We start from the raw sequence: 72,089 nt of genomic DNA, 5'->3' as shown, positions 1-72,089 counted from the left end.
CCATTGTGACTTCCATGGTATTTACTCTTATGTGTCTGCTATGTTTCTACTAGAAAGTTATTTTAGATGGAACCAAATTAGTAGATTGGTTGCCACACATGAGGATATCAATTCAAAAATCTTCTAATCAACTATGCCTTGAATCAAAATATAGGACATTTAAAAGCTCTCAAAATAGTATTGTAGCTTTCAGAAATTTATAATTGCATGAAGGCATTACAATAAATATTGTTTAAAACCATTTCCTTTTCATAAGAGTGGAATCATTAACCCATTTGGTGGGCCTAAGAAGGCTCCTGTACCAGAGATAACAAACAATTAATAGAATCATAGAATATCAGGGTTGGAAGGGACCTCAGGAGGTCATCTAGTCCAACCCCCTGCTCAGAAGCAGGACCCATCCCCAATTAAATCATCCCAGCCAGGGCTTTGTCAAGCCTGACCTTAAAAACTTCTAAGGAAGGAGATTTCACCACCTCCCTAGGCAACGCATTCCAGTGTTTCACCACCCTCCTAGTGAAAAAGTTTTTCCTAATATCCAACCTAAACCTCCCCCACTGCAAATTGAGACCATTACTCCTTGTCCTGTCCTCTTCCACCACCAATGTCGAATAGAGGGGAACGATCACGTCCCTCGATCTGCTGGCTATGCTCCTACTTATACAGCCCAAAATGCCATTGGCCTTCTTGGCAACAAGGGCACACTGCTGACTCATATCCAGCTTCTCGTCCACTGTCACCCCTAGGTCCTTTTCCGCAGAACTGCTGCCTAGCCATTCGGTCCCTAGTCTGTAGCTGTGCATTGGGTTCTTCCATCCTAAGTGCAGGACCCTGCACTTATCCTTATTGAACCTCATCAGATTTCTTTTGGCCCAATCCTCCAATTTGTCTAGGTCCCTAGAATGTCTAGGTAATAGAATGTAACAGTCACAAAATATACCTCCAGACTTCCATTTATGCTAGCATTACAGAAATAAAATGGTTTCCTATCATCATTTAGGCAAAGCTACATTCAAAATACATTATATATTTCTTTAATGTTAGAGGATGATTTGCTTGTTCTATAGCTTTAAGCTTTATGACATGAACTTATTTAATTTACCTCACAGCTGCAGGCTCATAGAGTATGTTATGCTCACACAGAGTATGGCAGAGGCCAGAACACAGACATATAGCCATTATTTACCCTTGTTAAGGATTTTTTCCCACTTTGAATTTTAGGGTAGAGATGTGGGGACCTGCATGAAAGACTCCCTAAGCATATTTTTACTAGCTTAGGTTAAAACTTTTTTAAGGCACAAAGTTTTTGCCCTTGGTTTAGATAAAACGCTGCCACCACCAAGTGTTTAGACAAAGAACAGGGAAAGGACCACTTGAAGTTTCTATTTTTTTTTAATTTAAGCTTTTATATTCCCTTTCCTGGGGAGACTTGAGAATAAACCAGATGAGCACAAACCCCTTGGATTTTTAAGATCTAAAAAACCCAGTCAGATTCTTAAAAATCAGAACTTTATTAGAACAACAACAACCACAAAAAGATAAGAGAACAACTCTGTAAGATCAGAATGGAAGATAATCTTACAGGCAGTCAGATTCAAAATATAGAGAATCCCTCTAGGCAAAACCTTAAGTTACAAAAAGACACAAAAACAGGAATACACATTTCCTCCAGCACAGTGAATTTACAAGCCAAAAAACAAAGAAAACCTAACCCATTTTCTAGCTAGATTACTTACTAACTTTACAGGAGTTGGAGAGCTTGCATTCTTGATCTGTTCCAGGCAAAGGTATCACACAGACAGACAAAAACCTTCCCCCACCCCCAGATTTGAAAGTATCTTGTCCCCTCACTGGTCATTTTGGGTCAGGTGCCAGAGAGGTTACCTTAGCTTCTTAACCCTTCACAGGTTAAAGGATTTTGCCTCTGGACAGGAGGGATTTTATAGCACTGTATACAAAAAGGTGGTTACCCTTCCCTTTATATTTATGACATGCTCCCCAAATTACAGATAGGGTGAAACACTGGCTGTGATTTTTTTCCTGGAGCTCTAGGAGAAAACAGAGTTAATAAGACACATGCATCTTTAAATATATTATTAACTGTATAAAGACTAACAATATTTTTTATATTTTAAGGACAATTTTAACCAGTTGATTTTGGGAAACTTTTACAGGAGAGTGCATTAGCCACTTTGTTAGAAGCTCCTGAAATGCGTTGTATGTTGAAATTAAAATTTTGGAGAGCTAAACTCCACTGAAGAAGTTTTTTGTTATTTTTTTTTGGCAGTGTGAAGCCACTGTAGCACAGCATGCTCAGTTTGCAGGTGGAAATGCTGTCCCCAAACATATGGGCATAGCTTTTTTAGAGCATAGACAATGGTGTAACATTTCTTTTTACTGATTGACTAGTGGCTTTTTTTTAGACAGCTTTTTGCTGAGAAACACGACAGGATGGAATTTTTTATTTGGTCCTTCCTGCATTAAGACTGCTCCCACACCACGTTCGGATGCATCTGTGGTTACTAGGAATGGTTTGTTGAAGTCTGGGGCCCTTAGCACAGGGTCAGATATGAGTGTCACTTTAAGCTGGTTAAAGGCCTTCTAAGACTTTTCAGTCCACTGAACTGCATTTGGCTGGTTTTTTTTTGTTTGTTTGTTTTTGTTTTGTTTTGTTTTTTTGGTTAGGTTTGTCAGTGGGGCGGTGATTTGGCTGTATTGTGGTACAAATTGCCTGTAATAGGATTTTGCCTCTGGCCAGGAGAAATTTTATAGCACTGTATACAGAAAGGTGGTTACCCTTCCCTTTATATTTATAACAACCCTTTTTATTTAAAGTGCAGAAAATGAGCAATGCCAGCATCATGAAAACACCTGAAAAGTTTAAATAAAATCCCTTGAAGTGAGATAAATAATCATTTGCTTCTTCATCCCTTTCTTTACAGAAATTCAACAGCCATTTTTGTTGTCATATAACTCAAAATTGTGACTATCATCAATATTTAGCATTAACTTTTCCACAACTTTTACATACACCCTTATTATACATACACGACATAATCACATAGGGTATGCAGTATAGTTGTAGCTGTATGAGTCCCAGGATATTAGAGAGACAAGGTGGGTGAGGTAATATCTTTTATTGGACTGGTGAGAGAGACAAGCTTTTGAGTCACACAGAGCTCTTCTTCAGGTCTGGGACAATCTGTTCCACCTTGCATTGTCCTATGATGCTGGGAGTTCCTTTCCCAGACCTGAAGAAAAGCTCTGTGCAGATTGAAAACTTGTCTCTCTCACCAACAGAAGTTGGTCCAATAAAATATATTACCCACCCACCTTGTTGCTCTAATAATTACATAGTGCCTTTTTTTACATCAAAATTCTTTATACACATATCCAATTAATACTATCTTGTAAAGCCCAAACCAATTTTTCATTTAGCTATTCCATCTCGTTCATCAGCCAATCAAACAGCCACTGTTCCTTAACAGCATATGAAGGTCTTTTCATGTGGGAGACTAAACAATTGTTGAATAATCACAAAATATGGTTTTTATTTGAGCAGTTCAGCAGAAAAGTGTGTAAGATTTCAGTTTTGCAGCAATAATTTATTTTTATAGCATGCAGAAATGTCCTGTATTTGCAAAGCGGAATATATAGGGATGTAGTCGGGTGGTCACCCCGCTCCGGCCCTGAAGAGGTTAAAACAGCCCTTGGAGAAGGCTTCCCTGGGGAGCCAATAGTAAAAGCAGCCCTGGAGAGGGCAGAGGGGAAAAGAGTGAAAGCAGCAAACTTAGGCTGATTTGGGGAAGTGGCCACAGCTGGCCCTATCAGGCCACAGCTGGCCCTATAAGAGGGCTGTGGGCCAGAAGCAGGAAAGTCTCACTCTAGCCCTGGAGTGGGAAGGGCTAGCTGCCTGAGAAGAAGGTACGTGAACTGGAGCAGCGCTGGGGAATAGGGCAAGGGAGCTGGGGAGCTCTAGCCTGGTAAAACCCCCAGGCTGCAGGCCTTGGTAAAGGCCCAGAAAGGTACTGGGGCTGCAGAGGGGCAGCCTGGGAATAGGCAGAGGCAGCTCCTCCTAACCCCTTGCCAATGATGAGCGGCCATTACACTGCAGTCTTCCCCAGTGAATGGGGATTAGATGATGACTGTCAGTCGCCACTGAGGCAAGGTGGGTTTGGAGGGTTGGGAGTTCCCTAGGGAGGGAAGACCCAGTGTGTAAAGGGAACTGGGGTCTGGGAGGGACATGGATGCCAGCTGCAGGCGAGACACTGGCCTGCAGAGGGTGCTCTGAAGGCTGGAAAGAGCTAATTCCCAAGACCAGAAGGAGATGCTGTGGCAGTGAGTCTCGATCTTGCTAAAAGGAACAAATCTGGTGAAAACTAAAGTCCAAATTATGGTTGCCTCAGCCTCAATGGACTGTGGGGAGAGGCAGTACAGGGGACTCTTCCCCCTAATGCTGCAATGAAGAGGACAGCTGTAAGGGGGGCTGCCTGTTCTCTCTGAAAACCAGTGTCATTACTGGGACAGAGATGGGCCTACTATCTCTGGCAATGTTCTCAGCACCTCACTCATTGTGCACTGGGAACTGGTAACAGCTGCTGGTGAGAATGATCCTCACCGCATCTTCTCTCCAGAGATTATGCCTGCTTGTAGTCTCCACAGGAATAATGCCTCCAGCCACTGCTGTTTAGACCATTCACTTCCTCTTTCCCATATAAACAGCACATAACTGAGCCTTAAATTTTTTACCTATGCTTCTCTTGTTGGTCATTTATACTGTTCTAATGGTATCTGCAGTGGGGATTATACCATCACAACAATAGAGAAAATATTTTAATTCCAGTGCATAGTTAACAAAATTGCTAAAATGTAACATGTTTTTCCTTATGTTACTAATTTCTAAACTTCAGGGTTAAGCATTTGTTGCTAATTTACTAGAACTCTGAAAATGGCTTGTGTTGCAACCAAAGTTGTGCACAGAATGAACTCACAGTGAAGCTATTCTCTTGATCTTAATAACATGAAATATGTTTCTAGGGAAATTCATGGACCATGAAAACAATAATCATTCAATTACCTCTCCCTCTTTCTCCATTCTGTGTCAGAAACTTTAGAGAAATAGATGCTTGATGCATTTCATAATGCTCATCATAAACACACAGTATATCCATTAAAATAAATCTGAACCTAAGCCACAAAATTTGGATCAACTTCCCAGAAGGATAGAGGTGACCTGAGGTGTTCAGATTAGGAAATTGAATCAATTCTTCATGGTTCGGTGAGGTTCAGCTGAAGTGTTTTGTTCTGGGCCCATTTCTAATTAAAGTAAAACTGTTTTAAATTTTAAAAAGTGGGACAATCATGCACTTAAAGCCAGGCCAAACATCCATTTAAATTCTGTGTTATGATCTATTTTAAATCCATGCATAAGAATCTGAGAAGCATGAAAAGAGAGGCCAACAGCACATTATTATTATTAGATTTTACAGTGGCCCAAATGTGCTAGATGCCTCATGGAAACACATACAATATGATCTTTGCTCAAAAAGCATAAATCACGTTTCTGATATGATGCAAGGAGAGGGTGGCAAATAATATGAGAAATATTAGCAATGAGGTCTCTTTAGTCCTCATATGAACATCAAGTTTTATTTATTTCTACAGAGGCTGGAAGGATACTGGACTTTCATGGAGGATTTCTGTTCTCAGCCTCTGCATCCCTGGGTCACGAGCCATTCTGTCCTGTCTCCCCGTCACAAGCCTTACCAAAACCGCACGAATACTGCTGCTATCATTCCCCCACACACACAAAAGATCACACTCTTCCTATGCCCTCAGAAGTGTTAATCATTTGCAATAGGAGTCCAAGCCTAAGGGACCTACTGAGACCCATTGGATTTGGCTTCTGCTCTGGCAAACAACAGAAGGTTCACCAGACAGAGCAACTGCTTAAATATAAGATCTACAAAGTCCACTTCTTAGGCAACTCCCTAACTTCCTGCCCTCCTATATACTTATCCTATTACCAGTAGTGGGCATGAGGGGGAGAATTGCATTTATGAATTAGAAATTGACTTTCTGTGAATATTCCATAATATTATTGTTTTGGCAAATAGTCCTTCCAATAAGCTTCTTTGCTAGAATATTAACAAAAAGGAAACATAAAATGGCTATGGTTATATTTCCCTATATATTCCCTACAGCTATATATTTCAGTTGTTTCTTTTTTCTTTTTGTTTCTGTTTTTTGTCTTTCATTTTCAGTTCTGTGTCATTTCTTCTGGACATTTTGATTCTTTGAATCCTTTTCATTTTAATTTTCTGAATTTAATTTTCAGTCTAAAATACAGATTTGTAGATCCTTTCTTAGGGCTCTGAAACTGCAATTTCTGATTTCAGAGCATGTGAATATGTCATTGTGGTTTCGTTTCACTGAAGCGTGGATTATTATGATTAAGTGATACTTATGATTTTGATCTCATAATAAGGGCAAAATCTTTTCACAGAGATCCACAAAGGTAAACCTCCCTTGATGCCTTAGGATTTCTTCACTTAAGTACTATAGCAAATAAGTTCAAATCCTGGGATTTGAGTGTTTTTGCTCTGGTTTCTGGAACTAAATATTTCCTTGATTCAAAGTCCCTTGCTTCAGATGTCAGATCCTTGCTCCTTAATCTCTCTTTACCAGAAATGATGTAGTATATCCCCCTAACTGGGACTGAAATTTTCTAAAGTACATTACATTTGTGCTAAAAGATCAGGGTCTCTTTGTTATTATTTCAATAAATATTGTTAAATGCTGGATTTTTTCAAGCAAAGTTTTTCAAAAATGTTATAGCACAAATCATAACATTCCTGTAATTCTTCTGCTGAATCTTCCATATTTATTCTCACTAAGTGGCTAGGGTGCAACAGAGAATTTAAAGGGTTATTTTGTGGCATATTATTTGACACCTCGCATGCATGTCAGTAAAGTGAAATAACCGCCAGTATCATGTCAAAAGTGCTGGCCCAAGCCCCATTTCTGGCAAGCCCCCTGTGGCAGGAGAGGTCTTGACAGTAGCATATAAGGGCCATAGCTGAGTCCCAAATCAGTACTCTAGATTAATTTAGCCTCCAGTTAGTTGTGTGAAAATGCATGATGTTTGATTGCTTTGGTTTATTAAATGATCCAGATTGCTCTGCATGGGTACATCTATACTGCACACTTTTTTTCACTAGTGTGTAGAGCTGTGGTTCTCAAAGCCGGTCTGCCTCTTGTTCAGGGAAAGCCCCTGACAGGCCGGACCAGTTTGTTTACCTACCGCATCTGCAGGTTCTGCCGATCACAGCTCCCACTGGCCCTGGTTTGCTGCTCCAGGCCAATGGGGGCTGTGGGAAAGGCAGCCAGCAAGTCCCTTGGCCCACACCGCTTCCCGCAGCTCTCATTGGGCTAAAGCGGGGAACCGTGCCCAGTGGGAGCCGCGATCGGCCGAACCTGCGGATGCAGCAGGTAAAGAAACCGGCCCGGCCTGCCAGGGGCTTTCCCTGAACAAGCGGCGGACCGGCTTTGAGAACCACTGGTGTAGAGTACCTATTTTGATAGTCCTCATAGTTAGGGCCCTACCAAATTCACGGCCATGAAAAATGCATCATGGACTGTGCAATCTGGTCTCCTGTCTGCTTTTACCATCTACTATTCAGATTTCACGGGGGGAGACAAGCGTTTCTCAAATTGGGGGTCCTGACCCAAAAGGGAGTTGCAGGGGGGTCATAAGGTTATTTTAGGTGGGGTTGCAGTATTGCTACCCTTTCTTCTGTGCTGCCTTCAGAGCTGGGTGGCCAGAGAGTGGCAGCTATTGGCCGGGCACCCAGCTCTGAAGGCAGCACCTGGCAACAGCAGCACAGAAGTAAGGGTGGCAATATTCTACCATACCAGCTCTGAAGGCAGAGCCACCTCCAGCACCAGGTCAGAAGTAAGGATGGCATGGTATGGTATTGCTGCTGCCTTCTGAGCTGGGCAGCTGGAGAGTGGTGGCTGCTGACCGAGGACCCAGGTCTGCATACAGCAGCCTAGAAGTAAGGGTGGCAATATTATACCATGCCATCCTTCTTTCTGCACTGCTGCAGGCAGCGGCTCTGCATTCAGAGCTGGGCTCGCAACCAGCAGCCCCCACTCTTCAGCTGCCCAGCTCTAAAGGCAGCACCGCCGCCAGCAGCAGCACAGAAGTAAGGGTAGCAGTACCACAACCAGAGTTTCCCCTTGGGTACGGCAAATTGGGATGACCACTCCTGGCCCTGTGCTTTGGGGGGTGCGATTGGCCAGCGCAGTTGGTCCCGGAAGTGATGGGATGGTCCCAGAAGTGATGGATTCATCACTTCCACCCAGGGCCCTGCACCCCCCCTAGGTATGGCCCTGACTGCAACCCACACCTACAATAACCCTTGTGACCCCCACAACTCCTTTTTGGATCAGGAACCCTACAATTATGACACTTTGAAATTTCAGATTTAAATAGCTGAAATCATGTGATTTACGATTTTAAAAATCGTATCACCATGAAATTGGTAGGGCCCTACCCATAGTATGGGTACAAATAGCAGCACAGATAGTGGGGCACAGCTTTGGTGTTTAAAGACACACCTGAAGGGTGTTGGAATGTACCTGATTACATACCCTACAAGACTCTCTACTCAGCGCACCCAGGCCTCCCCAGTGCTGGAGCCTTTGCCCATCACAGAAAAAGCTCTGGAAGCAGGGAAAGGTTATGGAAGAAGGTAGGCAGTAGGGAAAAGCTCCACCAGCTCCTCACTGCTGGAGCCTTCCCCCACCATGGGGAAAGATTCCAGCAGCAGGGAAAGGTTCCTTCAGTTCTCTGCAGCTGGAGCCCTTCCCCCACCACTGGAAAAGACTCCAGCAGTGGGGAAAGGCTCAGTTAGCCATCTTTTAATCTATTGAATATGTGTCATATTGTTGTTTTGTATAGTACTTGGTTTTTAATCAGAATGTTGTGTGGTTTTAAGGCAAATACCTTACAGAAGTCCAAGTATATTAAATCAGCAGTTACCTTTATCAGCTTGATTTGTAATCTTATCAAAGAATGAAATCAAGTTTGATTGACAAAACCTATATTTCATGAAACCATGTTGATTGATATTTAATATTTCCTTCCTTTAACTTTTTATTGCTAGAGTGTGGTGCTGTATGACACAGTCTCCCACAGTATTCTTGGCAGCAAGTTAAAGAAGTATGGGCTGTATGAATGGACTATAAGGTGGATAGAAAGCTGGCTAGATTGTCAGGCTCAACGCATAGTGATCAATGGCTCCATGTCTAGTTGGCAGCCAGTATCAAGTGGAGTGCCCCAAGGGTCGGTCCTGGGGCCAGTTTTGTTCAATATCTTCATAAATGATCTGGAGGATGGTGTGCATTGCACCCTCAGCAAGTTTGCAGATGACACTAAACTGGGAGGAGAGGTAGATATGCTGGAGGGAAGGGATAGGATACAGAGGGACCTAGACAAATTGGAGGATTGGGCCAAAAGAAATCTGATGAAGTTCAACAAGGACTGTGCAGAGTCCTGCACTTAGGACGGAAGAATCCAATGCACCGCTACAGACTAGGGACCAAATGGCTAGGCAGCAGTTCTGCAGAAAAGGACCTAGGGGTTACAGTGGATGAGAAGCTTGATATGAATCAACAGTGTGCCCTTGTTGCCAAGAAGGCCAGTGGCATTTTGGGCTGTATAAGTAGGGGCATTGCCAGCAGATCAAGGGACGTGATCGTTCCCCTCTATTCAACACTGGTGAGGCCTCACCTGGAGTACTGTGTCCAGTTTTGGGCCCCACACTACAAGAAGGATGTGGAAAAATTGGAAAGAGTCCAACGGAGGGCAACAAAAATGATTAGGGGACTGGAACACATGAGTTATGAGGAGAGGCTGAGGGAGCTGGGGATGTTTAGTCTACGGAAGATTAGAATGAGGGGGGATTTGATAGCTGCTTTCAAGTACCTGAAAGGGTGTTCCAAGGAGGATGGCTCTAGACTGTTCTCAGTGGTTGCAGATGACTGAACAAGGAGTAATGGTCTCAGGTTGCAGTGGGGGAGATTTAGGTTGGATATTAGGAAAAACTTTTTCACTAGGAGGGTGGTGAAACACTGGAATGCGTTACCTAGGGAGGTGGTAGAATCTCCTTCCTTAGAAGTTTTTAAGGTCAGGCTTGATAAAGCCCTGGCTGGGCTGATTTAATTGGGGATCGGTCCTGCTTTGAGCAGGGGGTTGGACTAGATGACCTCTTGAGGTCCCTTCCAACCCTGATATTCTATGATTCTATGAAATATGACCATGTATATCACTGATGCCACAGTTAGATAATTGCAACAAATCTTGTACAAAGAATGTCATGTAAGGTATCAATGGAAGAGTTATAATTTGCTAAATAAAATTATTCTGTTTTTATGCATGTATCATCTTTGTATCTAAGGTTATAAAAATTGACTACGTACTAATATTTCAAATATGCCTGTCCTCTGGTAACACCCACCAGGAAACTTACATCCAGTCTGGCCAGTACACTGTGAATAAACTATTCAAGTAGATGGCCCATCAAAGAATACTTAGCTTTCACAATGGCCATAGAAGAAGCTTGTCCCCACCTGGTGAGCCTTCCTGTGGATGCTTTAGCAAAAATATGGGTCATGGCTGTTCCTATGAGTCATCAAATGGTGCAAGGGCATGTGACTTGCTCATATGACCCAGGACTCCAACTTGTGCCTGTAATTTTCCACAAACTAAGACTGAGAGTGTTCCCTCCACATGGGAAAAGGAATAAAAGATCCTGGAAGCACCTCCATTTTGCCTCTTTCCTGCTCTGATTTCTGGACTTACACTAAAAGGAGCATTCCAAACCTTCCAATCTTTTGGAAGTTACCAGATACTTTACAAGCCAGCAATTTATTCCATCACTGCTTCAAACCTGATACAAGAACTGTGCAATAGTTATATGTATTTGATTTCCTTAGCCATTTTAACTCACTCCTCTTCCTTTTCTCTTATAAATAAACTTTTTAGATATTAGATACTAAAGGACTGGCAATGGTGTTATTGGGTAAGAGGTGAGTTATATATTGACCCGGCTATGTGGCTGATCTCTTGGGATTAGAAGGACCCTTTGTTTGAAGAAATTGGTTTTAAATAACCAGTCATCACAAAGTCTAGTGCCTGGGGTGGGAGTGGGGGTGTGAAACAAGTGCTGGCATGCCTAAGGAGACTACATTTTTGACTTCTTGTTAACCTGTGTGGTGAGACAAAAGTCTACTGTTGTTACTTGCTTGGTATATCTGATGATGGAATAACCACCAATCTGGGGTGTGTCTGCCCTGTTTCTCAGCAGTTCATCCTGAATCTGATATTCTCAGCTGTGACCCACTGAGACACGGTGACAGAGTCCTGTATTAGCCATTCCAATATTTTGTCCAGGATCAATGACAAGCTAATTGGCATATAGGTAGCTGGCTCGCCCCATTTACCCATTTTAAATACTGGCATAACACTGGGTTGCTTCCAGCCCTCTGTAATTCCCCAGTATTCCAAGGCTTATTAAAAATGTGCATCAACAGTCCAGGGAGATCCTCAGCCAACACTTTTAAAATGCTTGGGAGCAAATTATCCATGATGACTTTGAAATATTTAATTTGAGCTGTTGCCTTTTAGCATTATACTTAGTTACCATTGGAAAACAAAATATTTCATCATCTTTATGCAATATTGATATTGTCCCGCTTGTTTCCAGCTACAGAATATAAATATTTATTGAACACTTCTGCCTTTTCAGCATCAATAATCACAATAATGATAATAACAACTGACCTAGATCATTGTTAGGATGCCTTTTGATCCTTATGTTTTTACAATGTCTTCTTATTGTCCTTAACCGTATTGGCCAAAGATATTTCTATGAATGTGATCCAAGAACCTGTTGATGCCAACTGGCAGAGGACACAGGGCATATAAAGGTTACAGAGATCTCCTGGGCCTCGCATTTACTATTAGTCCACCAATGAATGTCATGTGAGTTCTCCAATGAGGGCTTGTGTCACAGTGGTCGTCAGAATCATTGTGAGGTGTATGTACAGGTAATATGTGAAGAGTGATAATACATACTAAAATTATGCTGTCTGTGAGATCTGTGAGTTAATGCAGGTCATAGAAAGGTGATCCATATACCCATAGGAAATAATGGGGGGAGAGATGCTTATCTCACTCAGGCTGGTCATATGCAATTTGATTATTATATGGTTCACAGTGGATGCCCACTTACAGTCTGAGCAAAATGCTAATCAATAGATTTTTGGGGCTGGAGAAAAAAACAAACAGCATGAGTTATCCTGTTTAGGAGTCAGACAATGAACTTTTGAAACTATATCCAGGATGCAGATGAACCCCTACTATTCCTTGAATCTGTGAGCACAAGCTGCCAGTGGGCTTGATCTTATGGAGGGATCTTACCCAAACTGGTTGAAAACACTGGCAAAAGGACTTGGGGTAAGCTATTTTGTAGGAGATAGGGGAATGCCTTAGAATCATAGAATATCAGGGTTGGAAGGGACCCCTGAAGGTCATCTAGTCCAACCCCCTGCTCGAAGCAGGACCAATTCCCAGTTAAATCATCCCAGCCAGGGCTTTGTCAAGCCTGACCTTTAGCCTGACCTTTAGCCTGACCTTTGTCAAGCCTGACCTGGCCTTGTTAGGTAAGTTTAGGCTCTAGAAAGCATGTTATGATTTTGTTTTATACGTAACCATTTGTTTCCAATATTCTCACTACCGTTTGAATTTCTGTTCTTTGATAATCAACTCATGCTTGTTTTCACTAAGTGCTGTGAGTTACAAAGAGTGGTATTTCTGAGTTGAATCTTTCAAGTTACTGTGTGCTATTCCTTTGGGAACAGTGAATCTGAAGGTCTTGTGAGCGTTCAGTGGAACAAGCTCTGAGGACTTCAGAATGATGCTCAGAAGATTTAATTTGTACCTATTGCTAACCTGTACAGAGAGCACAAAGCCTGCAGAGGCTTGGAAGACCATGCTTATGTTGCCAGAGACTGGTGAATTCAAGGAGCCTATCCATATCCTAAGGGCAGGTGGTGATGAGGGGACTATGGCCCTGGGTGCCCCTGGAAAGCATCACAGATTCCTTTTATTATAAGTTACTTGCATTTCTTAATTTCTGATATATATTCAGTGTCATCACTTCCTTTTTTCCCCATGTGTTATATGATTTTTTTTTCAAAAAATTGCCTTTTTCATGTCCTCTCTGAACCAATATGGGGTTTTTTAAACTGAAAAACTCCTTTTCATTAACAAGCAATTACAATCATTTAAGCATCCTTATTTTCACTAACCTTTTGCTGCTAAAATTTTTCACCCTGATCAATTTTGTTCATAATTATTTTAGTTTTGAGAAATATGCCCCTTTAAAGCACCAACTTAAATGCAACCAGGTCCTAAACACTTATACGTAGGCAGCCACTACTCTTTAGCGAAGTGATCAGTTCATCTTTATCCATCATATAATATCTGTGTCACATTTAACAAATCTTTTCTAAGAAAGATTCAAGTTGCAAACATTTGAATATATGTTGTGTTTCCTCAGAGGATGCTCAACAAAGTCTTCACAGGTAAGTGGTGATGGCATGTCAATTGATTCTGCATTGCTGCTGAGTTTATTGAAGCTACAAGTTGAGTCCTTGGACCTTATGAATACTGGCATGAGGAACATGGATACAATTTCCTGTGTTTTTGCATGAAATGTGCCAGTAGAACATATCTTTGGCCTGATCTACACTAAAAAGTTAGGTAGAAAGAAGACACCTTAAGTCAACCTGTTAATGTATGTGTCTACACTACCGGGTCCTTTACGTCAGCCTAAATCACCTCTGATGTCAACTTCTGTAATCCACCTGTGTGAGGGGAGTAGCTCGTGATTTGATTTTCATGGGCCAACTGAGAGGTAGTGCAGATGCAGTATGGTGTAATTTGGCTTATTTGGCCTCCAGGTGGTGTCCCCCAATGCTCATCTGTGACCGCTCTGGAGTTCCGCAACTCTTCCGCATTGCAGCCAGGTACACAGAAAACAGCTGCTCCTCTGCTAAAGCTCTGGGAACTTTTGATTTCCCATTTTCTGTTTGATCAGCACTGGGAGTGTGCCAGCTTGAGCATGGCTGATCATGCAGACTACACACCCCAAATACGCTCCAGCCTGGTCTGCAGAGGAGGTGGTAGATCTCATAGCTGTGTGGGGAGAAGAGTCTGTGAAGGCAGAGCTCCGATCCAGCAGAAGAAACATTGACATCTATGCAAAGATCACTCGTGGAATGGGGGAGAAGGGCTACACAAGGAACACACAACAATGTCATGTGAAAAGAAAAGAACTTCGCCAAGTATACCAGAAGGCAAGGGAGGCGAACAGTTGTTCTGGTGCTGAATCCTACCCATGCCGGTTCTACAGTTGTTCTGCTGCCTGCAATTCTCAGGGATGACCCTACCAGCACCCCCACAAGCAACATGGACATCTCACAAGTGTGCGAGTCTAGGGAAAACAAGGAGGATGACATAGTGGATGAGAGGGAGGAGGAAGAGAATAGGAGACAGGCGAGTGGTGGATCCATCTCCCTGAAAGCCAGGAAATATTTTAACCTTGGAGCCCTGTGGGTTGCAGGACATCACGGTGGCCAACCATGATGCTGGGGAAGGCACCTCAAATGAGTAAACAGTTACAATGAAAATCCAGTTAAACTTTAGCGGGCACACACACTTGGTGGTATTTCATCTTCACTATGAAGAAAAAGCAAGGTGCTGTGGTTCTCTGCTTACAAAAGACTGTTCCAGCTAAGCAGGGGTGGCCCCCGGCAAAGACTGTTTATGTGGACTGGGATAGCCCGGGAATCCTCCATGGATATCTCTATGAAATTTTCATGGAGGGACTCTGCAATCCTTTGCAGAACGTTTCTGGGCAGGGCAGTCTTATTTCTTCCACCATGGTAGGAAACTTTCGCACACAACTCCTGAATTAATTCTGCTGGCATCATTGCGGTATGCAGCATAAGGACCAGGTCTGTACCCAGATTCTTGCAGCATCTCCTTCCTTTCTGCCTCTGTTATCCTCAGGAGACTGATATCACATAGGGTCACCTATGGGAAATGAGGGAAGTTCTCATTAAAAGAGCTCTTACATGGGGGGGAAAAAAGGGCATGTAGACACCCCCCCCCCCCCCAACACACACACACTTCGGATTGCCAGACCACGGGCCACTAATGTGCCTTTACTGTGCTTGGCATGGGTCAGCAAGTAGTTTAAAGTGGCTGATAGGACTGGGGCCCCACATGAGGGATTCCACAATTTGGGAGTGAAAACTTCCTCCCCCACCCCTCAGCTCTGTTTGTAAACATCTTCCCATGGTGCTATAGGGAAGGACCATTGTTCAACTAGCTACCTGTGCTCCTGACATAAGTCTGCCATAAACTTGATTAAAAGTGACCCGGGGGGCACACTCACCATGGTTGGAGCAGCAAAAAGGCACAGTGAAAGGTTACAGATTCTGATTACGTTATGGCTTGCACCTAGTGTACTAAGGTTTTTTTCTTTATGAAAATGGCCTTGCAATGGAAACATTTTATTCATATCCAATGGCTCCTTTATTTTTACCCTGACTGACAGCTGGAAATGTGTCCTTTGGCATGTCATTAACACCTGAAAGCAGACTTTCGCTGATTTGAAGGACGAGAAAGAGAACGCAGACATGTTCACCGAGGTAATGAATGCCTCCAGGACAGCTAACACAGAGCTGAGAGTGTGGAGGATTTCACTGTCCGAGAAGTTAGACATGGAGAGCAGGAAAGCTTCCAATGAGCGAGAGTGTGCAGCACAGGATGAGATGCTTCAGATTATGAGAGATCAAGCAGACACGTTGAGGCGTCTGGTTGAACTGCAGGAACAGAAGCAGAAGGGTAGAATCCCTCTGCAGACCCTGGTGGACAGCCAACCAGCATCGCCTGGCCCAGAATCACCCTCCCCCAACCATTCCATGAGGCATGGGTGAAAAGTCCAATATTCTTTTCACTTAACTTGGGGGCAGAGGGGAGGATACAAGGAACAGAAGGAGCCCATTCACAGACATTTGATGGTCTGGAATACAGTGTTATGTTACACAGCTGAAAATGTTTCTCCCTTTCTAAATTTACAACCCCTTTCCCCCAAGGTTACCTTTTTTTCTGTTCTCCCTCTTTACTTTGTTAAAAAAAAAGTAAATGGATTCAAGAAAAAAAATGTTCTTTGAGTAGATGCAGTGGGCTTGGGCATAGGATGGCTTTACAGGGGCAGTGATACAAACTAGGTGAAGGTTTAGAAAAGCACAATGCAGACAAGCAGCTCAAATTACTGTGACTCATTATTGAAACAGCTTTTCAAAGCCTCACAGATACACAGCTCCCCTTGCTGAGCTCTTCTTATTGCCCTGGTGTCTGCCTGCTCAAAAATGGCTGCCACGTGATCTGTTTCAACTGCCCACCCCTGTGGAAAATTTCCCCCCTTTTTATCACAGATATTATGGAGCACACAGCAGGCAGCTATAATCATGGGGATGTTCTCTTCACTAAGGTCTAACCTTGCTAGTAGACTTCTCCAGTGCCCTTTCAAATGAGCAGAGGCACATTCAACCACCATTCTGCACTTGCTGATCCTATAGTTGAAATGTTCCTTACTGCTGTCCAGATGGCTGGTATACGGCTTCATGAGCCATGGGAGCGAGGGGTAGGCTGGGACCCCCAGGATAACTATAGGCATCTCAACATCATCAATGTTAATTTTGTGATCTGGAAAGAAAGTCCCGGATTGCAGCTTTTTGGACAGACCTGAGTTCCTAAAGATGCACGCGTCCTAAACCTTTCCCAACCATCCTACACTGATGTCAGTGAAATGTCCCCTGTGGTCCACCAGCACTTGCAACGCCATTGAAGAGTATTCCTTTCAGTTTATGTACTCTTTGGCAAGGTAGGCTGGTACCAAGATGGAAATATATGTGCCATCTATCACCCCACAGCAATTAGGGAGCCCCATCACAGCAAAACCATCCACTATGTCCCACACATGTCCCAGACTGACTATCCTTCGTAGCAGAAGTTGATTAATGGCCTTGCACACTTGGAGCACAGAAGCTCCCATGGTTGATTTACCTACTCCAAATTGATTCCCCACTGACTGTCTGGCACTGCAAGACAGTCTGGCATTGCAAGCTTCCAAATCGCGATCACCACTCGCTTCTCCACTGTCAGAGCAGCTCTCATTTTTGTGTTGCCGAACCACAGGGCAGGGAAAAGCTCTGTTCCTGGAAGGTGGCCTTCTGCATTCGAAAGTTCTGCAGCCACTGCTCATCCTCCCATACCTGCAAAACGATGTGGTCCCACCAGTCAGTGCTTGTTTCACGGGACCAGAAATTGCTCTCCACAGAGCGTAGCTGCTCTGTGACTGCCAGCAGCAACTGTAAATTTTTTGTTTTTTTTTCAGTGGTTGCAGCAGGGCTGCTTGCAGGAAATGGGTGTGTTCTGTGCGGCAAGCCCTACTTCAGCTCTGGAAATACTTCAGGAGATGGTGCGAGGTGTTTGAGATGCTCACAGCAAGAGTGCACAGCTGAGCAGGCTCCATGCTTCTGGGGTTATGATGTACCCGTGGTGGTTTTAAGGCGTGAAAACCCCTGGGTTGTTTGCCATTGATATGAGAGAGGGAGCACAGTGCATCATGGGATGCTGAAGCAAAGTTCCCATTCTCCCCTGTGACAATGTTTTGGTCCCATGAGGCATTGCACAAACTCCCCAAAGCACACTGCAGCAAGTTGCACTTTGGGATAGCTACCCACGATGCACTGCTTTGTGCATCGATGCAGGCACTGCTATTGAGGACACACTCCATCGAGACATGCACAATCAACTTCATTAATTCAGAGTCTCGAGGTCGAATTAGATAAAGTCAACTTAATTTTGTAGTCGAGACAAGCCCTTTATAAAGTTGACAAACCAGTTTCATAGCAACTTAGATAAGAGTGTCCAAGATAACAGAGCTCAGCAGTGCTATTGTTTCTTCATTTATATGTTGGGATATACATATAACCCTTCATTTAGGTAGTGTGCACATTTGTTACTGCTATGTTTTAGTTACTTCAAAGAAACAGAGTATGTTTGCTGCCTGACATGGCTTTCTTTTCAACAGAACACAAGAATCTAATCTGTTTGGGGCAAGGAAGTTAGTTAGTGAAGAAGTGCAGTTTCCATGTTGTGAAAGAAGAATACTTTTACTTCTGCAACATCTCTCTTCATGGATCTGATAGGAGGATTTTGTCTCTATAAAGTTGTCCATCATATTCAGGCTGTGTACTGGAGTTCATCTCAGGAAGAAAAGAGAATGTGCTTTGACTGTATTTTCCTTCCTATTATATTTGATAGTAATCATAATATATGAAAAGGAGTACTTGTGGCACCTTAGAGACTAACAAATGTATTTGAGCATAAGCTTTCATGAGCTACAGCTCACTTCATCGGATGTATTCAGTGGAAAATACAGTGGAGAGATTTATATACATAGAGAACATGAAACAATGGGTGTTACCATATACACTGTAACCAGAGTGATCACTTGAGGTGAGCTATTACCAGCAGGAGAGTGGGGAGGGGGGCGGGAACCTTTTGTAGTGATAATCAAGGTGGGCCATTTCCAGCCGTTGACAAGAACGTCTGAGGAACAGTGCGGGATGGGGATAAACATGGGGAAATAGTTTTACTTTGTATAATGACCCATCCACTCCCAGTCTCTATTCAAGCCTAAGTTAACTGTATCCAGATTGCAAATTAATTCCAATTCAGCAGTCTCTCATTGGAGTCTGTTTTTGAAGTTTTTTTGTTGAAGTATTGCCACTTTTAGGTCTGTAATCAAGTGACCAGAGAGATTGATTTCAACAATTTCCATCCCACCATCAACATTAGCATGGACCAGTCCATACAAGAGATCCACTTCCTGGAAACTACGGTGCTAATAAGCGATAGTCACAAACACCATCCTATACCGGAAACCTACTGACCGCTATGCCTACCTACATACCTCCAGCTTTCATCCAGACCACACCACACGATCCATTCTCTACAGCCAAGCTCTACGATACAACTGCATTTGCTCCAACCCCTCAGACAGAGACAAACACCTACAAGATCCCTATCAAGCATTCTTACAACTACAATACCCACCTGCTGAAGTGAAGAAACAGATTGACAGAGCCAGAAAAGTACCCAGAAGTCACCTACTACAGGACTGGCCCAACAAAGATAATAACAGAACGCCACTAGCCATCACCTTCAGCCCCCAACTAAAACCTTTCCAACGCAACATCAAGAATCTACAACCTACCCTGAAGGATGACCCATCACTCTCACAGATCTTGGGAGACAGGCCAATCCTTGCTTGCCCCCCAACCTGAAACAAATACTCACCAGCAACCACACTCCACACAACAGAACCACTAACCCAGGAACCTACCCTTGCAACAAAGCCCGTTGCCAACTGTGTCCACATATCTATTCAGGGGACACCATCATAGGGCCTAATCACATCAGCCACACCATCAGAGGCTCATTCACCTGCACATCTACCAATGTGATATATCCCATCATGTGCCAGCAATGCCCCTCTGCCATGTACATTGGTCAAACTGGACAGTCTCTACGTAAAAGAATACATGGACACAAATCAGACGTCAAGAATTATAACATTCAAAAACCAGTTGGAGAACACTTCAATCTCTCTGAATAGGCTTGAATAGAGACTGGGAGTGGATGGGTCATTACACAAAGTAAAAATATTTCCCCATGTTTATTCCCTCCCCCACCATTCCTCAGGTGTTCTTGTCAACTGCTGGAAATGGCCCACCTTGATTATCACTACAAAAGGCTCTGCCCCCGCCCCACTCTCCTGCTTGTAATAGCTCACCTTAAGTGATCACTCTCCTTACTGTGTGTATGGTAACACCCATTGTTTCATGTTCTCTATGTATATAAATCTCCTCACTGTATTTTCCACTGAATGCATCCAATGAAGTGAGCTGTAGCTCGCGAAAGTTTATGCTCAAATAAATTTGTTAATCTCTAAGGTGCCACAAGTACTCCTTTTCTTTTTTGCGAATACAGACTAACACGGTTGCTACTCTGAAACCTGTCTTAATATATGAGAGACACTGATCTCTTCTTTAGACCATGCCTGTATCTATATTCTGAACTTCTGTTCTTTATCAAGCATATTAAAATTTCCATGGAGGTTTTTTTGGTGGGGGGAGAAAGGGGATTTAGAATAATAAAATAGCCTAATAGTGGAATTGTCCCCTTGATTTATATAATATTTTATAGTAATAAAAGAATACTTAATATTCAAACATTACTTTACATGGATCATGGTCAAATTTTTCAAAAGCATCTAATGATATAAGACCCTAAGTCCCATTTTCAAAAATGACTTAGGGCTTGTCTACATGGCACATCAAAGCATGCCAGAGCTGTGTGATTTGTAAAATGCTCTAACATGCCCCTGTACTCTAAAAGTTATTCCTAGCTTGCATTAACATAGTACTGTTTCAAACAGGATTATGTCAATGAGAACTAGATACCTTTTACAGCACACCAGCAAGGTCTACATCGGGCAGTGAGAGTGCAGAACGATAGAGTGCTTTACAAATCACAACATTCTTGTTCACTTTGCCAGAGCCTTATAGACAAACTCTTAGGCACTTACACCCAGATCCTCAACAGTATTTAGACACCTAACTCCCATTGAAATCAGTGGGAGATTTAGAGAACTAAGTCCAGGTTGACTTCAGACCAAATTTTTAAAGGTAGTTAAGTGCCTAACTCCCATTCAAATGTTCTTAAATCATTTAGGAACTGAAGACTCATTTTTTAAAAAAATTGGCTTTTAGATTTCTAAGTACCTGTGTCATTTCTGAAAATGAGACTGTAGCTCCCAAGTTATTCAAGCACTTTTGCAAATGTTAACCCATGTCACATAATTCTGGCCATTGTTCAATATTTAGCAGTGTACACCCTGGTTATGCAAAGAAAGTGCTTGGAGTTAAAAACCCTTTTAGCAAAATAGCACATGGCCTGTTTCAAACTCTGTGCTAAAACTCTCTCCCTCTTACTGCAGGGGTTTTAGTTACAGCTTCAGTAGTGTCAGTCTTTTAGAAGCTGTGTGAGTTCCTTGGACAGGGAGTTAGATTTTTCCTACTGGGAAATATTACATAAATATAAATGCGTGAGAGTCTGATGTGAGTGCACATATTTAGTCAGTCATGAGAAACAGGGTGCTATTTTCCAGTATGTTAGTACAGTTTTACAATGGTGTAACTATTGTAGATTGCCACCAGGCTCACTGGGTCTTGTATGAGCCATCATGAGATTTGGACAGTCAGAAGAGAGAGCAGCTCTTCTTTTTCTCTCATCTCACTTATCCTGACTCAATCTTCTATTATTAGATCTGGTCACTCATCCTCTTCTCTATGAAGGATTTATTAGTTTCAGTATCCAGGCTGGATACTCCAGAAATTAACAGCTCCTTATAGTGCTTTGTTTCAGAGATAACTTCCTCTGCTACTGTAAGATGCTTACTCACTAACAGACTGAGTCAAAAGTCCTTATATTTACTGTAGCTGGCTGATTCTAACAGGAAAGTTTGAAGCTTCCTCACTTTAGTGTCACACAGGAATAGTACTACACACTCAGACCCTTAAATAGGCATATACTGTCTCGCTGGTAATTTGCTCCTTTCTCCTGAGAGGTTGAGTGGCTGATGTTTCTGATGAAATTCCAAGTCTGTTGTCTTACAGTTTCCAAATGTCTTTGACTGTAGTTAATTCACTCCTTATCTTTCCTGCTTCTGACTGTCTTTTGAAGTTAAATATAGTTCCTCAGTACTTAGTTTATTGTTTAGGGCTTATTTATCAGGATTGCTCATTTCATTGAGAGAAAAGGGCCACATATTTTTCCCCTGAAATCCACATTGTCCCTTTAAAGAGCATTAATGGAATGATTCCTCTGAGGTGTTTTTTTACCCTGTGTCTACAATTTGATTCCAAGTGATCCACTCTGATCTTTTCCCATTCTTGTGAGCAGTACCTTTTTACATGAAAAATATTCACTTCTAACTCCTAGGCCTGTAACTGCTTGAGCATTACAAATATTAACTGAAATCATTAACTGCTATCACTCTGTTTCTGATCACTTGTTCCTCAACTGACAGTTTAACCCTTCCTTTCAAATATTTCATGATACAATTATGATAAACAGTAATTGTTTCAAAATATACTGAACATTTAAAAATGTGTGTGCTTCTTGAGCGACAAAGAAATTACAAGATTACAAATATTATTAGAAAATATCCTTCCATAGACTCATGCCACTTGATAGGCTCTGGAAATTGCTGCAGTAGCATTGGACTATTTTCTGTAATAACGACTAACAGCATCATGCTACCATCAGTTCTGTTTTACTTTAACTCATTTGTGGTTCCAAAGCTAAGAAATGTGTTTAATTACATTCGATTAAAGTATAAAACAAATAGGTTGATATTCTGACTCTTATTACAATTGTTCAAATATAATATACATACAGCCATACACAGATTTCATAACTTCTAAAACTACTCCAGCACTTGGAATATACATGCAACTTCCATTAAAGTCCCTGGGAGTTAATGTGTTTGAGAATGGAATATGCCCACGGTATTTAGGATAAGATTGGGAAAAAGATGTTTACTAAAGATTGACAGATCTGGTCCCTGGCAGACCACAATAGAGGACACCTCACTGTAGAACTTTCTCGATCAGCCCCCTTCCATTTAAACTGAGTGAGCGCTAGCTTCAGAGCTATCAATTCTGAAACACTCCATGCAGTTCTGGTGTCTACATTTTTAAAAAGATGTTGAAACATTGGAAACAGAGCCACAAAAATGAACAGTGGCCAGAGAAAATGCCTTACATTAAGAGACTTAAGATTTGTCTGTTCAGTTTATCAAAAAGACTACAGTACAGTGTCTAAGTATCACTGCGGGGAGAAAATACCAGATACTAAAGGATTCTTTAATCTAATGGAAAAAAGCATAACAAGAATCAATGACTGGATGATTAATTCAGACAAATTCAAATTGGAAATAAGGCACGAATTTTTAAGAGTGAGGATGATTAACCAAAGGAACAAACTACCAAGGGGAATGATAGATTCAAAACAAGACTGGATGCCCTGGAAGATATGCTTAGCTAAACACAGGTTATGCTGTAGTCAATTACAAGTTATTGGGATCAGTACTGGTGTAACTCGGTGAAATTAAATGGCTTGCAATATATGAGAGATCAGACTAGATTAGATCAATGGTCCCTTCTGGCCTTAAATGCTAAGAATCTATGTGATATGCTAAAATCCCAGTCTTACTGAACCTTCATGCATCACTAACACATGGGTGTTACATGACGCATTGCTTCATAGAAAAGTTAAAGAAGTACAGGCTGGATGAATAAGATGGATAGAAAGCTGGCTAGATCATCAGGCTCAACGGACAGTGATCAATGGCTCCATGTCTAGTAGGTAGCTGGTATCAAGCGGAGTGCCCCAAGGGTCAGTCCTGGGGCTGGTTTTGTTCAATATCTTCATTAATGATCTGGAGGATGGCGTGGATTGCACCCTCAGCAAGTTTTCAGGTGACACTAAACTGGGAGGAGTGGCAGATATGCTGGAGGGTAGGGATGGGATACAGAGGGCCCTAGACAAATTAGAGGATTGGGCCAAAAGAAATCTGATGAGGTTCAACAAGGACAAGTGCAGAGCCCTGCACTTAGGATGGAAGAATCCCATGCACTGCTACAGACTAGCGACCGAATGGCTAGGCAGCAGTCCTGCAGAAAAGGACCTAGGGGTTACAGTGGATGAGAAGCTGGATATGAGTCAACAGTGTGCCCTTGTTGCCAAGAAGCCTAATGACATTTTGGGCTGTATAAGTAGGGGCATTGCCAGCAGATCGAGGGACGTGATCATTCCCCTCTCTTCAGCATTGGCGAGGCCTCATCTGGAGTACTGTGTCCAGTTTTGGGCCCCACACTACAAGAAGGATGTGGAAAAATTGGAAAGAGTTGTGTAGAGGGCAACAAAAATGATTAGGGGGCTGGAACACATGATTTATGAGGAGAGGCTGAGGGAACTGGAATTATTTAGGCTGTAGAAGAGAAGAATGAGGGGAGATTTGATAGCAGTTTTGCAAAATCAAGGGTTTAGCCTTTTATTTTTATCAATTTAAATTTTAACAGTTGAGGGAAATTATAGGTGGGGGTCAGACAATTTCATGACATGTTGAGTTTCAAAAAATTAAAGTTTTATAACCATTAACACACAAATTAACATCATGTATCAAAATATACAAAGTAAATATCCTTAAATTCAATTCTAATAATTTATCAAGCAGCATTTTTCTTACTTTGTCTAGCTGTAAAATTTGATTATTGATGGAAATATTTTTCCATAGGTGTATGTGTATAGTGAAATTGACACTTACTGACATTTACGGATAAAAATGTGATCCTTCTGAGCCTAAAAATACAACTCTCAGTGACTTTCTGCTATATGCCTGCTTGGATAGGCTATTCTGCAACAGTTATATGTAAAAATGTAAGGAATTCAGATATTATTCCTTTAAATTCTTTTTAAATTATAATAATCCCATGGTGTAACCCGCTGCTGAAATGTATGGTATGAAGGGTTGGGGGGGGGGGGAAGAGAGAAAAGGAGGTGCGAGATGAAGAAGCTCTCTGAAGTGAGAAGGTGGTGTGGGTGTTACTTAGTAATGGGAAATCATAGGTGGTGAAACTAATGAAGATAAATTGTCAGGAAAGGAGTTTAAAGGCCTGTAATTATTGGCTGGCATGCCTGAGGCAGCACCCAGGTGTTAGCAATGCATGAAGGTTGGGCAAGAGAAGATAACATTTTACATAGGTCCTATGGTAAATACCCCCAAAATAGTTCTTTTGGTACTGTTTGTTTTACTGTACTCAATGGGCTAGTGATTGTAAACTATTGTACTCCAAGATACTAAAAACAAACACTCCTCTATATATTCTTTTTCTTCTTGGATTGTGGTTCCAGATGAAGACAAATAAATAACCAGAAACAAAAACAGTGCTTGTGAACATTTGTGCAAATTTTGAGTGGCTTTTTGGTTTGTGTCCCTTTCATTTGCTATTCACAAACATTCATATGTGAGTAAGGTTTTGTTTGTATTAATATTTGAGGAATAGGTATTCATCTGTTCTTTTGTGAATACAAGAATTCAAAGGTAATTTAATATTTGACATTCTCCATTTGTTATTCCTTATTCACTCTTTAGAAAATTTTAATTATCCAAAGAGTAGTTGAAACATTACCATGTGAAAACAATGAGGCATCCTTGTAGCACCTTAGAGACTAATACATTTATTTGGACATACACTTTCATGGGCTAAAACCCACTTCATCAGATGCATGGAATGAAAAATACAGTAAGCAGAATATATATTACAGCACATGAAAAGATGTGAGTTGCCTTACCAAGTGATGGGTCAGTGCTAACGAGGCCAATTCAATTAAGGTGGAAGTGGCGTATTCTCAATAGTTGAGAAGGGGTGAATATCAGAGGGAAAGTTACTTTTGTAGTGCTAAAGAGGGCAATGTTGCCCATTCCCAACAGTTGACAAGAAGGTATGAGTATCAGAAGGAAAAAGAACAGGAGTACCTATGGCACCTTAAAGACTAACAAATTTATTAGACCATAAGCTTTCATGGGCTACAGCCTACTTCATCGAATGCATAGAATGGAACATATAGTAAGTTGGTGTGTATGTATATGTGTGTGTGTGTATATATATATATATATATACACACACATATATACATACACACAGAAAAAGGTGGAAGTTGCCATACAACCTGTAAGAAGCTAATTAATTAAGATGAGCTATTATCAGGAGAAAAAAACTTTTGTAGTGATAATCAAGATGGCCCATTTAGACAGCTGACAAGAACGTGTGAGGATAATTTAACATAGGGAAATAGATTCAATATGTGTAATGACCCAGCCACTCCCAGTCTGTATTCAAACCCAAGTTAATGGTATCTAGTTTGCATATAAATTCAAGCTCAGCAGTTTCTCATTGAAGTCTCTTTTTGAAGGTTTTCTGTTGCAAAATTTCCACCCTTAAATCTTTTACTGAGTGTCCAGACAGGTTGAAGTGTTCTCCTACCGGTTTTTGAATGTTATGATTCCTGATGTCAGATGTGTCCACACAAATCTGTGGAGCTAAATTGATCTCTCATCCAGCAGAGCATCTTTAAACAAACATCTTATCACTGAGCAAGCACTTCAGCTGGCTAGATCTCAATGGAACCACACAGACAGCTGAGGATCTTACCCTCTGTGTTTTACTTACACCATTTATAAATGGGGTTGAATCAATAATGTTTACCTAACTTTGTAAAGATTTGAGATTTACAGATGAAAATATGTTACGTTTGTGAAAGTACAACTATTATTCACATCTTTTTTTTTGATCACTTCAAATTTAAAATATTCCCTAACATAGGAATCTCAGATTTGGTTGTTTGTTTTGTTAAGAATCTTTGCTGAGTTTTAGTGCATAAAAGCACTATGGAAATGGTTAGCTTGATTCAATATACTGACTTGCTAATTATTGGGATCTGCTTAAGGATCAGAAGCTATTTCCCCCCTGCACTGTATGGCTCCCTTCTCAGTCAGGTTCCCCACAATCCTCAATATCCCCATGTCCCTACACATGGCCCAATGACAACCCCTCCTAACTCTGCTCTCTTTTCTTCACAGAATTCTCAATATCCCCCATGTCCACAAAGGCACATATAAAGCCCCTATGAGTCCCTATCTACTGTCCCCTTCCACATCCACTATGACAGCCATGGTCTTTTGCCATGGTGAATGTCTTCTGAAGTTGTGGACCTTAAAATGTCAAAGTAGATCAAAAATAAGCCTGGCACTACATACTTCAGCCCCCACATAGCTCATGATAACTGTTTCCATAGCACTCCAGCCTTTTGGCTCTACATCCAACTTACCTCATCTTTATGGCATGTATGGAGAGCCATGAATGTGCCCAGCATGCACTATTGGGAGATAAAGGAATATACTGGGAGCCAGAAGGTGGGCATGGGGGAAATTTAGATGAAGTGATCCTAGTACTACAGACTCTAGAAGGTTGCAGTTCAGGTAGATGCCAACTCTGCTGACATATTAAGTTTCACATATCCTCTGGCTTCCATTATGCCCTTTACACAATACACACCCTGTAATCCACACATGGCACACTCATGGTCCCCATGGTCATCCAAGGAGCTCTTCGGGTGGTTCAAGTCATTTTGGACCTCCAAAACTGCATAAAAAATTTCAGGAGATGCAAAAATCACACAAAATTAATTAAAATATTTCACATGAATTTTCACTCACAAAAAATCATTAGTTTTGCCCAACTCTGCTAAGCAGTTAGTCCAGAATAAATGAATAATTGAAATGCTTCATGGAAGTATATTTTCCCAAGAGTAATTAATCCTGCCCATTCAAAAAGGTTAAACCCACTGTTTGGCACACTATATAATATCTATATGTAATGTATCTGGTATGGAGAAAAATACCATTTTAATATATGAGGTTTACAGATTGTTGTGGTGTTGGAATGGGATCCATGTAGGGACTTAAAGCATTGCAAAGCTAACCGTCATGCAACAGCTAACTTTTAGGTTTTTAGAAAACCACAGGAACAACACTATGATGCACAAAGCCAAGTTAGGCATTTAGGTTCTTATTCAATTAATAGGAATAGATAGGTGCCTTAGAATGCCTTTCACAAAACCAGCACACTAGGTGAGGAGCCATCTAAACTAGCCAATTGGAAGTGCCGACCAGAGGGGAGTGTGCTGTGTCCCGCCCCTCTCTCAGAGATAGGTGCCTAAGTCTAGGCTGCAGGGGGGGTGCCTGTCTCCGCTTGCTATCCATCAATGGGAACCCCTCTCCTGGAGTCAGGCAGCGTAGGCATTTCTTGTGACAATCAGTTTGGCAGCTGCCTTGCTTCAGACAAAATGCCTTGAAGAGGAGCCCACCTTATAACTTTTAGCTCCGTGGCTAGAGAACTTAGCTGGGATGTGGGAGACAGAGGTTCAACTCCTTCTCTGTGTCAGAGGCTGGGAAAGGATGTGAATAGAGGTCTCCTACTTCTCCAGAGGATAGTGTAATCACTGAACTATGGGATATTCTAATGCGAGAGCTGCCTCAGTCTCTCCTGTTAAGTCACAGTGGAACATCTTTAATAATGAAAGAGTGATTGAAGCAGGGGGACTGGACCCTGAATCTCTCTCAGTGGTACCCTAACCACCGAACTAGAGTCATTTTCCCTCTACCCCAATGACTATTTAAGTATTTACCTGCAATGGACAGTCACTGGATCAGAAAGAAAGAGACAGCAAGAATGACTCTGTAGTCCAGTGGTTAGAGTGCCCACCTGGAAATGGAGAAACCCAGAGTCCAGTCCCTCTGCTCCAATCATTCCTTCATTATTTATCCACAATACAACAGCTTCAAAAGGAGAGGCCGAGAAAGCCTCACATCAGAATATCCTATAGCTCAATGGTTAGAGCACTCTTCTGCAGTGGAGGCAGCCCCTCTTCAAAATCCTTTCTTCCCTCTCAGGGAGAGAAGGGGAATTGAAGTTGTGTCTCTCACATCCCAGGGCTCTAACCACTGGGCTAAAAATTGTAAGGTGGACATCTCCTCCTCCAGCCAGACTTTGAAAGGGGCCTGATGCAGTAGGTACAAAATTTAGGTGGATGAACATCTGTCTTCCACATTTTGTGATTAGCTCTGGGACTTAGGCAGGGGATAGGTGGTTGGCTACGTAGAGGGAGAGACAAGGGCCTGAGGAATTTTTACCCTGAAAACTTAGGTGATAAGTGAACTTAGGCACTTACAGGGTTTGCTGGGAATTTTGTAGATTACAGTGGAACCAAAACTGTAATTTAGGCACTGTGACAAGATGGCCAATGTTAGTCTGGGGGTCCTATGCTTTTCTTTGGTGGGGAGCTAAGATGCCACTCCTTACTCCTGCTCTTGGGTGCCAAGGGCTCCACTGCTAGCCCAGGAAGGTGGTAGATGAGGGAAGCAGGGAAGGGGTCTGAGTTTGCTCCTTGATCTGAGTCCTGGCCCCTCTCAACCCCTGTGCATTTCTTACACTCAGTCCTTAGATGCTGGGGGACAGGGTCTCCCTTACTTCAGTACTCAGGTCTTCCAAATCACATGCCACACCACACCCTCTGTCTGCCTGAAGCAGGGGGTTTTATTAGGTTCCTAACAGGGCCTTGATTGACTGCAGGTGCTCCAATTAACCTGCAACCACCTTCCCTAGTCTACAGGGAACCACACCTTAATTAGCCTTGAGCTTATATATTTCCCCTCTAGCACTCTCCTACTGTTCCCTGGCCCTCCTGCATCACAGCACATAAACCCAAGATTTTGGTGCCTAAAATGATTATCTGATTTCTAAACATAAATGCTTACCTTGATCTTTTCTAATACAAATTTCACCTTGTAATGTTAGGTGAGAAACATTTAGCAGACTTGAGGATATAGGAGAATAGGTTACATTACAACATTGTTCACAAATCTTAGTCCTTTATAAGAGGGAAAAATAAATTTCTGGATGAGTGGTAGCCAAAGCCATCCTTATCCCTCCTTAATGAATTGTTACCCAAATTAGGTTTCTGAAGCTATCGGACATTTAATTGCCATGAAATGCACTATTCCTACTCTTACTTCCTTCTGAAGAAGAAGGATTCAAATTAGTCATGCTATGGATTCTTTGATGGGTTTAATACATATTCTTTTATATGCCAGCTTCTGAGAATGGATGTGGCAATCAAGAAAAATGCATATTCAGATCTTGAATCACACATTTGAATATGAGAAATGATCAGCTGAACCTCAGAGTGCAAACATTTTTTACAAAAGAGCAAGATCAGCTGCAAGACTAAAGGAATTTACTTTAACACACAGTTATGGAAATAATTACCATATACCTCAGTTTTACAATGTATAGTTGACTGGGATGATGTATTTTTGAATAGTGCAATATGAAAGCCAAAAGTGCTGAGACTTCACAGCTTCTGTTTGAAATATAAAATATAATATAGCCAAACCATGCTCCAAAATGATGTACAATATGAGCCCAATTTTCAACCTAGCCTTAACTCCACCTCCATTTTTGCACCCACAATTATTTGTTGTTATTAATTTTGTATTAATTTTCACAAAGAAACAAACAAAAATACAAAAAGGTAAATGATTTACAGCTTATATATATTACCAAATACTGCATATTTCATAGGATATCCATCAAATTATGTTATCATGCAACTTTATAACTTCTCAAAGTTGCAAGACAAGACCACACAAAATCAGGCATATTAAACAGAACAGCTTATAGTGGGGGTAACAAGAAGGAAGGAAGGAAGGAAGGAAGGGGCATTATTTGAGCTATCTCAGCATTCTTTATCCAATATATCAAGAAATGGGGTCCAAATTTCTTGGATGTTTTCTATATTTTCAAGTATATTGATTTCAATTACAACACAGAATAAACAGTCTACAGTGCTCACTTTATATTTCTGTTCAATTACAAATATTAAAAAAAAGAAATAGTATTTTTCAATTCACCTAATACAAGTACTGTAGTGCAATCTCTTTATCATGACAAGCTGAACTTACAAATGTAGAATTATGTACAAAAAATAACTGCATTCAAAAACAAAACAAAGTAAAACTTTAGAGTCTCCAAGTCCACTCAGTCCTACTATTTGTTTAGCCAATCACTAAGACAAACAAGTTCGTTTACATTTGCAGGAGATAATGCTGCACACTTTTTGTTTACAAAGTCATCTGAGAGTGAGAACAGGTGTTTGCATGGAACTGTTGTAGCCAGCATTGCAAGGTATTTTCATGCTAGATGCGCTAAAGATTCATATGTCCCTTCCTGCTTAAACCACCGTTCCAGAGGACATGCATCCATGCTGATCTCAAGTTCTGCTCAATAACGATGCAACTCAGTGCGGACCGATGCATGTTTATTTTTATCATCTGAGTCAGATGCCACCAGCAGAAGGTTGATTTTCTTTTTTGGTTGTTTGGGTTCTGTAGTTTCCACATCACTCTTTTAAGACTTCTGAAAGCATGTTCCACACCTTGTCCCTCTCAGATTTTGAAAGGCACTTCCGATTCTTAAACCTTGGGTCGAGTACTGTAGCTATCTTTAGAAATCTCACATTGGTACCTTCTTTGCGTTTTGTCAAATCTGCAGTGAAAATGTTCTTAAAATGAACATGTGCTGGGTCATCATCCAAGACCGCTATAACATGAAATATATGGCAGAATGAGGGTAAACAGAACAGGAGACATACAATTCTCCCCCAAGGAGTTCAATCACAAATTTAATTAACACATTTTTTTTTATGAGCATCATCAGCATGGAAGCATGTCCTCTGGAATGGTGGCCAAAGCATGAAGCCTACGAATGTTTAGCATATCTGGCACATAAATACCTTGCAACACTGGCTACAAAAGTCCCATGCAAACTCCTGTTCTCACTTTCAGGTGACATTGTACATAAGAATCGGGCAGCATATCTCTCGTAAAAGGAAACAAACTTGTTTTTCTTAGCAATTGGCTGAACAAGAAGTAGCACTGAGTGGACTTGTCGGCTCTAAAGTTTTACATTGCTTTGTTTTTGAGTGCAGTCGTGTAACAAAAAAAAAATCTATATTTGTACTTGCACTTATACAAGAAAGAAATTGCACTCCAGTACTTGTAGGAGGTGAACTGAAAGATACTATTTATTTTGTTTATCATTTTTACACTGCAAATATTTGTAATAAAAATAATATAAAGTGAGCACGATACACTTTGTATTCTGTGTTGTAATTGAAATCAATATATTTGAAAATGTATAATACATCCAAAATATTTAACAAATTTAAATTCGTATTCTCTTGTTTAACAATCCGATTAAAACTGCAATTAATCATGATTAATTTTTATAGTTGTGATTAATTTTTTTGACTTAATCATGTGAGTTAACTGTAATTAATTGACAGCCCTAAAAGGCACATTCAACAGTCATTCTGCACCTACTGAGCCTGTTGTGAAGTGCTCCCTGCTGCTGTCAAGGTGGCCAGTGTACGGCTTCATGAGCCAAGGCTGGGTCTTCCAGAATCACTGTTGGCATTTCAACATTCCCAATATTAATCCTCTGGTCTAGAAAGTCCCTGCTTGCAGTTTTCTATATAGGCCTATGTTCTTAAAGATGTGTGTGTCATGCCCCTTCTCTGACCAGCCCGCGCTGATGTCAGTGAAACAACCCCAGTGATCCAGCAGCGCTTGCAATACCATAGAAAAGTAGCCCTTTCTGTTGCTGTACTCCATGGTAAGGTGGTCTGGTGCCAAAATAGGGATATGCGAGCCATATATCACCCCAACACAGTTCAGGAACCCTATTGCTACAAAACCATCCACTATTTCCCACACATTTCCCAGAGTCATATCCTTCATAGCAGGATGCAATTAATTGCCCTGCACACTCGTATCACAGCAACCCCCATAGTGAATTTCCAAACTCCAAATTGATTCCCAACTGATCAGTAGCAATGTGGGATTGCAAGCTTCCACATAGCAATCGCCGCTCGCTTTTCCACCGTGAGTGAAGCTCTCATATTGGTGTCGCTGAGCTGGAGGACTGGGACAAGCTCCACACACAATTCCATTAATCTGGCTTTGTGCATCCAAAAGTCCTGCAGTCACTGCCCATCATCCCATACCTGCATAACAATACGATCCCACCACTCAGTGCTTGTTTCTCGGGCCCAGAAATGGTGGTCCACCATATGCAGCTGCTCCGTGAATGCCAACAACCTTGAATTGTTTCTTTCCATGGTACACAGCAAGATAGCCTGCAGGGCACTGTCATATTCCATCTCGCGGCTCTGGAAATACTGAAGAATCAAGTCCATTGGGTTCATAATGCTCATCACAATACTGCAGAGCAGTGCGGGATCCATGCTTCCTGCAGAGATGGTGCAGGACTTTTGTAAAGAGGAGCAAAACATAATAGGATGCCCATGGAATTATGGGATGGAGAAAACTGCTTCATGGCTTGCTGAAGCCCTGTTCCAGATCACCTCTACAGGACTCATTTGTCCCCATGAGACATTGCAAACCCGTCCCAAAACACCCGGCACTAGAAGGTGGCAAGCTGCACAATGGGATAGCTACCCCAGATGCCCTGTTCTCTGCATCAGTGGAAGCTCTGCTAGTGAGGACATGCACTGCCAACACAAGGAGTGTAATACAGATGTGCAAAAGCAATTTAATTACTGCAGCATCTGTACGTTGACGTAACTTAGGTTGACTTAATTTTGTAGTGTAGACATGGTCTCAGTCAATATCATTTCTTTCACTGCTAACTCAAATAGGTCTGAATACCACTACTCTATTCTGGGTATAAACCTACTCCTCATGTTTTGTAAAATCATGCTCTTGGTTATCATCGCGGCCCACAGGACCAGTCTTTGTGATGGAGGTAAACCCAGCATGGTAGGTACATAACCTAGAATATAATTTTAAACTGAGATTTGGTTGCTGAAACCAACCACTATTTTCACTTTTCTGCCCACTTCTTTCCACAGTTGCCTGGCTGTTGGACAGTTCCATAGCATATGCTTCAGGGTTCCTTTTTCTTTATTACAGCACCAACAAACATCAGAGGACAAGGCTCCCATTTTGCACAATCCCTGTGGTATCCAATACATTTTGAATAGAATCTTTTGCTCTATCAGGCATAACCTGAGATCCACAGAAAGACTTTTAACATTCCATTGGGGTTCTTGTATGGGTTGTGATAACTCCCATTCCCATGCTGTCACAGAGAACTCTAGATCAATGGAGTTCCTTGTCATTAGTAAAGCAGACATAGTGGACACAGGCCTCGGGCTCTGGGGCCTCTGACAGTCCTAGGGCATCCAGACCAAACTATTATGTAAGCGAGTGTTTTAGTTGCAAGTACTGCCACTCTGCTAAGGGTGGCAGGTCATATTATTGCTTTAGTGTTAGAAAATAGACAAAGCCCTCATCCTTGGTTAATTGGGAAATCTATATGATGCCCTTGCTCAGCCAATTCTTCCATATTATAGGTTTTTTCACAGTTTGCAAGTCTGGGTTATCCCAGATAGATGCTATGCATAACAGTGAGGAATAAAGTACTACTTCTGAGCTAGGACAGTCCAGTCCCTTTGCACAGCCACCACTGTAGGGAACCTTATTTTCCTCCATCAAACTAAAAGAGAAACTTTACAGATCTGCAGGGTGAACTGGATGCACGGATACCTGAATCAGGGTGTATAAGGGTGTTAGTATGCTGGAACCAATTTGACATGGGTGGTATAAAGAAAGCATACTAATAATTTTGTAGGTCTAGAAGGCCAACCCCCTATCCTCTCCACCCCCCCACCCCCTGCCCAACCTTTTGGCTACAGTGAGCTGGAGTTTTTTCAGTGATAGTCATGGGCATTGACCAGGGCCCCACAGAAAGTCTCTAATAATGTTATTAAATTTTCGAAAATAAGGCAGAAGGATATACACAGATAGACTGCTTATAATATAGAGGAGCCTAAGCAGAATATTCATTTTTAGGGTATTAACCTTTCCCCACAGGCTCAGGGAGAGAAGATGCCACCTATGGTAATTCCATTGAGAAAGAGTCCCACTCCATGACAACAGGGAGATTCCAATTTTTCCCAATTTATTTTGTAACCACTATTGGTACAAATTTTTGAATTAGTGATAGGAAGGCTAGAATAGTGGTTTCTGCTTTATACAAAAGGACATTATCTTAATATAACATTAACTTATATATCATGAAACCAAGTTGTATGCCTCAGACATCTGGATGAGCCTGTATCGCTATTGCCTGGGGCTCACGCATCAAATCAAAAAGCAATAGAGACAGCAGGCATCCTTTCTAATAGCCCAGAAGAGGTTGACAGTATCCAAGATCCCATTGTTGGCTCTCATGCAAGAGGTTGGGAGAGAATATAATAGTTGCATTCAGGAACTAAATGGGTCCAAATCCAAATTTTTATAAGGTATAAAACATATACCTCCAACTCACTCTATCAAAAGAGTTTTTTTGCATCAAAGGCTAATATGGCTTGCATTTGGGGATCATCATATTTCATTGCTATAATATCAATAAGTTGTCAAAGGTTATCAGAGCCATGATGGCCTCTGACAAACCTAACTTGATCTGGATCTATGAAAGAGCTCAGAACTTTCTCCAATCTCATTGCCAGAATTTTTGCCAGTGGTTGGTCATCACTATTAATAAGTGGAATTGACCTATGGTTGAAACATAGTGTGGCATTTTGTCCTGGTTTATGAATAACTGATATTAGGGCTTTCCTCAGCATAGGGGGAAGTATGCCCTCTAGGAGTGACTCATTAAATATGTTAATCATCTTGTCAGACAGGAGGGTAAGGAAGTGTCTACAGAATTCAGCAGGGAAGCCATTTGGCCCAAGGGATTTCCCCACTTTCATATTCTCAATTGCCTCAATTAACTCATCCTCCGTTTGGGTCACGTCAAGGCTTCTACACTGGGCTACAGTAATTTGGGGTAATGTAATATTTTTGAAAACTTGATCCAAAGCATCTGTGGAGGGGTTTGTGTCCAGTTACTACATCTCTTTATAGAAATTAAAGAACTCTTTATTAATATCTTTAGGTGATATACATACTTTACCATGTTTATCATTGATGGCCATGATTCTACATTCAGAGATCTTTTGCCTTATGCTAGAAACTTGTCAGGTAATTCACCTGATTATCGGAAGTCCTGCCTGAGTTGAAATATAGCAAACTCAGCCTGCACCAAGTGCAGTTTATTGAGTTTATAGCTAGAATTAATCAAGGATCACAGCATATCAAGCAAATCAAACACCCACAATTATATAAAAAGAAAACTTGAACTGTCTGCTGAAATTTACAAAAATTGATCTAGTCCAAGCAGTTCACCAAGTAACTCCTCCCCATGAATATATAAAACGTGTTGTACAGGTGTCAAAACACTGTATTTAGTGCACCTGCAATATTAAAAAGGAATAGTGCACAAGGTACTCTAGGAGTGTCAGCTGGTGTTTAGATGCCGTATTGATAACAGGGAGAGATACAGAGGGATATATAAACAACTTCTGATAGGTTAGACAAATATGGTTCTCGAGTTCAAAAAAAGAAATGTGTGCTCTCTTCCAAAATTTAGTTGCTTAAATGGGACATGTTATAGATATACAAGGGATACATCAACTAAAAGAGAAGACAGATACTATTCAGAAGTATTTGGTGTCTAAAATATTTAAGCAATGAAATGTTTTTTTCAACAACGTTAAATTGTGATGTAAGATTCATTCCAAATTCCAAGTCTGACAAGCACACTACTCGCCAACAGGCTCTTACTAGGCTGCCTGCTGCATAGCCCAGCAGCTGGCTGAGTAAAAGGGCAGAGTGGCCAAAATAAAATAGCTTTTCCAAAATCAGATATGCAGTTGCCTTTTGAGCACAGATCAGTGCAGGTCCACTCTCAACATACTTTTTTATATTATGCAAATAATTCATTGCCAGGGGTCAATAGGGTCTTGTACATGCAAAGATACTCAGCATGAAGAGGAAGGTGCCACACAAGCAGCTTCTAGGATAGAGTCAGGAGACAGAGAAGCACCAGGAAAATGTCCAGGACATGAGGTAAGTCCAGTGATGATAATGGTGATGATAGGCAAACATGTGAGGAAGAGATATCAGCATCAGTGCCATTCCCCACATGATGATGTGCTGCTAGGTTCCTGTCACGGGGCAAGTGCGCCCCATCCCCTCTTGGGGTATTACAGGGTAATTACTTCCCCACAGTCGCGTCCTTACGACAAGCCTTTGCCTTGGGGTGATGAGGACTAATCAAAAAAGTCAATATGGCTCTTCCCTTCTCAGGGTTGTGTGGCCCAATGGCCAGGGACAGTTACAGCGGTCCTTGCATTCAGATCAGTGTGGCCTAGCAGCCAGAGTCAATTACAGTGGCCCTTGTGTCAAGGGCAGTGCGGCCTAGCGGCCAGAGTCAATATCACAGCCTCCAGACATGGGGCAATGCAAGCTAGCAGCCAGAATCAATATCATGGCCTCCAGATACAGGGCAGTGTGGCTGGGTGGGCAGTATCCAGGGGGCTAACACCAGGTGTGGGAGGTGGCCTGAGTGGGGGGCCCGGGGCCCACCCAGCTCCATCGGGCCCTAACCCAGGGCCCTAACAGTGGCAAAGTTGTCCGCCTCTGTGTCAGCTGGGAATCCCACCGAAACATGCTGACCTTTCTCAGGTGGGAGATACCACTCACTCACCCTCCCTGGGTCACTTCCCACCGTGTTTCCCGAAGCCTCAGTCCATGGAGTACTGGGGTCTTTGGGATCCTTGGCATGGATGATTCTCTGGGACTCTGCTGGCCACAGACCTCTAGTCTGACTCTCAGGATCTCCAGCTCCCGCAGGCAAGGGCTGCGATGGCTCTTCACATGGAGCCTCTGTGCAAGGTCCTTCCTCTCCTGTGGCGAGCCCTGAATGAGCTGAGCTGCTCCCTTTTATACCTAGTCTCCAGCTGGAGTGTCCTCAGCAAGGCCATGGGTGCATAGCCTCCTCGGTCCAGAGAGTGACATTAACCCTTGCACTAGCACTGCGGGGCAAGTGAACCCCATCACACACACACCCCTTTAAAAAAAAGAAAAGGAGTACTTGTGGCACCTTAGAGACTAACAAATTTATTTGAGCATAAGCTTTCATGAGCTACAGCTCACTTCATCAGATGCATTCAGTGGAAAATACAATGGGGAGATTTATATACATAGAGAACATGAAAAAATGGGTGTTACCATACACACTGTAAGGAGAGTGATCACTTAAAGTGAGCTATTACCAGCAGGAGAGCGGGGGTGGGGGGGAACCTTTTGTAGTGATAATCAAGGTGGGCCATTTCCAGCAGTTGACAAGAACACCTGAGGAACGGTGGGGGAGGGAATAAACATGGGGAAATATTTTTACTTTGTGTAATGACCCATCCACTCCCAGTCTCTATTCAAGCCTATTCAGAGAGATTGAAGTGTTCTCCAACTGGTTTTTGAATGTTATAATTCTTGATGTCTGATTTGTGTCCATTTATTCTTTTACGTAGAGACTGTCCAGTTTGACCAATGTACATGGCAGAGGGGCATTGCTGGCACATGATGGGATATATCACATTGGTAGATGTGCAGGTGAATGAGCCTCTGATGGTGTGGCTGATGTGATTAGGCCCTATGATGGTGTCCCCTGAATAGATATGTGGACACAGTTGGCAACGGGCTTTGTTGCAAGGGTAGGTTCCTGGGTTAGTGGTTCTGTTGTGTGGAGTGTGGTTGCTGGTGAGTATTTGTTTCAGGTTGAGGGGTAAGCAAGGATTGGCCTGTCTCCCAAGATCTGTGAGAGTGATGGGTCATCCTTCAGGGTAGGTTGTAGATTCTTGATGTTGCGTTGGAAAGGTTTTAGTTGGGGGCTGAAGGTGATGGCTAGTGGCATTCTGTTAGTTTCTTTGTTGGGCCTGTCCTGTAGTAGTAGTACTCTTCTGGCTCTGTCAATCTGTTTCTTCACTTCCGCAGGTGGGTATTGTAGTTGTAAGAACGTTTGATAGAGATCTTGTAGGTGTTTGTCTCTGTCTGAGGGGTTGGAGCAAATGTGGTTCTATCATAGAGCTTGGCTGTGGACAATGAATCGTGTGGTGTGGTCTGGGATGAAAGCTGGGAGGCATGTAGGTAGGAATAGCGGTCAGTAGGTTTCCAGTATAGGGTGGTGTTTATGTGACCATCGCTTATTAGCACCGTAGTGTCAAGGAAGTGGATCTGTTGTGTGCACTGGTCCAGGCTGAGGTTGATGGTGGGATGGAAATTGTTGAAATCATGGTGGAATTCCTCAAGGGCTTCTTTTCCATGGGTCCAGATGATGAAGATGTCATCAATGTAGCGCAAGTAGAGTAGGAGCGTTAGGGGACAAGAGCTGAGGAAGCGTTGTTCTAAGTCAGCCATAAAAATGTTGGCATACTGTAGGGCCATGCAGGTACCCATAGCTGTGCCGCTGGTTTGAAGGTATACATTGTCCCCAAATGTGAAATAGTTATGGGTGAGGACAAAGTCACAAAGGTCAGCCACCAGGTTTGCCGTGACATTATCAGGGATACTGTTCCTGACGGCTTGTAATCCATCTTTGTGTGGAATGTTGGTGTAGAGGGCTTCTACATCCATAGTGGCCAGGATGGTGTTTTCAGGAAGATCACCGACGGATTGTAGTTTCCGCAGGAAGTCAATGGTGTCTCGAAAATAGCTGGGAGTGCTGGTAGCATAGGGCCTGAGGAGGGAGTCTACATAGCCAGACAATCCTGCTGTCAGGGTGCCAATCCCTGAGATGATTGGGCGTCCAGGATTTCCAGGTTTATGGATCTTGGGTAGCAGATAGAATACCCCAGGTCAGGGTTCCAGGGGTGTGTCTGTGTGGATTTGTTCTTGTGCTTTTTCAGGGTGTTTCTTGAGCAAATGGTGTAGTTTCTTTTGGTAACCTCAGTGGGATCAGAGGGTAATGGCTTGTAGCAAGTGGTGTTGGAGAGCTGCCGAGCAGCCTCTTGTTCATATTCCGACCTATTCATGATGACGACAGCACCTCCTTTGTCAGCCTTTTTGATTATATTGTCAGAGTTGTTTCTGAGACTGTGGATGGCATTGTGTTCCGCACGGCTGAGGTTATGGGGCAAGTGATGCTGCTTTTCCACAATTTCAGCGTGTGCACATTGGCGGAAGCACTCTATGTAGAAGTCCAGTCTGTTGTTTTGACTGTCAGGAGGAGTCCACCCAGAATCCTTCTTTTTGTAGTCTTGGTAGGAAGTTCCCTGTGGGTTAGTATGTTGTTCAGAGGTGTGTTGGAAATATTCCTTGAATCGGAGACTCGAAAATAGGATTCTAGGTCACCACAGAACTGCATCATGTTCGTGGGGGTGAAGGGACAGAAGGAGAGGCCCCGAGATAGGACAGATCCTTCTGCTGGGCTAAGAGTATAGTTGGATAGATTAACAATATTGCTGGGTGGGTTAAGGGAACAACTGTTGTGGCCCCTTGTGGCATGTAGTAGTTCAGATAGTTTAGTGTCCTTTTTCTTTTGTAGAGAAGCAAAATGTGTGTTGTAAATGGCTTGTCTAGCTTTTGTAAAGTCCAGCCACGAGGAAGTTTGTGTGGAAGGTTGTTTTTTATGAGAGTATCCAGTTTTGAGAGCTCATTCTTAATCTTTCCCTGTTTGCTGTAGAGGATGTTGATCAGGTGGTTCGGCAGTTTCTTTGAGAGCGTGTGGCACAAGCTGTCAGCATAGTCTGTGTGGTATGTCGATTGTAATGGATTTTTTACCTTCAGTCCTTTTGGTACGATGTCCATCTGTTTGCATTTGGAAAGGAAGATGATGTGTGTCTGTATCTGTACGAGTTTTTTCATGAAATTGATAGATTTCCACTCCATATGGATTCCCCCCACCCCCACCCTCTGCTCTCCTGCTGGTTATAGCTCACCTTAAGTGATCACTCTCCTTACTGTGTGTATGGTAATACCCATTGTTTCATGTTCTCTGTGTATATAAATCTCCCCACTGTATTTTCCACTGAATGCATCTGATGAAGTGAGCTGTAGCTCACGAAAGCTTATGCTCAAATAAATTGGTTAGTCTCTAAGGTGCCACAAGGACTCCTTTTCTTTTTGCGAATACAGACTAACACGGCTGCTACTCTGACACCTCTTTAAGAGGGTGTTTGATGGTGGATCCTCTTTTCCTTACTTGCCTGTCACCCAGGAGAGAAAGTCCACATTTGCATGTGCCCTACCTGGTCCATGTGCAATGCTGTAGTCATAGGTGCCATAGGAGCAGTAGGTACCATCTCATAATTCGAGCATTGGTATCTTTTATACTGTTTAGCCATCAGAGTGGGGTGTGATCTGTGACCAACTGAAATGGGTTTCCAAGCAGGTAACATCTTAGTGTGTCAATCGCCCACTTTAACGCCAGGGCCTCCTTCTCTATAGCTGAATACCTATGTTCTCTGGGAAAAAGCTTCTGCTCAAATAGAGGATGGAATGTTCTTCTCCCTCGATCTCCTGGGACAATACTGCTTCCAGCCTCACTTCAGACACATCTGTCTGCAGTATAAAGGGCTTAGCGAAGTCTGGGTGATATAGGACTGGTGCCCTAGTCAATCAGTCCTTTAGGTCTTGGAAGGCCCTCTCACATTCTGCTGACCACTGGACCTTTCGGGGTTGGGAGCTCTTAATTAGGTCTGGCAAGGGTGCTGCGAGTGTTGCAAAATCTGGTACAAAGCGGCTATAGTATCCTGCCAGGCCTAAAAAATTATCATACCTGTCTCTTTGTCATGGGCATTGGGCAGTCCTGCAGAGCTTGCACCTTGTAAACAAGTGGACGTAGGGTCCTTTGCCCCATGGTATATCCCAGGAATGTTACTTCCCATTGTCCAAGGTGGCATTTGGCCAGGTTGGCCATGAGCCCAGCTTCCCCCAGTGCTTGAGGAAAAGCCTCGAGGTGTCGGAGGTGTTCCTCCCACGTATGACTGTACACCACTATATCGTCTATGTAAGCTGCTGTGCACTGGCGGCGGGGTTGTAACAGCTGATCCATGAGTCATTGAAATGGGGCAGCGGCCCCATGGAGACCAAAAGGCATGGTCATAATGTGGTACAATCCAAATGGGGTAGGGAAGACTGTCTTTTCATGGGAAGCAGGAGTCAAGGGGATTTGCCAATACATCTTTGTCAGGTCCAGGGTTGAGATGAAATTGGCATTACCCAGCTCCTTCTGGACCGTATCCCACATCTTCTTTGGCAGGGGCCCGTGGTTGTCACGGACCATCTGGCCTGGAAGGATGGTGATGTGGTGACTTATCAGTCTAGTCCTCCCTGGGTGAGTTGATAACATGGTGGAGAAGGCCTGAACTTGTTGTTGCAGCTCTTCCTGTTGTCTTGAATCCACCTCTGCCCTGATCGTGACAGGTGTAGAGTCAACAGGGTCACCAGCCAATGGACCTAGCTCCAATTCCTGGGGATACGGGGTGATCAGCAGCCCTTCCTGAGTTTCCCACTTCTTCAGGAGGTTCACACAGTAAGTCCTTCTTCCCAACAGTCATACGTCATAATCCACTGGCCCTACCCTATGGACCACATTGAATGACCCTGCCATTTAGTGGGTAGCTTGGGCTCGGCCGAAGGTAGCAGGAGCAGGACACTATCCCCTGGTTTGAAAGTGGACAGCCTCGCTCCTCAGGTGTAGTGGTGGGCTTGGGTCTGTTGTGCTTGCAGGAGATTTGTTCGGGTGAATGCTCCCAACTTCTAGAGTGATTTGAGAAGTTTTAGTATGTAGGGAACTGACCGCATGACCCAGGATCCTTTCTCTTCCCAGGTCTCCTTCAGGAGGTTGAGGATCCCCCAGGGCTGCCTCCCATAAAGCAGCTTGAAAGGTGAGAAGCCTGTGGAGGCCTGGGGAACCACCTGCACAGTAAACAATAAGGCCAGTAGTAGCCTGTCCCAGTGTTGTGGGTCATTATCTATGAATTTCCTTAGCATGGATTTCAACATCCTGTTAAACCTCTCCACCAAGCCATCTGTCTGTGGACGATACACAGAGGTCTTGAGTAATCAGGTATTCAACAACCAGCACAACTCTGCCATCAGTTTTGAGGAAACATTGGTTCCTTGATCGGTAAGAATCTCCCTGGGTATTCCCACCTGGGACAAGATTTTTAGAAGTTTTGCTGCTATGGTAAGGGCTGTGGTATTCCATAATGGGACAGCCTCGGGATACCTAGTAGTATAATCCACCACCACCAGTATATATTGACTCCCAGAACCGCTTTTTTCTAAGGGTCCTACCAGATCTAAGCCAATTCGTTCAAACAACACCCCAACCACAGGGAGTGCTACCATGGGGGCCTTCAGTACCCCTTTCAGCCAGGTGCATTGGCACTCCAGGCAGGCCTCGCAAAAGTACCGAACTTCACAGTGGATGCCAGGCCAAAAGAACCTTTGTGCCACTCACTGTAGGGTCTTCTCCCTGCCTAGGGGCCCTGCCCAGGGCACTGATTGTGCTAATTGTAACAGGCCTCTCTGGCACTTCTGCAGGATCAGCAACTGCCACAGCTCCTCGTGGGTGTGAGGGTCCCTGACCACGGGGTAAAGACGGTCCTCACGTACCTCAAACCGGGGTCCCTGTGGCACTCTTTGTTCGGCCTCCCTGTTGGGCTCTGGTGCCACCACTTGTTCCCAGGCACAGCTTAGAGTCTGGTCTTCCCACTGCTCTTTCATAAAATCCCCTCCTGTGCCTAGCCAGCCAGGGTGAGCCATTCCTGTCAGTCCTGTCTCAGGGGTAGGTTGTAGGGAGGTACTGGATGTAAGAGAAAAGTCGCTCTCTGGGTTTCCCAACCTCCCTTGGGCCACAAGCCCCTTTTTCATCAGCCATGTCCTATCTTCCTCTGATGCCTGGCAACTCCAGTCTTGGACAATCTTGTGAAACCCTTGCCAATCTCGCCCCAAGATCACTAGATACGCTAATATCAGGGCCAAGCCAACCCAGCACACCTCCTCCCAGTGTCCATCCGACAACTGCACCCAGGCAGCAGGGTACGATCGTACATCCCCATGGACACAATGCATGAGGATAGAGTCCCCAGCGGCACTGGGAGACTCTACCAGATTGGCTCGCACTAACATCTGGCTACAGCCTGAGTCAACCAGGGCTGTCGCCGGGGTGCCCTCTACCCATAGGATTAACAATAGTTTGGTGGGGCCCTTTCTTCTTGTCCTGGAACCAACCATAAGAGCTTGGCCATAACTGCGGTCCATGAATGGGCAGTCGTGACGAAAATGCCCTTCCTGTCCACACTATAACATTTTCCTCAGGCCATTGCCCCTGGCAGCTCTGGAGCCCCATTTGGATCATGCAGACGGGTGACATGTTCTAGCTGTTGGTCTGGGGCTCCAGGATTCTCAGTCCTTCGGCCTTATGCCTCTGACCCCTCAGCTGCCAGGCAGTCCTCCATCAAGGAGTTTGCTTTTGTAAGTGAGGCCAGGCAGTGTCGCTTCACGCATTCTTTTCCTCCAGTGGGTAGAATCTGCATAAAGTGCTCCAGCTCCACTGTCTCTGCCACCTGGGCCCCCATCAACTTCTCTGGCTCCAGCCAACACCAGCAGTAATCCAAGAGCTTTTGGGCCAGAGCCCTTGACCTAGCCCCTGCGGGGTATTGCTCCTGCTGAAATCATTGCCAGTAAGTCTCAGGGTTAACGCTTATCTGGTCGAGGACGGCTGCCTTGGCCTTCGATATTCCAATGCATCCTGGGGGTCCAGATTGTGGTAAGCTGCCTGTGCTGAACCAGTTAAATACAGAGCCAGCAAGGTGGCCCAATGCTCCCCCAGCCATCTCATGGCAGTGGCAGCCCTCTCAAATGTTATTAGAAAGGCCTCTTGGTCATCACTGGGCCCCATCTTAGTCAGTCGGATAGGGAGTCCCATTAGACTTCTCCCAGCCCCACTGACATGGGAGTCTGGCAGGGGAGTGGGCTGCAATAGTGTCATCATTTGTTGTTTCAGGCATTCTTTCTGGGCATGGTGCAAGGCTGACATCTCCTGTAGCAATTGCTGCTGTTGTTCTTGCTGCTGGGCCAATTGCTGTTGTTGCTGGACTGCCAACAGTTATGGTGATGTTGCTGCTGCTGGGCCACCTGTTGTTGCTGGCTCTTCAGCAGCCATTTTAGGACCTTTTCAGCTTCCCTTTTCCTAAGTTCCATGGGAACAATTAAAAAAAAAAAAAACAACAAGAATAAAAAGGAAAGGGGGGCCTTCACAAACCTTCACCTCAGTGGACCTCTCAGGAGGCCCTGGGCATTGCCCACATTCTCCACCAAGTTGTCATGGGGCAAGTGTGCCCCATCCCTTTTTGGTGTGGGGCAAATACTTCCCCATGATTGAGTCTTTATGACCAGCCTTTGTCTTGGGGTGAAGAGGACTAATTTAAAAAGTCAATAAGGCTGCTCTCCTCTCAAGTTTGTGTGGGGTCAGTTACTGCAGCCCTTGCATCTACGGCAGTGCGGCCTAGCAGCCAGAGTCAATATCACAACCGCCAGACACAGGGCAGTGTGGCCTAGTAGCCAGAGTCAATATCATGGCCTTCAGACATGGGGCAGTGCAGCCTGGCAGCCAGTACCTTGGGTGCCACCACCAGCTGGGGGCAGCAGCCTGGGTAGGGGGGCCCAGACCCACATGGCTCCACCGGGCCCTAACCCAGGGCCCTAACCATGGCGGAGTGGTCTGCCACTGGGTCAGCGCAGAATCCCACTGAAACATGCTGACCTCACTTGGGTGAGAGATATCACTCGCTCATCCTCCCTGGGTCATTTCCTCCCGTGTTTCCTGAAGCTGCAGTCCATGGGGTATTGGGGTCGCTGGGCTCCTCAGCATGGATGATTCTCTGGGACTCTGCTGGCCATCTTGGGCTTCCGCAGGCAAGGGCTGCGATGGATGTTCAGCTGGAGCCTCTGCCCAAGGTTCTTCCCCTCTGGCGGCCAGCCCTGAATGAGTTTAGCTGCTTCCTTTTATACCTAGTCTCCAGCTGGAGCATGCCCAGCAGAGCCATGGGGGCACGGCCTCTTCGGCCCAGAGTGTGGAGTTAACCCTCGCAGTTCTAGTCCGGAGCAAGTACGCCCTGTCACAGTCCCCCACCCTGGAACTCCTCTGCAAAACATAAGCAGCAGCTTGGGGGCAGATTCTAGAAATAGTGAATGCAGTCACAGGCCATAGTAAGTAGCTAGATGCCAAATAAATGGAGATAACTGTGCCACTAAGCATAATAGAAGATGACACAATGCCTGACAACCAGACAGGGAATATAAGTGCAGCCAGAGCAGGCCACTGTACTCACTGCCCAGGACACTCTACACTCTATAAGGCATCTCCTTGTACATCATCACAGCAATTGAACAACTGGATACTTTGTCAATGCAAAGACCAAGAACAAGTGAGTAGTTCTGATCTCTCATGCAGTAATAGTGCATTGTACATGCATTGGTACGCCTGATGTGTCTCAATAAGGGGTCTTTCTGAACATTGCCATGCAATCAATACTCCATTGAGTGTAGCATCCCAGAGTCCCCAACAATTCCACTCTCCCGGATCAATATTGTGCCAGGAGACACAAGTATATGGACGGTGATGACTTTTTCCTTCCCCCTCACATATCACCTTCACAACTGATTTAGGCTGAAACCCAACCTGGAACCATGAATTTTGCATGGAAATGATCATTCTGGTGGATCTTAGGGAACTGTTATCTGATGTTTCTCCCCCGGTATGAGGTTTAATAATGGAAAGGAAGAGCCATATTTTCAGAAAGTGCCCTCTATCTACTGAAGGAAGAAGAGAGACAGATTATTATATAAAACAAGCCCCTCAAATGGTGAATGGGAATGTTACTATGCAAATCTGTACAGTGTGCATATTATGTGGCTTCGCCACTTACCCAAGAAGAAACTGGACTGAATGTCTGTACTCTCAAACAGTACAGATATAAGTGACTTGCTTATTAGACAGGACTCATGGCAGGAACTGGGATATCTGGCCAAAACAACCAAAAATTACAAGTGATCATCACATACATACACAGGCAAAAACAAGTCATTGCTCTGGGGGTCAGTTCCCAGGTGTGCAAATTTTGGTTTATTTTAAACTGTCCTTGAGTTCTCAGAAAAGCTACAAACTAGATTTTTATTATTAAACAGATTATTTTCTCATGATGACATTAAAACATGTAATTTTGGTATAGATCCCTTTTGCATTCAATACCATTCCAACAGCCTCTTTTGAATGAGATTCAGACAGCTTGCTTTTTCAGAAAATACTCTTTCTCATGAAATACTAACCTTACTGGTTGGTTCGCTAAGATACCAACACTTGTATTATGAATCATAAAATATTAATCAGTAGTCTTTAGCAATGTAAATAATCAGCTTGTTTACACAAGAACAAATAATCATTGAACAAGGATAAGTTACTATGGGAGAAATCCTGGCCCGATTGAAGTCAATGGCAAAGGGTTTCAGCCTATATGTTTTATTCCCAGTGCTTTAACTCCTACTAATAAAGGAGAAACAGCAATATTCTTTTTTAGTTTATCAATACAATTACAAACATTAACCAGACAAATGAATACAATTTAAACAATACATTGCTCTCATTAACATTAGTAATGCATTTTTTAAAGATTACTATGCTAGTTTTAAGTAGTATTTTTCAAAAATATTGATAATGGAGTAAAAATATTTAGAATTGTAAAAGAGTCTATTATAATCTATAGACTCTCCACAGTTCAGAGAAATGAATTAAAAAAGGTAAAAATGCAATGTAGACATTAGATCTTTAACACCTCAGTTAAGAACCAAATCTAGGGAAATAATTAATAATGCAATAGTTCTCAAGTTAATTCTAACATTATTCATTCATGAATTGACTGGTATAGGTAACTAACTCAACAATGGTATTTTACTAATATTTTCATGTTAATGTAAAAATTGTGTTATTTTTCAGTAAAATATAGGAATCATGCAATACTGTACATGGGATTAGCAGTACAGTGGAGTACCTGAAATAGTGTGATTTTTGTTTTTTAAATACAAATGTTGAAAGAAAAAAGTAAAGGATTTTCATAAGATTAGAATTGAGTCAGAAAAAAATATCATTATATTAACTGACATTCAAAAATAGCATATTTTATAGGCAAGTGATGGTGTCTCCATATGAGCAATCTGTGTGTTCAAGCACTTGACAAAATGGAAGTTGATATAAAAAAAATGTAAAGGGTTAGTTACTTTTACTTTTGTTTTTGCACTTGGATTACATATTTTCATAAAAGTTCAAATAATATGCTGAGAGTCTTAAATTCCCAAGACTCTTCTTTGGAACGTTCAGCTGATTGGACACTTCTTCATAGTAAACAGCACTTCTGTGAAATTGAAAGCTCTATTTGCTGAGTGGTTCATGTATTAATTTCATTGTACAACATAACCCATGAGATTTGGAGCATTTAAAAATAGTTTTCCTGTTTCTCTTCACTGCCATTGATTTTTTTATAGTATATAAATTGAATTGTTTTAACTGTTGACATTATTAGGCTGAAATTTCTAAATTTATCATCAAAGAATTATGTTATAATAATTGGATTATATATACAGCTGCCATTTCTTGTCATTACATTCTTCGTGACCAAACAAACTGGTCTTATAGCTGGACAGAACCCAAATACATATACACGAGCATCATCCTTCACTGCAATATTTATCCTGAGAATTTCTTTTCTGGGTTCCAGTTCTGAATTTTTTGCCATACTCCAAACTTCCATTAACTTTAAACGGAGTTTTGAGTGCTCAGAGCGGGCTCTTATATAGGAAAAATAACAGAATGTTCAAATAAACATAATGGGCCAAATATTTCCCCAATATGACTCCATTAGCTTGGGTGACTTCAGAACTGTGCATTTCTATTAGCTGATCTCTACAAAGGGTGCCTAATCTTATATAAAAAGTCATTGAAAGTGTTGCATATGTTGCATAGTCTGAATGTTTAAGATCAGAAGTGCAGGTCTGTCAGTTATTCTAGATACAAAAACAAACAAACAAAACCCACCCCCACATACCAAAAACAAACAAACAAAAATAATTTACCTACTTTAAATAATTGTTTAAATAATTAAAATTTGTCATTTTATTTTAATTATCTACTTGTATTGGTGTCATTAAGTATGTTTGACAAGCAGTGAAAATATGTGTTTGGCAAAAGTAGTGCAATTGTATCCCTGAGCATAAATGAATTTTCATTTTAGGGGTAGGAAATATGGTTATCAGGGAAAATTCCACTCCAAATACAGAAAAAATATGTTCATTTTATGGTAACCCCATTTGCAGCTAAGAATTATTACTGTAGTTTTTAAATACCATAAGAGGCTTATGATCCCCAAAGAAACAGTTTGATTTAATGCTTTAACAGTTATGGGAAGTTTTATACATATAGGTATTATATAGGTAAGGGGATTTGTTAGCATCTATAGGAACTGAAAAATCCAACTTTGACATAATATACAGTCCATTTTTAAAGTAGAAATTACTTTGTGCAACTGGAATTTAACTTTCCAAAAATTGACAATATAAACTTAGTTTGCACTGGTAAAATCTTATATTATGTTTCAATTTAGTAAAGCTTCAACCCTTCAAATATCTTTTTTGATTGTTTAAAGGTTAATTTTCACTCAGGTAACTTGGCTCTCTATAAGCCTTCTCTGTCTGCAGGAATGGAGACTGAGACTTTAGCGTGACAAATGAGTCTGGTGAATAGTTTTGTGGAATAATAAAAATAAATATGTCAGCTTGTCATTAAAAAAAATAGGTTGTCACTCTTTTTTCATTAGTCCTGCCTGTGACCCAGGGTTACCTACTGTTTATAAATATGATTGCTAGATAACTTGATTTCCTGTTTCTTTTTAAAAAAAATTCGGAACTACTGGCTCATTTATAACATTGTTTGGGTTTAAAATGTGCTTTTGTATGGTTTGTTCTAAACTCTATTGTTTTAGATTTTGTCTAATACAAAATAGGCATTTCCTAATAGATCCTGGGTTATTTATTATAATATTTTATTATAACAATGAAAAGAAGAAAGAATTATAGTATTTGAAGTGTCTAATACACTTTAGAGTAGAGTGGTAAAGATCAACACTGAACATAAGTGACCACATATTAAGGGGGCAAATCCATTAACAATAACAGAGAAGGGTCTGTGATCACAGCAACCACAAAATTGCTGGATACACCATAGAATTCCATTGAAGCCTAATTTAAATGTGTCTATTATAACATACACCTTAGAGAGACACTACTTCCTTTGTTCCTAAAGGCTTGTGTAAAGATGGAACACTGTAATTAAAGTAAATAATGAAAATAAATTGCTAATGATAGTAAATTGAAGTCATATAGTGCTTATTTTTCAATATGTTCCTGGTTCAGACTACTTTATTTAATCATGCTTTCAAATATTTCTGTCACAGACAACTATTGGTTTGATCCACAAGTAGAAGAAATGTATTGATGATTCAATCTCTATGACTGCTCATGGGAGCTAGGGGAAAGCTGATAAATGTAGTGCATTCATTATGATTAATACCTGGTCTAATCCTCACAGAGCAAGTGTGGATCAAGGCAGGAGATACCCTGCTCAATTTCCAGTAGAGAGACAAAGAGAAGAATGAGAACAAGTCCCCTACAAAGAAAGTACTGAAAGGTGTTTATTTTTGGACTCTATCTCCCAACCCTGGGACTTCTATCCCTGATGACAACACTGTGTGAAAAGGCACAATGCAGCTTTCAGGCTTCATCAGTACCATCTAGTGTGTAAGAAGAAGGTAGATTTTGATGCCTGAGTGACCAGATCTCCTTCCAAGTAGTTTGCTGAATTCCCACTGGCTAGGAACAGCAAAGCTGGAAGTGCAGTAGATGGAAACTAGAAGCCACAATAATTGTACCAAAGCCTGCTGAGATTTTCTTAACTGCTTCCAGTAAAAGAAAAGAGTCCCCTAGTAACAGTGGTAAGTCCCACAAGAAGGACCAAAACACTATGTTCACTCATATATGAATAACACTTATTTTATCACATGAAGTTATAGATCCAGGTGCTCTAACAGAAAAAGGGATTTAACAAATACCTCACTAGGTAGAACACTTCATTTTTTCACAGAAATGGCTTAATTTGTAGCTGTTTTTTATATATGCTGTGTTTTTCAAATAGTTACAGTTAGCATAATAAAAGATTACTTTTTCTTTTGTATCATAAATGTCCTTTAAATGCAGTTGAATATTACCCTTTTTTCTTTACAATAGTAAGGCTGTTTTTTTAAATTGTGTATAAATAAAAATGTTTGTAAAATCCCAGTTTCACAGATTCCTAGACTCCAAGGCCTGAAGGGACCATTGTGATTGTCTAGACTGACCATCTGTATAATACAGGCCATGGAACTTTTCCAAAATAATTTCTAGAGCATAACTTTTAGAAAAACATCAAATGTTGATTTAAAAGTTATCTGTGCTGAAGAATCAACCACAACCCTTGGTAAATTGATTCAATGGCTAATTACCCTCACTGCTGAAAATGTATGCTTTATTTCTCATCTGAATTTGTCCAGCTTCAACTTCCAGCTTCAACTTCCAGCCATTTCTCTGCTAGAATGAAGAACCCATTATTAAATATTTGTTCCCCATGCAGGTATTTATGAATTATAATCAAGTCACCCTTTAACCTTCTCTTTGTTAAACTAAATAGATTGAGCTCCTTGAGTCTTTCACTGTGAAGTATGTTTTCTAATCCTTTAATAATTCTTGTGGCTCTTCTCTAATCCTCCCCAGTTTATCAACATCCTTCCTGAACTGTGGGCACCAGAACTGGACACAGTATTCCAGTAGCAATCACACCAATGGCTAATACAGAGGTGAAATAATCTGTCTACTCCTATCTGAGATTCTCCTATTTATGTATCCAGGAATTGCATTAGCTCTTTTGGCCACAATGTCACACTGGGTGCTCAGATTGACCTGATTATCCGCCATGACCCCCAAATCTTCGTCAGCCATGGCTTCCTAGGATAGAGTCCCCCATCGTGTAAGTATGGCCTGCATTCTTTGTTCCTAGATGAATACATTTACATTTAGCTGTATTAAAATGCATATTGTTTCTTGTGTCCCAAGAATGATCCAGATCACTCTGAATCAGTGACTTGTCCTCTTCATTATTTACCACTCCCCTTATGTCGTCTGCAACCTTTATCAGTGACAATGTTATGTTTTCTTCCAGGTCACTGAAGAAAGTGCTAAATAGCATAGTGCCAAGAACCATTCCCTCTGGGAACCCACTAGAAACATGCGCATTTGATGATAATTTCTTAGTTACAATTATAGTTTTGAGACCAATAAGGTTTTCAGTTTTATATCATTCTAGTTTTTTAATCAAAATACTGTACAGTAAGAGTCAAACGCCTTACAGAAGTCTATTACATCAACACTATTACCTTTATCAACCAGACTGGAAATCTCATCAAAAAACATATCAGGTTAGTTTGACAGGCCCTATTTTCCATAAACCCATGTTGATTGGCATTAATTACATTATCCTCCTCTAACTTTTTATTCACTGAGTCCCATATCAGCTGCTCCATTATCTTGCCTGGGATCAATGTCAGGCTGAAAGGACTATAGCTATCTGGGTCATCCCATTTCTCCTTTTTAAATTTTGGTGCAACACTAACTTCTGTTGAATCTTCTGAAATTTCCCAGTGTTCCAGGACTTAAGGGAAATCATCATTAAGGGTCCAGAGATCTCCTCATGTAGCTCTTTGAAAATTTTTGAATACAAGTTATCTGGACATGCTGATTTTAAAATTTCTGACTTTAGTATTTGCTGTTTAACATCCTCCCATGATACTAGTGGAATGGAAAGAGTGTTATCATATGTGTCATATGATGACATCATCTGTTTTTTTTTCTAGATACAGAACACAAATATTTATTGAAAACGTCTACTTTTTCTGCATTATGACTGACTGCATTATTTCTACTATTTTCATCTAGTAATGGACCAATACCATTGTTAGGATTCTTTGTTTTCCCCTAAAAAAACTTTCTTATTGTCCTTAACTCTTCTGGCCACAGATTTCTCCTGTGAACCTTTGGTTCCCTTATCAATTTTCTACAATTCTACAATTCCTACAATTAAAACAATACTTCAGTTGTTAAGACAGAATATTTTTAAACATTACTTCAAATCAGTGGTAGTTGCAATGGACCTGATTCTGATCTTACTTATACCAGTTTTAGATTTGTGTAACTACACCCAGTTTAATAAAGTTATTTCCGATTTGCAATATTGTACATGAGACAACTAGGTCCAGTAATTATAACAAGAAAGGTTAAAGCTTTTCAGATCTTCTTTCTTGGTTTAGCTCTTAAAAGTTATATATAAATGTTCCATTATTTTTAAAAAGCTACTGTTAGACAACATTGAGGGCCAAAATGTGATCCTACTCACTTTGAATCTTATCTTGCTTCACATACAGTTCCGCTGAAGTCAATAGGACTACTTTTGGGTAAAGTGCTGCAGCATGAGAAAGGCTATCCAGATTTGGCCCTGATAATTCAAGGTTGATCACACTAAACTCAGGATATCAAAGTTAGTTATGATGCAATCTGTAATTACATGATTCTTCCCTCTGCCATAAAAAGTGCTCATTGAAGGCCAGATTCTGAGACCTATACTTATGCTGAGGAGTCTCATACACCAAAAGGTCATAGAGTTATAGAGTTTAAGGCCAGAAGGGACCACCAGATCATCTAGTCTGACTTCCTATATATCACAGGTCACCAACACCACCCAGCACCCACACACTAAACCCAACAACCAAAATTAGACCAAAGTTTTACAGCCCATAGAGACTAGACTATTATGTGCCACAAGAAGAGAATAGATGGGACCGAAAGTGCACCAGTGCTTAATGCCCCCGCAATGGCAGGGAAATATTTAAGTGAGATATACCCAGATAATCCTGACAAGTGACTTAGACTCCCACACGGGGGAGGAAGGCACACACAAAAAGCCCCCCAAGGTCACTGCCAATCTGACTTGGGAAAATATCCCTTCCCAACTCCACATAAGACATTCAGTTAGACCCTGAGCTAGTGAGCAAGAATCAGCCTGCCAACCACCTCACAGAGAGAATGCTTGGTGTTATCCCTGAACCCTGGGCTCTTCCTTTCTAATGTCCCATCTCTAGCTCAGGCCATCCCTCATGCTTCAGAGGAAGGTGATTAAAAAAAAAAAAACCTCCCAGAATACATGGGCGAGAACGCCTTCCTGACCCCTGCTTGTGGCCAACTGAAGCATGCACATAAGTCCCTATAAGACATATGGGGACTTATCAGAGCCTTGTTCAAAAGTGAGCCCTGGGGTTGTTGAGTATAGCCCCCCACCACCATAATCAATGCCATCATACAATTGCACTCATAAACTTGTCCAGCTCTCTTTTAAAACTGAGATGTTTGCCCCCACAACTTCTACTGGGAGGCTGTTCCAGAACCTCAGTCCTCAGATGGTTAGAAATCATCTTCTAACTTTGAGCCTCAATTTATTCATGGCCACTTTATATCCATTTGTTCTTGTGCCAACTTTATCCTTTAGCTGAAAAACTCTTCGCCCTCCTTGGTATTTACCCCCTTATGTATACATAGAGAGCAATCCTATCCCCTCTCAGCCTTCTTTTCGCTAGACTAAACAATCCAGACTCTTGCAGTCTCCTCTCATAAGACAGGCCCTTCAATCCCTGATCATCCTTCTTGAACATGGGTGACCAGAATTGTACACAGTATTACATATGGGGACTTACCAGTGCCTTATGCAATGGCATGAATAATTTCCATTTCCACGAGAAATACCTCACTTAATACATCCAAGGGTTGTATTTGTCTTTTTCACAAGGCACATCACATTGATCGGTAGCTCATAGGCATCTCCTGATCGACCCACACACATCCGTGTCTTTTTCCTCCTCTGTTGCTTCCAACTGCTGAGACCCCAGCTTGTAGCAGAAATTGCTATGTGCATGACCTTGAACTCTGTACTATTGAATTTCATCCCATTTCTATCACTCCAGTCGTCAAGGTCATCCAGATTTTCCTGTATAATATTCCAATCATCCTCTGAATTGATGAAGTCTCCCAGCTTTGGATCATCAGCAAATTTCATTAGCACACTCCTACTTTTCATGCCAAGGTCATTAATAAAATTATTGTATATTATTGGTCCCAAGACCAAATCTTGCGGAACAACACTAGCCACCTCCCTCCTATCTGATAATTCACCTTTCTGTTGCCTGCTCCCTTTAGCCAGTTCCTTATCCACCTCACAAGTCTTGTGCTGATCCCCACCATCCCTAATTTAACTAATAATTTCCAGTATGGTACTGTGTCAAATGCTTTACTGAAGTCCACTTATGTTAAATCCAGAGGTGAAAGTGGGCCAGTACAGCATGCTGGTAAGAAGTGGAAGCTGGTACGGGCCTGTACACAGCCATGGCAGCACTTTAACGTTGCTGCCCTTTCCCCCACCCCAGTCAGCGGCCCTACTGTTAGGGTCCTTAAAGAGCTGCTGTGGCTTTTACGTTGCTGCCCCTTTTGCCGTCCCCCAACCCAGGGCTGCCGAGGAGGGTGGCAAAAGGGGCAGCTGCCCTGAGGCCTGGCGATTTACAAGGGCCAGGGGCTCTCTGCCACCGCTGCTACCATGGCAGTGGCCAGAGCCCCAGGCCCTTTAAATTGTCGCCAGAGCCTTGGTGGCGCGGGCCAGGCAGTGCTGAAGGGCTGTCTGGGGGAGGCTGACACCCCAGCCCTGCCCCTTCCAGGGGCCCAGAGCCAGGCCCCTGTACCGGTAAGACTTTTAAGTTACTTTCATCCCTGATTAGATCTACTGTATTTCCCTTATCTAAAAAATCAGTTATTTTCTCAAAGCAGGAAATCTGATTAGACTGGCATGATCTATCTTTAATAAACCCATGTTGCATTACATCCCTTTTACCATTTACCTCTATAAATTTAATTATTCTTTCCCTCACAGTTTGTTCTAAAGCTTTGCATACTACTGAGGTCAGAGCAGGAGTCAGTGGAAGTCCCAGCAGTCTTTCCTCAGAAGCACTATCTATTGATAAATTTGCTACACTGTACTTTCTGTACCATTCTGTTCTTGAAGTTGCTTATAACATAGAGTATGAAATGTTATCTTTGGATGAAAAGGTCCCTAAAAACTAAATGCAGACTGACAAAGGGAAAATTAATTTTGACCACTCCCGAGCTTCCTCATCTCTCCTGGTCTGAGTTGTCTTCATGGTACTATGCAAAAAAAAAAAAAGTGAATTTTAAAAAAACACACAGTATACAAAGGAATTTTCATCACCTGGATACAAGCCAGTAAAAAGCATATTTAAAATTTATATAAAATATGTTTTGCAGATGTATAATAATAACTAGCTTTTGCTATAAATACGTACTGTGCTAACTAACAAATTTGAATTTTGTATCTACCATAAAATTTACATAATGATTCTGACTGACCAGATCTGCATTTCTTATAGTAGTTTAAGGATTTATAAATAGTATGAAAACAAAAATTTAATTTGGCTGGAATTTGGTAAGCAGGTTCACCTTGAGAAAATGTTTTGTTAAATTTGTTAGTCTCTAAGGTGCCACAAGTACTCCTTTTCTTTTTGTTTTGTTTTTTCTAAAATTTCCTAAAACAATTCCTCTCATTTTGAATTATGCATATGGAAAACAAAAATTACAAAAGGAATATTCCAGGCCCTTTAGTTCTTGGATAGCTGCATATTTTTTTTTATATGTAGCTTTATTACTATAAACCCCTTTGGAGATTGCTAGCTCCTGGAATACTGAACTGAGCCTCTAGCATCCCTACCTGCTGGACTAAAGCAACAAGGCTCCAGAGCCTCCAGATACCATTTCCCAATCCGCTTAGAATCCAGTACAGAGACAGAATAGAATGGAAACTCCTACAAAAGCCAATGGAGAGTTTCAGTTGGAGTGATTTATATCAACAGTTTTCTGAGCCAACAAGGAGCCAGGACTACTCAATCCCTCAGTGGGAGGAGACAGCCTGACCCAGAGACAGAAGGAATAATTTTGGTCTGAGTTTGGAGCTGGGAGAGGAGCAGCACAGCCTAGGGAATCTCTAAGCAACTCCCACTCCCCATACAAACGGAAACTTATAACTGTTGTGGAGTTTAGAGAATGTGATCAGGGAGTGCCAGGCCTGTGGAGACCAGTGATCAGGAAGGCAGAGAACCAACCTGGTGCTGGCTACCTAGAGCCAGCCAAGACCCCCACAGGACTTCAAACCAGAGAGCCAGGAGAGGACCCTGCCCATGTTCAGGGATGAAGAGACCATAAGGAAACCCCTTTCTTTTTGTTTAAGGCAGCCAATATCATTGCAGCACTCATCACAGGATGTATCCTCAGCATCCCATCTTCCTGGAATGGAGGAAGATGGAAGTTTGTGCACAAAGGTGAATGCCAGGAGGTGGGGAATTTGTTATGTTGCTGATGTTTTAGTATTTTAGTTAATCTGAACATAAATGTTTTCATTTTTTAGTTAATCTAGTTAACTAGTTAATCTTAATCCTTTCCTTTCTTAAAGCCTTTGTTTCCGATCTCCAATGAAATCCCCTTTGTTTTAATATTATTTGAGTGTTGCATTTCATTGATGGAGGTTTCTATTTATGTACTGTGATGTTAATATACTGGGTCATATTCCTTTTAAATAAAGGAGTAGTATTAGTTATTTTCCCAAGAGACAGCACCTCGTGTTTCCCAGGCAAGAGAGAAGTCACCTTTGATGGAGGCACCATGTGCCAAAATAAAGAACCCAGGACCCAACCCATGCAAGGAGAACAGATAAGCCACTCTGATTAGCAAACAACACCTCTTGGGAATAGCTACCTTACCATCGTGACTTTTTTCTCTCTGTCCAATACGTTTAGATATATAAGAAGTCTGCCTATCAATAGGGGTAAAGGTTCCATTTTGAGAAGCAGCGTTGAAGCAGTATATTACAGAGGAGATGGACATTGTGCTTTCTCAGGGAGACTTAAAATGTATTGTGATACAGCATGGCCAGAGGGCAGCAGGAGAGTGTTGTTTTTTTTTTTTTGAAGCAAAAAAAGGTGTTTTTATTTGCATAACACACTTACAAAACAAAAACAACAGCGTATGCAATGTGTCACACAGCAACCAAACACAATTGTTTACTCATTAGCTTCAGGGGAGGGAAGTGTTCAAGCTTGCCTGGGCCCAGGGCGGGGGGCTTCCTCGACTCTCGTGGTCTTCCACCCTTCCGAGTTACCTGGTGGCCCAGAGCCAGGGGGCTTCATTGACTCTCAAGATCTGCCATCCCCTCAAGTTACCTGGCGCCACGCCCAGTGTTGCCAATAATTCCCTCCTTTGAAGCACCCAACAAGAGGGGCAGGCTGTGGGGTGGACAATCCGGGGGGGGGGGTATGTGCGCCCAAGTGTGAAAGGACCCCTCTAAGGTGGTGTCCGCAGCAGCAATCGCTGGGGCTGGGGTCCCCTACTCTCTCCCCCAATCAAAGGGTCAAACAAACAAAGGGAACCGGACGGGGACACCAAGCAGAGAACCTCGGACAGTTCCCACCGCTCCTCAAAAGTATCAAGGGAGTCGGTGGACGCCGCCCAGGGGAACTCCACCCGGATACGTGAACGGACCGAGGATCGGAAAATGGCCCCACAGGCACAGGAAACTCCATCGGCCAACCTCCTCTCTCTGGCTTTATAGATGGCTGTTTTAGCCAGGGCCAGGAGGAGGTTAACTAGGAGATCCCGTGACTTTGTGAGGCCACAGATGGGGAGAGCATAAATAAAAAGGTGAGGGGAAAAATGCAACCAAAAATGTAATACAAGTTTTGTGAGGAGCTGGAACAGGGGCTGCAGCCTGGCGCGCTCCAAATATACGTGTGCCAGGCTTTCCCTCACACCGCAATGGTTTGAGCATTGGCCTGCTAAACCCAGGGTTGTGAGTTCAATCCTTGAGGGGGCCATTTAGGGATTTGTGGCATAAATTGGGGATTGGTCCTGCTTTGAGCAGGGGGTTGGACTAGATGACCTCCTGAGGTCCCTTCCAATCTTGATATTCTATGATTCTATGTCTATGAAAAGGGACAAGTATCTGGGATGGGGGTGAACCACGCCAAGTACGTGCCCGTGCCCACAGCTCCGTGAAGGAGCCGCCAACTAATGTCCCCGACGGGCCTCAGGACCAAGGTGGAATACAGGCTGGCCCACTGGGGTTGCTCACCCTGCAAAGGTGGCAGGAGGTCCCGCCACTTTGTATCGGGGCGGGACACCAGGGTGTGGGTGTGAAGGGTGTGAAGTGTGAGCATGTATAGATATTTCCGTGGTGCGATTTGGAAGCTGACTGGCTGCAGTTCATGGAGCCGGCTCACAGTGAAAGGATGAGGGGTTTGTTGGGATGTACAGGGTAGGGGCCCAAATAAAAGGTCCGGCGGGCCTGGGGTAGAGGGTGGGCAGGGTGCACCCTCACGCAGGGCTCGGTTGAGATAAGTCCGAGCAGCAGGCGTCAAGGTGGCCTTCATCTCCTGAAGTACGTGCCAGGGGGTACGAGGTCTGGAGAGCCCCATGCACCGAGTGAGCGTCACGGGATCCAGCCAGTCTCCCCGGTCGTAGTCCAGGAGGTCTCTGACTCTCGTGACTTCCACCAGGACCAAACTCTGGTGCACCGAGCGGGACTCCACCGCCTGCACACAGAGCTGGAGGTTGTGTAGCAGAGGCTCCACGAGGAGATCTGCTCCCATGGTGGCCGCCACGGACCGGCCATTGAAAACAGTTTCCAGGTCCGGAGGAGGTCCTGGTAGAAGACCGGCAGCCCAGAGAGGTCTCATGGAAAACCTCTCGGACAAAGATAAAAGAGCTGCCTGTCATATCGGAGCCCTTAGAAACAGCGCAGGAAGGCGTGCACCAATATGCTCCACGTCGAACTACCTGCACTATAAAAGAACCTCTGCAGGGCCTGGAGGCAGAAGACACGGACCTGAGTGTGCAGACACTTCAGGCCCTGCCCTTCTTCTTTCAGGGGTAGATGAAGAACCCCAACAGGGGCCCAGTGCATTCTTGACCAAAAGAACTCAAGAACTGATGTCCGGAGGTCAGTCAGGAAACCCGGGCCGGGACCAGTGTGTTGAGCCGGTACCAGAGCGTGGACAGGACTAGTTGGTTAAGCACCAGTGCTCTCCCTCAGAGGGAGAGATATTGGAGTAACCTCGTCCATTTCCGGAGCCGCTCTATCACCCCGTCTTCTGAATTTTGCCAGTTCTCCAGCGGAGAAGGGTGCGTGGCAGAAAGGTAAACGCCTAGTTAGAGCAGTAGACCCACACTCCACCGGATGGTCTGAAGCACGGGTGGGAGGGAGCTCACCCGCCGCCAGTCCCCCACCGCCAAGCCAGAGCTCTTGACCCAGTTGACTCGGGTGGAGGAGGCTGCTGAATAGATGGCCTGGCAAGCCTCCACCCGCGCCAAGTCCCCTGGGTCCTGGTCCACGAGGAGCACGTCATCGGCGTACGCCGACAGGACCAGCCGCAGGTCCGGCTCCCATAGCACCAACCCCGTCAACCTCCTGTGGAGGAGACAGAGGAAGGGCTCGATCGCCAGAGCGTACAGTTGGCCCGAGAGGGGGCACCCCTGCCGCACTCCTCGCCCGAAGCTGACCGGAGTCCAGACACTCCGCAGAAGCATACAGCACCTGGAGGAAACTCACAAACTGAGGTTTGAATCCAAATGCCTGCAGAGTGCTCAGGAGGTACCCATGGTCCACTCTATCGAACGCCTTCTCTTGATCAAGAGACAGGAGGGCGAATGACAGACCATCTCTATGCCCGAGTGCCAAAAGATCTCGGACTAGAAATAGGTTGTCAAAAATACTGTGACCCGGGACAGTATAGGTCTGGTCTGGGTGGATCACGTCCGCCATCACGGACCCTAGCCGCAGCGAGATTGCTTTCACTACGATTTTGTAGTCCGTGCTAAGGAGCGAGACGGGACGCCAGTTTCGTAAATCGCGGCGGTCCCCCTTCTTCGGCAACAAGACGAGCACTGCTCGCCTGCACGAAAGGGGGAGGACCCTGCCCTGCAAAGACTCAGCCCAGACAGTGGCTAGGTCTGGGCCAAGGATGTCCCAGAACGCGTGGTAGAACTCCACGGTCAGCCCATCCATGCCCGGAGATTTATTGGTGGGCATGCGACGGAGGGCTTCCGAGAACTCGGCCAGGCTGAGAGGCAGCTCTAGCTGCTCTCAGTCGCCCACGCTGACCGTGGTAAGTTCCTCCCAGAGCACCCTGCAAGCGCCAGGATCGGTCGGATCTAGGGAGAAAAGGCTTGTGTGGAAGTCAGGGGCCCTCCCACACATCTCCACCGGATCCATGAGGGGGGCACCGTCTTCTGCTAGAAGGCAGGTGATGTGTTTCTTGGCCCCCCTCGTTTTCTCCAGGGCGTAGAAGAAACGGGAGCAGCGATCCATCTCCCGAAGGAGGTGCATGTGGGATCCAACAAGGAACCTCAGGCCCAATGGTCCTCGAGTGCCCGGAGCTCCTCCCACTTCTCCCGGCACGCTCCACAGAGGAACGGGTCCTCGGGGCTGGCGGCCAGACGCCTCTGCATCTCTAAGACCTCCCGTTCCAACTGCTCTATCACTGTATTTCTCCATCGGCTGGTGCCCCGGATGTAGTCATGGCAGAAGAGCTTGGCGTGCACCTTCCCTAGATCACACCATCGCCGCGCCAAGGGAAATGCACACCACTGCTCTCGCCAGGCCAGCCAAAACTCCCGGAAGGACATCACGAAGCGCTCGTCCTCCAACAGGCTGTTGTTAAAGTGCCAATAGGCCGGCCCTGGCCTCTCTGCACGGAGGGAGGCTGTTATGGTGGCTAGATGATGGTCGGAGAATGGGGCCGGCCAAATGTTGGAGGAGTGGGCCTGTGAAAGATGGAAACGGGATAAATAAATATGGTCCAACCGAGAGTGGTGTGACCGATGGGCCTCCACCCTGACAAAGGTGAAGGTGGAAGTGTCATCTGGGTGGTGGTCACGCCAGACGTCTACTAGGGGGTGATGTTCAACTATTTCTCAGAGAATGTTCGCAGCGGCCAGGCTCAGCTCGGCCCCTGAGCGGTCCTGTTCCTCGAGGGTGGTGTTAAAGTCCCCTCCCAGGACTAAGCACTCATGAGAATCTAGGGTGCTGAGGAAGTCGGACACCTGCTGATAGAATTGTGGCCGCTTCGGGCTCGTTGCTGGGGCATAGACGAGGGGGGACGAGGTTGACCACGATCCCCTCCATACGGACTCAGAGATGCAGCAGGTGGCCCGTCACGGCCTCAGTGACCCCTAGCACCTCGGGCTGTAGGTTGGGGGAGAACAGGGTCGCCACTGAAGCTTGTCGAATCGTGAAGTGGCTGAAGTAGACCCCGTCCCCCCACTACAGGCGCCAGCTGTCCTCGGCGGTCGGATCCATATGGGTCTCCTTCAGGAAAACCACAGAGTACCCCCCTTCCCGAAGGTAAGAGAGCACCTGGACCTGTGGAGAGCCATCCCACAGCCCCTGGTGTTCAAGGTTGCAATAATGAGGGGCGTCATGCAGAGGGCTGGGGGGTGGGGGTTCCTTGTTGGCGGGGGTGTTCGCAGCCCCCGGCGGGTCACGCAACAATCCGTGACCCATCCCATAAGTGAGTAAATCATCACGGAAGCTGCGGGCCCGCCCGTAGGCTGCGGCGCCATGCCTTCCTTTCCCTTTACCCTCCTTTATAAGGGCCCTTGTGGCATGGAGGATTTGATCAAAGTCCCTCCATGGAGAGCTAGCTGTACCCTGTTGCGGGAGCCATGGATGTCTTCTAAAAACTGTCGCAACACTTTGCAGCTCATGGGGAGGTGGGGTTGCGATTTCCGGGTTATTCCCTGGTGGGGCTCTTGGTGCAGCCTCGTGGTCCGCTGAGGCGGGCAGGCAGGGTGCAGACCATCGACGGGGCATCTGACAGGCTAAAGTTATTAGGTCCGTCTCAAGCCTTGGGGTAGAAGAGGATGGCAGAGGGAAAATTGCAGCTCCTAATGTGTCACAGCAGGAAAATGCAAAGGCTGCTCCTTGGGGGGGATCCGCAAAAAACAGGAAGGAAATAACCTCAGAGGCGGCAATAGCATTGCAGGAGGAGGTGGATTGGGCAGGGACAGGGGTGGGGGTGGGGGTGGGGGCAGAGGCGAGGCTCTGGGCTTCGGGAGGCAAGCAGCTGAGAGGTGGTGCCTCCCGAATAGATTCGAGGCTTAAGGGGTTGGGGAGGGGGCTCCCAGTGATGCTAGGCGCAGGCTCTGTGGTGGATTTGGCAGCCATGGCCTCAGGTGGTGGACCACCTTCTGCAGGGTGCTCGCCTGGGAAGGCGGTTAGGGGGAGGGAGCATGGGGAAAGGGGGACTGGGGTAAGGTTGCCCAGCTCGAGTCCAGCCGGCAGTAGGTCATTCTCTCCCTGGGTGACTGGGGTCAAACCTAGGGCCTCGATCTCCTCATACATGGAGGAGAGGTCATCTTCTGCCACCCCGGGGGGCTCACCTCTGGCGCCCACTATGACGATCGCTTCGGGGTTAGCGGGGGGTTTGGGTTATATTCGGGCAGAAGGGGCTTCCTCAGAGGTCTCGGAGGGGAGGGTTTCCCGTGGAGGGGAGATTCTACCTTCCAGTGCTATTTTGTCTTCCCCTCCCGACACCTGCGGATGGATCTCGCTCGTGGGCATAGCGGAAGGCTCAGTGTCAGTGCCTCTCTTCCTGGTCTTTCGGGGGGCCTCCACATCAGATGGGTGCAGCAGAGCTCGAGCCTTCCGCTTGCCTCGCTTTCCCTGGACTAGGGTCCAGCCCTCCATAGCATTGTCTGGGGGTTGGTTAGCAGGGGTCGTGTTGGCGGGCAGAGGCAATGGTTCAGGGGCTCGGGGGGCTAATGGTGAGGCAACATGGGGAGAGGCGGTTCTCCTTAGGGCGGGCCCTCTCCTATACCCAGTAATATCTTTGCTGCACCCTCCTCCATAGGCTCTGCTGGATTGTTAACAGCAAGGGCGGGGCTCCCTCGCTCGTCTGGGCGTTGTAGGGGAGGTGTCTCTTGGGCCCGGGCAGGAGCAGCAGTGGATCGAGCAGGAGGAGAGGTGGTTTCAGATCTCGGGCGGCCAGGGGCGTCGGCAACGACGGAGCCGATGTCCTGCAGGGTCTCGGGGGTCTCGGGTGCCCTCCCCGCTGGGCCAAGGGGCAGTCTCTTCGGACATGGCCCGTTGATCGGCAGAGGTAGCACCGGGCCTCTCCTGTGGAATAGTAGACCCGATAGTGGGCTCCCTGGTAGGGGACTAGGAAGGACCCCTCAAGCGCCTCTCCGTCATGCGCCGCTGGCGGCGGTAAAAGCTGCACTTGCCAGTGGAACGAAAGGACGTGATGGAGGGTGGGGTCCTTGCAGCCCAATGGGAGAGGGCTGATGATGGAAATGGGTTTCCCCAGGGTGGAGAGAGCGGGTAACAGAGCGGCATTGGGTAGAAAAGGAGGGACGGAGGTCAGGACTAGGCGGACGCCAGGTCTTCTAACGGCTCCAGGGGGACAAATACCCCCCCACCATCGCCAGGCCCTTCTCCACCGCCTCCTGGGTGGCAGCTTCCGATGCTAAGAAAAAGACAACCGTCCCGTACATTTTGGAGGCCACCACAATGGCTGTGGTACCTACCACCCTCGCCAACACCTGCACGTATGTCTCCATGTGGGGCGAGGCGGGCACCAGGAAGCAACGGACGCTATGCTTCCTGGTCATGGTGGGAAAGGGACCTCGGCCGCTATTGATGGTAGCAGAGGCGGTGGGTGGGTGAGATGACAAGGCAGCAGGCGGGGAGGGGGGACTGCCACCGCCCAGGCATATGCCCTGGGGGCCGGGGGAGGGATGTTCGCAGAGTTGGTGGAGGGAACAGCGGGGAGGGACGCCATGGTCAATGACGAGACCACAGCAGTGGGGGCAGCCTCTGCCATGGAAGGCTTGGTGGTTGTGGCGGGGCCCTTCCCCTTCTTCGCACCCTCACCTTTTGGCTAACCGGGAGGGCTTTCCTAGAATCTGGGGGGGCAGTGGGCGTAGCAGCAGCAATAGTCACCCCAGTGCCTCTGGCTGCCGATGCCCCAGCGGGGGCGGTGGCAGGTGTTTTGGCAGCAGTAGCGAGGGGGAGGCTTGGGGGTTGGGCAGGGGGTAGGTGGGGGAGGGGCAACAGAGGTTGTTAGACGGGTCTCACATCGGCCATCGTGAGCAGGGAGAGACAGGGATACACCAGAAGGAGGAGGGGGAAGCAGATTAACCACTTCTCCCTGTTTGGCTGCAGGCAGGGGGTGGCCAAATGGGTCGGACTGGACAGGGGAAGGAAACAGGAGTTGGAGTCAGGTAGTAGGGGCAAACTGTGGGATGGGCAGTCCGGGGGTGGCGGGGGGGATGCGGACCCACGCGTGTTTATCCAAAGAGTCTCGTTTGGTCGGCTGTTGTGTCTAGTCCGGATGATGGAATTCAAAGCAAGCAGTAGAGGCTAGAGGCAGACGGCAGGTTGCCAGCAGGGACAGATGGTGGGGGGCCATGACGGTTGTAGTAGTGTTGGGGGGGCACTGATGGATCAGGGGCCAGCTTCGTGCCACACCCCCGTGCCCCTACAAACGCAGTTAAGATACAGTCAAACTCCCCCCACATGAGAGTACAGTTCAAAAGTTACTCAATCTTATGGCCCCCTCCACGATGATTTGTAGCTTCTCTGGGTGATGTCTCTGTCAGCTGTCTTCTCTCCCGGTCTTTGTGGAGCATTCCAAAAATGCCAAGCAAAGATAACAAGATGATTATTTGCGGGTCCACAAACAAACAGCAAAACGGTTGGGTCTGGGGGAGTCCACTCCCCTCCTCCGTCGAGCGGGTCGGCAGTCCTCCCCGCCTTCTCCAGGGGTTGCAGCTGAAGCAATAGCAGCGTCCGAGGGCAGGCATGGGGGGGCTGGCAGGCAAGCTGGCAGCCGACCAGCACTCAAACAGCAGCAAAAAAAAAAAAAAAAAACAAAGAAAAAAAAACAAAGAAAAAGCATCTGGCCCGGTCGCGGCTGGGGGGTGGGAACTGAAGCAGGGGCAAAAAGCAAGGAAAGCCCAGGCCAGAGGGCAGCAGGAGAGTGCCAGAAGGGAGCCTTCTTCCCTGGAGAGGGAAGGAAGTTTGCTATAAATTAATTAAAGCACCTGAAGCCAGTCACATGATAAAAAACCCCTGCTTCAATCAGACAAAAGGAGGAGTTCAAGCAGAATGGATTGGTATTGGGGCAGAGAGCAGTTTGGAGGAATTGAAGCAGAGTGGATTGGCACTGGAGCAAAAAGCAGTTTGGAGGAGTTGGAGCAGAGAACAGTTTGGAGGGAAGCAGAGGAGAGTTTGGAGATGTTCTGCAGTGAGCTAAGAAGACCAAAACCTGAGGTAAAGGGACACATGGTTTGTGCAGAGGGAGGGCAGGAAGCCCCACAAGCTGAAGGGCAGGAGAGGGAGGTAGCCCAGGGGAAGGAACCACTAGTTATAGTGGTTTACTGCTATTCCTAGGGCCCCTGGGCTGGGACCTGGAGTAGAGGGTGGACCCAGGTCCCTCCCTCTCCAATCTCCTCCTTTAGGACACTAGTGGGGCAATTAATGCCCCAGTTCAGGGGGCAAGAAATGGTGCCCTGAAACCACACCCCCCCCCAAGAAGAAAAAGCACGAGACCCATCATAGTAGTGCTGGCAATTTGCCACAGTATGTATATATATATCAGTACTTCTGTCCACTGGAAAGTTTAAATATTTCAACATTTGTTTTCCTCAAAAATCAGAACAAAAAGTTGAAATATCAAAAGTTTTTCTGAGTGAAATATTCCAATTTTTTTTAAATGTCAAAATGTTTTGTTTCAACCTTTTTGATCAAAAATGAATTATTTCAGCATTCTGGAAACACACACTTCCTGGAGATGAACGCGTGGCTGCACGGATGGTGTTGACAGCAGGGCTTCAGCTTCCTCAACTGTGGAATGCTATTTTGGGAAGGAGGACTGCTGAGAGGGAAGGTGTGCATTTGACAAAGGCCAGAAAAAGCATCTTCGCACACCGAATTACCAGCCTAGTGAGAAAGCCTTTAAACTAGGTTCAGTAGGATCAGGTGACAAAAACCCACAGATAAGCATAAAAACAGAAGGCTAGATGTTGGGGAGGGAGGTATGTAAAATAACAACAGGGTTATAGGAGCAACAAGATGGAAATCAGTGGAGGAATCTGCTCAGCCCTTTAGATGTCTATACATATATTCAAAGAGTGTGGGAAAAACTGGAATATTAGTACATGCACTAATTTATTACTTAATTGGCATCACAGCGACTTGGTGTGATAGCTCTCATGACTGGAATATTGGCACACAGAGGTATAGCTTGTTCATGAAGGACAGGGAACAAAAAAAAAAAAGAAAAGGTGTTACATTATACATCAAAATATAGACCCTTGTTCTGAGGTCCAGAAGGAGGTGAGAGGAAAAGCATCTGAAACTTTATGAGTAAAGATAAAAGGGGAAAATAAGGGATGACATTATGGCAGAAGGCTACTGTAGACCACCAAATCAAGAAGAAGAGGAGGCGTTTATAGAACAAATAATGGAAATGTCCAAAACACAAGACCTGCTAGTAATGGGAGATTTTAACTACCCAGACATCTGTTGGAAAAGTAATACAGCAAAACACAAAATTTGCAGTAAGTTCTTGGAATGTATTGGGGACAACTTTTTGTTTCAGAATGTGGAGGAAGTAACCCCGGGGACAGCCATTTTAGACTTGATTCTGACCAACAGGGAGGAATTGGTAAAGAATCTGAACATGGAAGGTAATTTGAGTGACAGTGATCATGAAATAATGGATTTAATTATTCTAAAGAAAGAAGAGAGAGCAGCTAACTGTGGACAATGGACTTAAAAAAAGAAAACATTAACTCACAGAACTGGTAGGTAAGATCCCATGGGAAGAAAATCTAAGAGATAAAGGGGTTCAACAGCGGTAGCAGTTTCTCAAGAAGATAATGTTGAAGTCCCAACTGCAAACTATCCCAATGTGAAGGAGAGACAGGAAGAACAGTAAGAGGCCAATATGGCTCCATCAGCAGCTCTTTAATTACATAAAAATCAAAAAGAAATCCTACAAAATTGCTAAGGAGGAGCGCAAAAGAATAGCACAAGCATGTTGTGACAAAAGCCCTGGCTGGGATGATTTAACTGGGAATTGGTCCTGCTTCGAGCAGGGGGTTGGACTAGATGACCTTCTGGGGTCCCTTCCAACCCTGATATTCTATGATTCTATGTTTCTATGAAAATCAGAAAAGCTAAGGCACAAAATGAGTTACACAAGGGATATAAAAGACAATAAGAAGAGGCTCTTTAAATATATTAGAAGCAAGAGAAAGAAGAAAGAAACCGAAGGTCCTCTAGTTAGCAAGGAAGGAGAACTAATAACTGATGACATCAAAAAGATTGAGGTGTTTAATGCCTATTTTGCTTCAGTCTTCACTGGGAAGGGTTAATGGTGACAAGATACTCAACACAATTAAGAGGGAAGGAAAGCAAGACAAAATGGGAAAAGAACAGGTTAAAAGTAAGTTAGATGTATAAAGGTAGGCAGGGCTGGGATGAAGTTCATTCTAGGATACTTAAGGCCTTAGTTGAAGCAATCTCAGAACCATTAGCAATTATCTTTGAGAGGTCATGGAGCATGGGTGAGATCCCAAAGTATTGAAGAAGTGTAAACAAAGTACCTGTCCTTAAAAAGGGGAACAAAGAGGACCAAGGGAATTATAGACTGGTCAGTTTAAGTTTGATACCCAGAAAGAAACTGGAATGTTTTATTAAATAAACTGTTTGTAAGCACCTTGAGAGGATAATAAGATTATAAGAAATAGCCAGCATGGATTTGTCTAGATTGAATCATGCCAAACCAACCTAATTTCCTTGTTTTACATGATTATTCACCTAGGGAATGAGGGCCAATTTTAGTAAGGCTTTTGAAACAGTCCCAAATGACATTCTCATAAACAAACTAGGGAAAGGTGGTCTACATGAAATTACTGTAAGGTGGGTGCACAACTAATTGTTGAAAGACTAGTTATTAATGGTTTGGTGTCAAATTGGGAGGATATATCTAGTGGGGTCCCATCAGGGTCAGTTCTGGGTCCAGTTATAATTCAATATTTTCATTAATGACTTGGATAATGGAGTGCAGAGTTAGCTTATAAAATTTGCAGATGACAACAAACTGGGTGGGTTTGTGAGGCACTTTGGAGGACAGGAGTAGATCTCAAAACCTTGAAAATTTGGAGAATTCATCTGAAATCAATAAGATGATATTCAAAAGAGACAGATGTCTTAAAAAGGAAAAATCAAAATGTGCCACTACAAAACAGGGAATAACTGGTTAGGTGATAGTAATCCTGAAAGGGATTTCGAGATTATAGTGCATCACAAATTGAATATGAGTCAACAGTGTAATGCAGTTGTGAAAAAAGCTAATATCATTCTTGGATATATTAACAGGAGTATTGTAAGTAAGACACAGGAGGAAACTGTCCCAATTTACTTGGCACTGGTGAGGCCCCAGCTGGACTACTAAAGTGTGGCACCGAGAATTGAACACAGAAAAGATGTGGACAAATTGGAGAGAGTCCAGAGGAGAGCAACAAAAATGATAAAATGTTTAGAAAACCTGACCTATGAGAAAAGGTTAAAAAACTGTGCATGATTAATATAGAGAAAAGAAGACTGATGGGGGACCTGATAATTCTTCAAGTATGTTAAGGGCTGTTATAAAGAGGACTGTGATCAATCGTTCTCTGTGTCCACTGCAGGTAGGACTGAAAGAAATGGGCTTAATTTGCAGCAAGGGAGATTTAGGTTAGATATTAGTAAAAGCTTCCTAACTTTAACCTAATTACCCTCTGGAACAGGCTACCAACAGAGGCTGTGGAATCCCCATCACTGGAGGTTTTTAAAAACAGGTTGGACAAACACTTGTCAAGGATAGTCAAGATTTACTTCATCCTGTCTCAGCATGGGGGGAAGGGGCTGGATTTGATGATTTCTTGAAGTTTCTTCAAGCCCCACATTGCTATGATTTCTGTTTGTTGAACTAATCCAAAATTACAGTTGGGACAATTTTTTTCAGCTAATAGCTTCAAGTCAACTGAAACTGCATTTTTTTTTTAAATAAACTATTAGTGACTTCATGTCAAGTTTGTTGAATACTTTCAACTAAACCAAAAAAAACTGAAATGTCTTGGAAAGTCTGGATTGAAACATTCCATTTTTACCTGACTCAAAATGGTTTTTTACTTTTTGATTTGACCCAAAATGAAATTTTTTCTATATTTCAGCAAAATGAAAAATCCATTATTCACCCAGTTCTACCCAAAATTCTTCATTTCAAGTCAGTTCAACATTAAACTTCATATCCCTAATGTATAGCTCATTGAACATAAGGACATAAGAACAGCCATTCTGGGTCACACCAAAGGTCCATCTAGCCCAGTAGCTTGCCTTCCAACAGTGGCCAATGCCACTTGCCCCAGAGGGAATTAACAGAACAGGTAATCATCAAGTGATCCATTCCCTGTTGCTCATTCCCAGCTTCTGGCAAACAGAGGCTAGGGACACTATCCCTGCCCATCCTGGCTAATAGCTATGGGTGGACCTATCCTCCATAAATGTATCTAGGTTTTTTTTAACCCTGTTATAGTCTTGGCCTTCACAACATCCTCTGGCAAAGAGTTCCACAGATTGACTGTGTTGTGTGAAGAACTACTTCCTTTTGTTTGTTTTAAATCTCCTGCCTATTAATTTCATTTGGTGACCCCTAGTTCATGTGTTATGAGAAGGAGTAAATAACACTTCTGTATTTAGTTTCTCCACATCAGTCATGATTTTATAGACCTCAAACATATCCCTCCTTAGTCATCTGTTTTCCAGCCTGAAAAGTCCCAGTCTTATTAATCTCTCCTCATAGGGAAGCTGTTCCATATCCCTAATTATTTTTTTTGTCCTTTTCTGAACCTTTTCCAATTCTAATATATCTTTTTTGAGATGGGGCGAACATGTCTGCACACAGTATTCAAGATGTGGACATAACATGGATTTATATAGAGACAATATGATATTTTCTGTCTTATCTGTCCCTTTCTAAATCATTCCCAACATTCTGTTTGCTTTTTTGACTGCTGCTTCACATTGAGTGGATATTTTCAGAGAACTATCCACAGTGACTCCAAGATCTTTCTTGAGTGGTACCAGCTAATTTAGACCCCATCATTTTATATGTATAGTTGGCATTATGTTTTCCAATGTGCATTACTTTTCATGGAGTATTGGCTGGAGTACATCTCTCATGATGCATCCAGAGTCATACAGCTCCAATGATGCACCATGCTGCTGAATCAGAAATACATCCACATTGCATTGTGGGAGATGTAGTCCTCTAGGGAGCCCAGCCATTAGGAGAGAACAGGAGCCCAAACTACAGATCCCATGGGACAATGCCCCCTTATAGGTAAATAGGAATTTAGGATATACTACTTAAAGAGACTCCTGGGCCCTCAATTTCAGTCCTCACGTATCACAGACAACCCTGTCAGATAATTAATAACTTATCAATGAAATTTAATGGTGAATTGCTTTTAAATTTAATGTTTCAGGACAATGCAACAAAACAGAATATTGATATTTGGGTCACACTAACCTGAAATGAAATATTTTATTTTCCTGAGGAAAATCATTCTGATAGCAAGTATCCAACCAGCTGTATGTGTATTGTGGTAGTGCCTCACACCCCACTCATTGGCCAGGATCCCGTTGATCTAGGCATTGTTCAAATGCAAAACAAAAAGTCAGTCCCTGTCCCAAAGAACTTTCAATCTAAGTATCAGACAAGAGACAACAGGGGGATACGGACAGATAAACGTAGGAGCATAAGGAAACAATTAGAAAATATTGGTCAGCATGATAAACAAAGGGCTCAATATGTTAGCTGCCTCACAGTTGTCTAGTTTTAATAGGCATCACAGTAAAGGTTTCTGTTT

Source organism: Eretmochelys imbricata, chromosome 2, assembly GCF_965152235.1.
Source record: "Eretmochelys imbricata isolate rEreImb1 chromosome 2, rEreImb1.hap1, whole genome shotgun sequence".
Classification (NCBI taxonomy): domain Eukaryota; kingdom Metazoa; phylum Chordata; order Testudines; family Cheloniidae; genus Eretmochelys; species Eretmochelys imbricata.
Note: the sequence above shows the minus strand (reverse complement) of the source record.